Source organism: Amblyomma maculatum, chromosome 4 (assembly GCF_055883805.1).
Source record: "Amblyomma maculatum isolate TAMU_Amacu chromosome 4, ASM5588380v1, whole genome shotgun sequence".
Taxonomy (NCBI): domain Eukaryota; kingdom Metazoa; phylum Arthropoda; class Arachnida; order Ixodida; family Ixodidae; genus Amblyomma; species Amblyomma maculatum.
Genome location: NC_139347.1, coordinates 109,725,166 through 109,797,254, shown reverse-complemented (window position 1 = coordinate 109,797,254; position 72,089 = coordinate 109,725,166).

Below are 72,089 nucleotides of genomic sequence, written 5' to 3'. Positions count from 1 at the left end.
CGACAGCTTCTATTTCTGTGTGCAGAAATATAGCAAATTCAATGCATACGCTTCAGTAAAAGAAATTTATAAGCAGGATGATTCCACGGAACTTGTCTTTTTTGTAGTCTGTGGCCTAGCGACGGAGTTCGATGCCGAAAACACACATGGTATGGAGTTATCTACTTCGCATTTACTCTAATCCGGGGTTTCACAGTTTGTCGAGCCCTCGAACACGAGTTCTTTATACTATGAGTGGTCTACGTTAGGGGTTCGGAGAATGATGCACGATAATTCATGAGCGATGAGTATGGCCGCGTCTTGTGCGGCAATTGTTCAGGTTCCAGGGGATTTTGAACCAAGGTGCTTGCGTATGAAGAAATCAGTCTTTGTCTCCCTCAAAACCAGGCAATACACAAATGATACTCGAGAAAAAAATGATGCTCCTGAAAAAAATGAGTGAAAGAACAGTGGTTTGAAACTTGGCTTTAGTAAAGATTATGAGAGCCTATTTATTGCAACAATCGACGCATATAGACACAAGTGTTTTATACAAGATATTTTTGAAGCTAGCCGCGAAGCACCTGCCGCCGAACCGGACTAAGGTAAAGCTAGAAAATCCTAGGGATTACTAGGGGTCGCAAAATATATTTCATACTTATTTCAAATACACTATTATCCGCAAATGTAGAAATCGCTTAATATTGTTTTCTTTAATGTGATTCGATTATTGTCACGGTATGTATGCTGTCGTAATAAATAAAATAAGAATACAAAACAGACATCATTGATCACAAAAGGGGAGCGTGTTTCTCCTTCGCCGCCTATTTCCTGCTTGAGGGTTCTCTTTAAGGACGCCTGTGGGGAACAACCTCAGTCTTGGCGGCCGTAATGCATTTTCGTCGGCTGTCAGGTACTGACAGCTCACGTATTTCTCTCATTCTGTTCACCTCTTTTCACGGATCGTACAATGACGGCACGAGGCTTTCAATACCCGCACTCAAAGCGCGAAGCATTCGATATATTCAGAAATGAGATGACAGGCGGTGTTCTGCGGCAAGAAGGGTGACATCTTGTACATATTGTTTTAGATCTGGTTCAAGAAAAGCGTTATCGTTTTTGTTTTTCCTTCGAGATGTACTACTTCACAAATGTCGGCAACACATCGAAGACAAGGAAGGGAACTACAGATGCTTTTCCTACGAATTGGATTTGGAAAGGGCGAAGTGAATGGAACCATCAAAAAGAAAAAAAGCACCGAAGTAGGAACACAGAAGAAAGTGTTATGCCATAGGCGAAATTTGATCCGTGCTACGGCAGTTCTCAGGCGCAAAAAACCTTACTCTACTTAAATCTGGTTACAACGAGCAAACGCACCTGCCCCGGTGGTTCAGTGGCTCAGACGCTCAGTTATTAAACCCGAGTACCTGGATTCGAACCCGACGTCTATGAGTTCGCTCCCCTTGTATGGCCCTTTCCTTAGTGTAGGAGCACTAGTTACGGACTAGCGGAACACCACCAAACCGACTGAGTCTTAGTTTGACCTTTCGAGACATTGGATGTCATCTTATACCCACTCAGAGGAAAAGAAGGCAAAGTGGAGCCTCATGAAGGAAAACGTTCCGGTGGACTGCAGAATTCTCAGTGGAGAAATGCAAAAGGCTGAGCGTTGCTGCTGCTGACAGTACATCGCGCGCTTCTTGTCGAACACAACCAGCGTTCCATGACCACATCAAAGCGTACTAGTGTTGTATATTTTTTTACAGGAAAGGGAAGGTGCATTATTTGTCACTCGTGGAATCTCGCTGACAAATCTCGTCGACGCAAGATTTTCACCGTGAGCCTTGAGAGCCTTTCGCCATTAATAACTGGTTCACATGAAAGGAAATCCGCAGTATCTTTAACACTAGTTTCTGTGGACCCCTCAACATGTTTTGGCTTACCATCGATACCACACGCCGGCGACCGCATTTCCGCGTAAGGGGCTAGCAAAGATTTCGTTTGAATATGGCTGTTAACATTCAGATGCTTCAGCACAAGAGGACGAGATGGGAGCTCATGAATATCTCAAGGTTATTCGCCGACACATGACGAACTGAGGAATTACAGCCCGGAGAGTAGAGCTTACGTTCTAATAGCAGTAACGATAATAGCTCCCTTAAAGTCCATAATCCTACAAGGGAAGCTTTAGAGCCAAGATCCCCTGTAGAGAATAGGCGTTAAAGCTAGTCTTTACTCAGATTCAGGTTATTCTAAAATTAAACCTTCAGCAAAAGCTGCCATAACAACCCCGCGCTCCTAGTGACCTCAGTTACAAAGAATTGACGTCAGAGGAGAAACGGATAGTCTAGTCTCTTGTTGTTGTGGCTGTAGGAAGAAGGAAAAGAAAATGCACTGGCCTGCTACTGGCTCTGTAGTTGAGCCACCTCCGCTGCATGTTGAAGGCTCCCTACGAACGTAATTCTTAGGGAGATGCAAAGGGAAGGCGCAGCCTCTGTTAGGGTTTTTGGTGGAGAAATAAACGGCACCATCAGAAAAGGGAAGGGAGTGAAACACAATAGACTGAAAGACCTGTTATAGTTGAGTGCGCCGGATAAATGTCGACCACTCGAGAATCTTTAACCTGCACTAACACCAAATAGTTAGCACGCGCATTCGAACTGGTGAGCTTCCATACAGATGGTGTCTTAGGGTGGTGCCAACTAAAAGAGGAGTAAACGAGCTTACGCCAGATTTGGTAGGACAGCCGCTATGTGAGGAAAGCGGCTGATAGATTTAATAATAATAATAATAATAATAATAATAATAATAATAATAATAATAATAATAATAATAATAATAATAATAATAATAATAATAATAATAATAATAATAATAATAATAATAATAATAATAATAATAATAAATTGGTTCACAGGAACGGAAAGGTGCAGTAACTGTCACGCTTGCTCTGTGGACACCCAGACCGCGCCGTAAGAGAAGGAAGGAAGGTGGGAATGAAAGTGGAAATAGAGAAAGGGGAGCCGTAGTGGAGGGCTACGGAGTAATTTCGACCACCTGGGGATCCTTAACGTGCGCTGACATCGCACAGCACACGGACGCCACTTCGTTTCGCCTCCATCGAAACGCAGCCGCCGCGGTCGGGTTCGAACCCGGAAACTCCAGCACAGTAGTCGGGCCCGCCACCGTTTTCCGGAGCCCTCGGCTATGACTTCACTTTCTCTCTTCATTCTTTGAATTCCTCCTTCCTTTTTTCCTTCAAAACGTGGGTTAGGTGTCCACACAGAAATGTTACGGATAGTGCGTCTTTCCTTTCTTGTGACGAATTTACAGTTTTAATAAGAAACTGTGAACCACGGCAGTTGTTAGTATCAATAGTGCGTGAATACAAAAGGTGCTAATTGATTTAAACTCAACTCCTACGAGCTGAAAACCATCGTTAGGGCATGTTACGCAAGCTTTGCGCAGTAGAACCGCCGTTTTTTAGAGAGTGCAGGCGATTACCCCTTTGTCAGTTTGCCCTATGCACGTAACGTCCGCCAGTATAAAGAAAGTTTGCAAATGTCCAGGGGTTCACGTACTTTTTGTTTCCGCTCGAAGCAAGCTCATTTCATTCTGCAGGAAAGTCAGCAACCAACAGGTTCGCCGGAACTGCTGGCAAACACAAGTGAAACGCCACGTTGTTTTGCGCTTCCTTGTGCTCTTTTCTTGTGAGAAGGAATACTTCGGGCAAATGGCGAGGTGCATAAATATCAGGGCGCAGGAGCATAATAACTTTGTTGGTTACAATAAAATCTTCTTGAATATGGGCAAACACTACGAAAAATGTAAAGGTAAAGCTTGCCTTTCTATATTCAATGAACGTTTGAGCATCAAGAACGGACAAGCCTTGCGTCTAGGGTGTCAGTTGAAGCCTTCTGAATCCGTTGTGACAAGGCTCACTGCGTTAGTACACCTTTAATCTGTCTGTTGGACAGAAGCACCGAAATTCCTAAGCGTAGCCGGGTATATTTTGTGACCAAGTACATGGCTGAATTGGGGAAACTTTTAACTTCATCTTCTTTAGTGTTTGTTTACGCGGGTGATAGCCCACTACACCCTCCTCACCTCCATTATCGATTTCCACCAAACTGAATTCATAAACACGTTGTATTCACTGACATTAATATCCTCCCGTGATCGGAGAACATCGTTATCGATTAACTGTCTCTCTTCTGCATTCCTTGTATATTTTCTGTATTCCGAAACAAAATCAGGTTCAGTTGAGAGTCAGCTGTCGCGTATGTCTTTCTTTGTTTCCTTCCGTTGTATTCTTTTTCACTGTTACATGACGACACGATGATCATCTGCGGTGAAGTCCTGCCTGGCACTCTTCCGTTTTCGTAGTGTGGCAGGCCTTCACGATTTACGAGTGTGGGTTTCGCCCCCCTACTTCGTTTCTCATCCCACCCTCTTTTCTCCTTCCATATTCTATCCCTTCTTCCTTCTTTGCCCAACTAAAGATATCAAGCGTTTTTCCCCGGATAGCGCATTTATCCCAGATTATAAAGCTAAAGGCAATACCCAGCTCGACGCACCTATAAGCAAGGAAGACGTTCGGGCAGAGATAACCAACTAAACACCAAATGAGCTTCGTGTCCGGATGGCATTACGAACAAAATTCTTCGTTACCTGGAACAGGATACCTTAGCGGTACTAACCAATTATATGCACAAATGTTAGAAAGGAGAGAAAATCTCCATACAAGTGGAAGACGGCCGAGATAATAATGATTCCAAAACCGGGTAAAGTAATTAAGCTTGATAATCTCCGAACTGTTTCCTTGAACTCGTTCGTAGGCAAGCTGATTAAGCATGTAATTCAAAGGCGTCTGAATTTTTGGAGGAGAATCAATTATTCCCGCATGAGATGGGCTTCCGGCCCAAGCCGTCCACGCAGTACGTCATGTTACAAACTGAACACACAAATTACTTGACACGATCACATAGGACACGCGAGTTATCGTAGGATGGAACTTGGAGAAGGCATTCGACAACGTTCATCACGAGGCTATTTGTTGGGGTCGGCATACAAACATACAACTACATTAGTGACTTTCGTACTGTTAGGATAGCTAAACTTAGCATTGGACAGCACGAATCCGGAGAAATCCGACTTGGAAGCAGAGGCACGCGCCACAGGGCTCGGCTCTCTCGCCATTTCTTTTTAACGTGGCCGTGCTTCAGCTACTACAGAACCCCTAAAGCATTCGAGGCATAAACTTTAGTTTGTATGCCGGCGACATCGCTCTTTGCACAGTAATAGTAAGTGATGCGCAGATAGTGGAAAGGCTACAAGGCGCCGTAGACGAAGTTGAAGCGTACGTCAACGCTCCAAGAAATAAGATGCTTCACGAAAAAGTTAAACTTTCTTATCTGCCGGTAAACACGGTCAAGAAAGCAGGCTGTGCACAACATAACGCCGTCTTGCGGAGGAGTACCCATGCTACCCCTTCATGGATCACTGCCTTGTCGTGGCGGAGGGGCTTGCGAAACTCGATGAAGTCGTGAGCTCTGCTGTGTAGGGCCACCCAAGATAGACAGGTCACGGCAGAGAGTTCTGACAAAATGTGATTCACTGGAGAAGGTAATGGCAACCCACTCCAGTATTTCCTGCCAAGACAACCCTATGACCAGTCACAATAGCATTAATGTTATAGCGCCGGAAAATGAACCCCCCAGGTTGGAAGGCGTCCCACATGTTACTGGGGATGAACAAAGGGAGATTCCTAGTAGCTCCAGGACGAATGAAGCGGCTGGGCTAAAGCCAAAAGGACGCTCAGTTGTGGATGTGTCGGGAAGCGACCGGAAAGTCCGATGTTGCAAGGAGATAATCGCATAGCAACATGAAATGTAAGATCTATGACGCAAGGTAAACTGGATGTCGTCAATCGAGAAATGGACAGATTGAACATTGATATTTTGGATATCAACGAGCTCAAGTGGACCGAATTGGGAGAATTTAACTCCGGCGACCATTATGTCTTTTATTGTTGGGCACGAATCCAAGAGAAAGAATGGGGTCGCTCTCATAGTAAACAGAAGAATGGGAAAAGCAGTGCTAGGGTACAACCCCAAAAACGACCGAATGACTTCACTTCGGATCCAAGGTCACCCTTTCAACATAACAGTATCCAAGTCTATGCACCGACCACTACTGCTGAAGAAGCTGACGTTGAGAGATTTTATGCGGACCTACAATGCCTTTTAGACCGCACCCCATCATCAGACGTCGTTTTTCTCATAGGAGACTGGAATGCTAAGGTCGGGAGTGAAGAAATATCCGGAATTATAAGCAAGTTCGGTCTTGGCGAGCCAAATGAAGCTGGGCAGAGGCTAGTAGAGTTTTGTCAAGAAAACAACCTGACCATAGCGAATACTCATCTTCAACAGCACAAGAGGCGCCTGTACACATGGACTTCACCGGACGGTCTCTACAGGAATCAGATCGATTATATTCTTTGCCGGTAGAGATGGAGAAGCGCTATACAAGCAGTAAAACAAGGCCTGGGGCCGATCGTGGCACCGATCATCAGCTTCTTGTTGCCAAAATTAAGCTTCGATTGAGGAAAACGCAGAAAACTAGAAGGCCTTTCAGGTATGATCTGAATCAAATTCCATTAGAATATGCTGTGGAAGTGAGGAATCGATTTCAAGAATTAGATCTAGACGACAGAGAGCCCGAAGAGATGTGGACTGATGTTTGTGATATAATACAAGAAGTTGCTACTAAGGTAGTTCCAAAGCAAAAGAAATGCAAGAAAGCAAACTGGTTATCTGAAGAGGCTTTGCAAATAGCTGAGGAAAGGAGGATGGCAAACATTATGGGGGAAAGAGAAAGATACAAGGTTCTCAATGCGGATTTTCAGAAAATAGTACGGAGAGATAAGAATGCCTTCCTTAACATACAGTGCCAAGCAGTTGAGGACAACAGCCAATTAAGGAACAGAAGAGCTCTGTATAAGACAATCAAAGATATCAAAGGAAGCTTCTGTGCTAAGCTGGGCGTGATAAAGGACAAACGAGGCAAGGACCTCACTGAAGCCTCAGAGATAAAGAAGAGGTGGCAGGAATACACAGAACTGTACAATAAGGACCCGAATGTGCAAACCCAACATAAGACGGTTGTGATTACTGATCTCGAGCCGGGCATCCTGAAGAGTGAAGTTGAATGGGCCTTAGCCAGCCTTGCTAAGAACAAAGCTAGCGGAATGGATGGCATTCCAGCTGAGTTGCTTCAAAACCTCAACCATGATGCTGTTAACAGTCTGCATACATTATGTCAGAAGATTTGTACAACCCTGCAGGGGCCACAGGATTGGAGGAGGTCAGTTTACATCCCCATTCCAAAGAAAGGCAGTGCCAAAGATTGTTCCAGCTACCGCACGGTCGCGCTTAATTCGCATGCTAGCAAGGTGATGTTGAAAATCCTCCAAGGTAGGCTGCAGCAGTATGTGAATCGGGAGCTTCCGGACGCGCAAGCTGGGTTTCGCAAGGGCAGAGGAACTATAGACCAAATTGCCAACCTTCGCTGGATCATGGAAAAAGCAAGAGAGGTCCAGAAACCCATCTACTTCTGCTTTATCGATTATGCGAAAGCGTTTGACTGCGTAGATCACAGCAGATTGTGGCAAGCTCTCCAAGAGATGGGAGTTCCAATTCACCTCATCAGTCTCCTCAGCAACCTGCATGAAGGGCAAGAGGCCACAGTCAGAACTGGGCATGGTCTTACTGATTGGTTTCCGATCGAGAAAGGAGTGAGACAAGGCAGCATACTGTCGCCCTGCCTATTTAACCTATATGCAGAGTGCATCATGAGGAAGGCCGGTCTGGACGAGTCTTCAGCTGGAGTGAAGATTGCTGGAAAACGTATCAACAACCTTAGATATGCGGATGATACCACTTTAATTGCAGAAAGTGAAGCGGAACTCAAGAGACTTCTGATGCGCGTACAAGAAGAGAGTGAGAAGTTTGGGCTTAAACTGAACATTAAAAACACAAAGATCATGGCGTCTTGCCCTATCTAGTCCTGGAGCATCAATGGACTAGAAGGGGAAGCTGTGACAGATTTTCTGTTCTTGGGCTCCAAGATTACCTTAGAAGGAGACTGCAGCCATGCAATTAGGAGACGCCTGCTTTTAGGAAAGATAGCAATGGTTAGCCTTGACCGTCTAGTAAAGAGCAGAGACATTAATCTGCCAACCAAGATCCGTATAACTCATGCTATGGTCTTTCCAGTTGTGATATATGGATGCGAGAGTTGGACTGTGAAAAAGGCTGAGCGCCGGAGAATACACGCGTTTGAATTGTGGTGCTGGCGAGACTCTTGAGAGTTGCTTAGACTGCCAGAAGGTCAAATCAGTCGATATTGTCGACCATAAACCCTGACTGCTCATTGGAGGGTCAAATTCTAAAGTTAAAGCTCAGCTAATTTGGTCATCTGATGAGAAGAGAGGAGTAGCTGGAGAAAGATTTGATGTTGGGAAAGGTTGAGGGTCGCCGGAGAAGGGGTAGGCAGCGAACGCGGTGGCTAGCTGGCATCCTTGAGCCACTGCAGATGAAGTTATATGATGTCAGGAAGATAGTGAGAGACCGGAAAGCGTGGCGTGACATAGTCCGTAGGGTCAAGAAGAGTCGGACACGACTGAACGACTGAACTGACTGACTGAACGGACCCATGCTACAGGTTCCCAAATACCGGATTTAAGTCTAATACTCTAAGAAAATGGTTTTTTGGGAGACGCAGATAACTCCCTTCTATGCACTGCATAGCATGAGATGCGACTCATTTGAGGAATTTGTAACAGACACTCAGGCATCAGAGAAGCAAATCTGTTTAGGTTAATACAGTCCTTCGCGACTAGCCGCATAGCCTGCATTTGTCCATATCTCCGACTAAAGTTGGATGATAAAGAGAAACTCAATATCATCATCAAAAAGTGCAATACTTAAGTAATAGGGCTGCCAATCCGCAAGTCAAGCAGAACTCTCCTATTGGCTATTTGGTACATTCTTATCAATAATTTCGGCATTTATGCCTTTGACGCAGACTTTGGTCTAAATGCACTGCTGATTTTTTTTTGGTCACGTTTCCTGTTGGTTATCATATATTACTTCTCGTGCGGTGGCTAAGTATTGTTTCAGGTTTTGATGGTTTCGACTGGGTGATGCTTTTTTTCTTGCTAAGCTGGTGCTGAGCGGAAACAATTGTCGGTTGTTTTCCTCCCTGATGGCCGTATTATATATTGATTAGGATGGTTAGGTCTCGTCTTTCGCATTGGCCGTTCTTCTCTTTATATGATGTATTGCGTCAGCGTATGCTCCATGAGCATGTGATAGATGGGTGATTGCATGTGGTGTACGGCTTGGTCCATAAGAACGAAGAGAGGTTTATGCGAAATAAAATTCAGTTGTTAGTGACGCCAGTCCTGTTGTTTGTGGGCCTTTTTTGTCCTTGTCTGTGGCGCCGTATTGTTTTTGAACCGCACGTCAAACGAACGACTATTAGGTCTAGGCGCACGCCGTACTCCAGGAAGGATCATAAATGCAGTTACGTTCTCGCAATATGAACGCCTCTGTGCCCCACCAGCAGTCCGATTCATTTTTGCCAATCTAAAAATCAACTGCGCGAGACAGGTTGGAATTAGAAAGGATCTGTAAAATGAGATCGGCAGCCAGATAATAATTCCGCCCATTCAGAAGAGCATGCTCTCTCGAATACCATACGGAGCTAATGACAGATAGACAGAACTGAGCCAAAAGATTTTCATAATGACAAATTGGTGGTGTAAGTTGACGCGGCAGACTCTCCAAGACGCGGCCGAAGTTAGTGGCCCTTACTGAGGAACATGGTAACCTGCATGTTTTAGCGGGGTGTTTTCCACGACTCATGCGAACACGGGGGAGAGTTCGTTACCATCCTCGCCATAGCGGGAACCTCAGCAAAAATCGTTGTCAGCGATTTCAAAACAGCAATCAACAGTTGCACTGTGGGATGAGTTTCTCCAGAGGTATTGGGCGAATGTTCCGTAAATTCCAAATTTGTAGGCAAATTCGCATAGCGGGGACACCTTCTCACGCATCCTGTTCTGGGATTGAGGCGGCCCATGAACCAGCTCGTGGTCTTACTTTCCAAACTGGTCAGTCCGGGCCAGCCGAGCGTTTCACGAAGAAAGACAGGCTGCTCCGGAAAAACAGCCCTACAGGCATCTCAGACTGAAATACCCACCCGCAGACAAATCGCTCTCTAAACATCAGGCATCAGTTTGGAAACGACTCCAATTTCCAAACCCGCAATTATGCAGCTTCTAATATAAAGGACAATATTCCGACAAATTCAAAAAGAAATGTAATGATAGGGACTATCTAAATCATATGATCTGGAACTGCGCTAAAGCTTCACAAGCGAGTGAATTCAATATAGACTCTGAACACTGGGAGACACTTTTTTTGAGCTCCGACACGGACACTCAACTCCAATTGATCCGACTGGCCGAAGGCGCAGCCGAAGCTAAAAAGCTAGCGAACGTTGTCTAGGCAGGAGGTGACCTGCACGCGACTACCCTGGATCCGTCGGACAATAACGGTTTTCCGTCTATCCGTCCCGCTTAACCTCCCACCCTTTCTTCTACTTCTATTGTTTCTTTTTCTTCTTCTTTCTCCGTATATATACTAGTTATAGGTAGTCTGACATAACTGGAAAGCTTACAATTGTATACTAATAAAAATGTGCGAGATAACAAATGTATAAATTAGGGTTAAAGTATAGCCGAGTAGAAAAGTGATTATATGCGATCAAAAATGTGAATGAGGAGCCCCAGACGGAAGCTGTTACAGATATCGCGTCTTAGGCGTAAATGAGGGCCCTAAGTGTTCCCAACTTTTCATTATATTAAACCCTTTTGAGGCAGCACTATCCCTCGAAAGTATCAAACTAACCCCTAAGAAGATTCCAGGTCCATAATTGAGGTTTGGGCTGAAAGAAAAAAAAATCGTTGGGTTCTTATCAAGCTTTGGGTTTTTTTGTGGTAATTTAAGAATAAATCTTAGGTAACGAAATTGCTACGATTGATTTTTCTGCATCATTTTTATGCCTAGCCTCGCCGAGGTGGCGCAGTGGTTACGGCGCTCTACTACAGCGCGCAAGGGTGTGCGATCGAATCCCGGCCACGGCGGCCTTTTTCGATGGAGGCGAAAAGCAAGGCACCCGTGTGCTGTGCGATGTCCGTGCACGTTAAAATCCCCGTGTGGTCGACATTTCTGGAGCCCTTCACTACGGCGTCTCTCCTAGCCTCAGTCGCTTTGGTGCGTTAAACCCCACAAACAAAATCAATAGATAGATAGATGGATTTATTGAAAGGAAAAGGCAGAGAGGTTGGCCCGAATAATTCAAATCTGGCCTGCTACTCTGCACTGGGGAAGGGGAAGGAGAGAAGAAAGAAGGTCATGATGGGTGACGATGTGGGAGAAGGCATATGAAATATATATACAGACACAGCAGCTTGCTTTACAAACGTGAATCAAGTCCGCTGGCGCTCATATCATCTTTATGCGGGCGTGTGTTAGCAAACATCTGCTGTTCATTAACTTTGGTCGCATTAGGTTCATTTCTAGTTTCAAAGAAATACATAATTGCGTTTTTATTCAACAGAAAAAGAAGCAACAATGTCTTTGATACTCATAATCGGAGTGGTTACATTGCTTTACTATATTATGTGTGCAATATCAGCACCGCTGCGACGGATCCCAGGTTTTGTATTGCGCCCCATTCTTTTCTCTTTCGGAAAAAATGTTTGCTCAGTATTTTTATATAATGTAGTAGTGTCATAGTTCTGAAATAAAATTTAGAAAATAATTGATTTCTGTAGTATTTTTGTTTGATTGTTTGATTCGTGTATTTTATTAAGCACATGCTTATATTTCCACACTTGCAGAGAAGGGAAGTGTTTAACAAGAAAAATAATGTTAGGTGAGCACTTTCTTCACCCAAGTGAAATGCTTCATATATCAAATTTCAACCTACATAAAACTGGCTATATACATTGTGAAGACACACACACAAAAAAACATATTTCGCTTATTTTAATCAACATTTGTTTCACTGCATCAAACATAAAACACATATGAAACATTCCTGGGTAAGTTAAATAATATATTGAATTCCTTCTGTCAGCTAAATAATCCTAGACAACTCTCTTCTGTTCGTCATACGAAAATCTAGCTCAGAACACACCTAAGGCAAAATCTGTGGTTTTCAGTTGAGCAGCAAAAATGTAAGTATTACTAGAGAAGTAGGTAGAACCCGGAAGGCGAACCAATCAGCAAAAAAGAAGCAAGTACAGGAATATGTTTATATTCTGCTGCTTGAGCATTCTGCACCGACATATTGCGATGCATTTGAGATCTGCGTATGATTGCAGAATGCAGGTAACAAAGAGAGCTTGCTTAAGTAAGTATAGTTACGAGAATAAGTGTTTACTAGAATGGGAGTGAGCACTCCCCTGAAAACGAAGTATTTTGTACGATATGCAAAGTCGGTGGAACGCCGTTCTGTCCGCATGCCGGAAGGCGATAATTACTTTTAACTGTTACAATGTAACGAAAGCTACGTGCTTTAAGCATAAAAAGTTCTTTACTAATGGTCTCTCCCACCAAAATAAATTATTATATTTTTTCTGCGCTGTCATCTTCATCAATGCAGAGGCTCTAAAAGCAGAGCTCAGCTAGGGGTGATGAGGTGATGTAATAGCTGCTTCTTAGAGATTGCATTCCGCATCCAATGATGGGTCATTGATAAGCACCATCTCAAACATAGTTTCGAATATATATGGAGCGCCCTAAGAAGCATCACTATCTTGGAAACTGCCTATGAACGGGGAGTGCAAAAAGAAGACAGGTAGGGTTCTTTTATACTTGTGACCTATTTTTCAACTCTAAATGAAAAATAAGGTAGGATATGTTTTATTCTGTTAGAGGCTTATGTACATAGCACTGAGTAGTTTCTATGCAGTCAATCATTTCAAAACTTCATCACCCTATATAGCACGAACTAGGTGCATCCGCCTAAATTCTTATAGAATAACAAGCATTATGAACTTGGATATTATTGAGTTTTATAGTCACCTATACACAGCTAAACTGAAGCATCATAGCTAGAGCGAATACTAGTTGCTGTCTGAAATTCATTGCGGTTTTCTTAGCCGATATTAGGCAAGATTAAGATCAGATGGAACACTGGAGGTCCTTTTCTACACTTTGTGAAAAAACGATTTTTTTTATTCAACCAACATCTACTGCTTATAAACTAAAATATTATTCCAATGCCTGACTAACTGATAGAGAAGTTTGATTTCTTCTGGTATTTTATAGCCGCGAATATTTCTGAAATAAAGACTTGAATATAATGTCTTTCTTGCTTTAACGTACAAAAATATTTGCCTTCAAAATGAGGAACATGAGCGAGCTCATCGTAAACCTAACCGGGAGGAAAACGTGTGAGCATCTAACCACAAAGACGCAGATATTTATTCTTTTTGTCGGCAGGAAGCAGTGGGAAGTTTCTCCTCTTACCGAAAGTTGTCCTGTCAAACGTACCTTTTGCTCATCAAGCAGATTGAACGGGGCAGAATGACAAAACCCAGCAAGAAATCATGTTTCAGCATCAGAACGCTGCCGCTAAAATTCTTCACTTCCGGATGCAAGCACAGTTCTGTTATCACACATAAAGTAGTTACAGAAATCCTACAAAATAGCCTGTCAACTCGAATTACCATATTGGGAAGAAAGGAGACGCATATATCCTGAAACTCTAGTTATTGGGTATAAGCTGCTAGATTGACAAACCCGTTTTATTTTTTTCTGTAAACTCTTCCTATGATGCAGAATCTAGATACTAGCGGGCTCGAAAACTGTAGCTACGAAAAACACAGAAAGACAAAACACGAAGCAATGATGATGGCCTCATTTTGAAGCTGCCGGAACAAGCGGCCTAAACAAACTCTACCCTCTTGCGGCAACTTCCAGGCGAGCTCCCCCAATATCCAGTACTTGGCTTCAAAATGAACTCCAAACAACGCGCGTCAAGAAGCTGTTCATGTACACAAAGGTGGTTGTAGGTGAGAGTTAGAGCGCAACCTGTGAAGCGGCTGCATTCACCGGAAGTGGTTTTCTTTGCAATGCATATGTTCTTGGTTGATCGCAGCTCTGACAAAGAAATGTGGCTCCTCACAAAGTTTTTCAGGAAGGAGCTGAAAAGGGCTTCTGGTCTCCGCTTGCGGAGGCATGTCATTAGGAAGGGTACGGTGGTAGCTCTTATCAACATCTAGTGTGGTAACGTGGACGGTTGTGTCACAGCCTGTCTCACTGGGATGTGGTCTCTATGAATACTTTGCCAAACTCCATTCAGCACCCCTGCTAGATAGTCTAAAATCAGTCTTCCCAAGAGGCAGATGTCGTTTAAGTTAGGGAGATGCGCATGCGAAAATTGGCTCCATTGTTACACGCGCTCGGCGCACGAATTAAAAATTGCTTCTCAGAGGCGTCAGCTTGAGCCACAGCTATGTTTCGATACCTTGTTTCAACGCAAACCGACGTACTTGACTAAATGAAACAGCCCGCAATATCGCCGCTCGAATGAAATGATTTTCTACATTTAGAGCAAACGAAAGAGATATAAAGTAGAACCTTCACTAATTAAAATATCAACTTTCGATAGGAGACCCAATAGTACAAACGTCACCCACCAGCGCCAATCTAAAGGGGACGGCAAATCAGCAGAAATTTAGACAACAGGAAGGAGAGCCATTGGTGAAAGGATGGAAGCTTGACTGTCGGGGCACGACAGAACATTCATAAGCAGGGGGATTGAAATGGTTTCATTATACGTAGACTAGTTTTGACATCTCCTTGTAGAATGCGAAACCCGTGCGGCATAAAAAGGCATGAAGTGCAAGGTAGAAAGAAGGAGTAGGAGGAGAAAAGGAGGGCGGAAGGCAAGGATGCTAACCAGAAAGAATGAATTCTGGTTGACTACCCTGCACTGGAGAAGGGGAAGGGGGATTAAAGGGGGAGGGTAGAAGAGGTTAGGAGGTGAGAAAGTCAGTCTGTCAATCAGGGTAGTCCCTGCCCAGGTAGCACAAAGTGGGCTATGAAGGGTGGGCCCCGGTGGGCCCGATGTAGGCAATGCAGGACAGCCCCGGTGGGCTCAATGTGGGTGCTGCAAGAGGGGCCGACGTAGGCCCGAAGCGGGCTGTCGACAAAGCCCCAATGGGCCCCACTAGGGGCCAATGCAGGCAGCCCTTGCGGGGCTGCCCACATTTTTCCGGCATTGTTAAAAGGGCACATCCCGCCAACTCCCCGCGATGGTCCTACTTTGGACCGATTTGGGCAGCCGCTTTGGAGGAACATTTTTTTTTATTTCAGTTAGCCCCTCAGATAATGACATAGGGCCAATGCGGGTTCTATAGCGCTAGCCGCACTTGGGCTTGCCCACATTATTCTCATAGGGGTCCGACGCAGGAAATTGATGGAAAGCCCTAGTCCAAGTTTTCCCAATCAATATTTATGCTCATAATTAAGTAATTATTTTATACATGTCTGCACTTCCTAAACAGCCACAATATTAAATTTTACAATAATTCATAACATTGATCTAGCCGAAATGACTTTATGTACATCTTGTTCAGGCTACGGAGATGTGTGTTCTGAACAGCAATATTGTGCTGGGAGTTGCAGGCTGTCCAAAGCAACCACATAAGAGGCAACAGTCAGCAATCAGTTTGTTTTAGTATTTGTAGCGCAATTTGCATGAGCACGAGACTAAAGCCGTGTAAATTTCTAATCGACCTAACATGGCAACAACTGTTATACAAATCCTATATAATAGTAATTTAGGGCAACATCTAATGCAAATAAAGGTTGGAAACAATGATTACGCAATTGCAAGCACGACTTCTAGCCCCATTACGGCCGATGTGGGACCTACAGCGGTTTTGTGTGGGCAGCCCCAATTGGGCTGGATGTTGGTTTAGAACATAAAGCCCACTTGCGGTTGCATGTGCCTTCAAATTCCCCACAAGGGACCAATTTCGGTATCATGCGGGCCCTCCCGCCTTCCAGCCCCATTACGGCCCATGTGGGATATAAAGCAGTGTTATGTGGGCAGCCCCAATTGGGCTGGATGTTGTTTTTGAACCTAGAGCCCACCTGCTGTTGCACGGGTCTTCAAAGTCCCCACAAAGGACCGATTTTGATACCATGCGGGCACGCCCGCCTTCCAGCCCTATTACAGCCTATGTGGGACCTAAAGCGGTTTATCTAAGGCTGCCTCATTTGGGCTTCACGAGGGCTTGCCCAAATTGAGCCCTTATTCATATTTCACCTGCCCTCAAGTAACCTACAAGGGGCCGATTGGGGCAGCATGCGGGTATGTCCGTTTTCTTGCCCCACTACGGCCGATGTTGGTCCCACAAAGATTTAATGGAGGCGGCCTCATTTCGGATCTATGAGGGCTTTCCCATAAAAAGCCCACATTTAGGTTGGATTGCCCTCAAATATCCGGCAAGGGACCCTTGTGGTCTGGATGCAGGAATGTGCTCTGCAATAGCCCAAGAAACGCCGCTATGGGACCCATGCGGGAGGAGCAGGGGCAAGCCCAAATGGGGCTTGCCCACTTTTGCCCCATCGGGGACCGATGCAGGTTTTATGATGGTTGCCCCAGCCCCACTTGCCAACATCGGACCTACTGGGGCCCCACATTCTGTGCTACCTGGGTGCGCTCAAAGTTTACAAGGCACTTTTTCGCTTTTTAAGAGAGACTAGAAAGAATTTTCTACGTTACTGTCTAAACCTTCCACGGTTCATACAGCCGCATCATCCGCGTGGGTGGGAGTCATCATGCGTTCGAGGATCTAGAATGTCAGATTGTGGCATGTCATAATGAGTGTTTTAGTCGTTTATTTTCGAAAATGGCTGCTGGGAAAACGTTCGACTGCACTCTTGCAGGCTTCAAGGGACTGAGCATTACCCTCATTTTTTGTGTCCTGCATTTATGAAAAAGCAAAGGAAAAATTTCTCTCATACGTATTTTCCATGTACATTCAGCCATACAGTTCTACTGATGTGTCCCCAGGTGCTCTACAGATTATAAGACAGTGCAGCTGAAAAAAAATTACAATTCATATATCACTTAAAAAGATGATTTGTAAATATATATATATATATATATATATACACATATATATATATATATATATATATATATATATATATATATATATATATATATATATATATATATATATATATATATATATATATATATATATATATATATATATATATATACGAAGAAAAGAAACCAACAGTCGGCGAGGCCAAGGAAAGCATAGGAGATTGTACTTTGTCTTTTTTTTTTTAATTTAAAAAAAAAGACAAAGTACGATCACGCCGACTGTTGGTTTTTTTCCTTCGTGTATTATGACGAGCACCCTCATTTCCCCTTCATTTATCTGCGGATATATATATATATATATGTATATATATATATATATATATATATATATATATATATATATATATATATATATATATATATATATATATATATATATATATATATATATATATATATATATCATCAAAAGAAGACAATTTTAGAGTGCCAAAAAAATACACAATGGATGATGCTGCTCTAAGTGCATAGCGAGAAGCATAAAAAGAAAGCGAAAGAGAGAGCACAGAATAAAAAAAAAATACTGGGTGGAAGAAGACAGGTTAAAAAGAGTGGAGGGGTTGGGGGGGGGGGGGGAGGGAGAAAAAGAGTGAATTAAACGACCACAAAAATGCTTCGCCAGGGTTGCTTTCTCTTTAAAGCAGCCTCACTTTACTCAATGCTGTAGTGCAGAGAAAGCCAGGCAGCGCAGTTTGCTATTGTCCGGTGCTCAACTCTTCGTCGCTTTTCGCTGACATAAAAATTACGAAACTCGTAAACAGCCGTGTACATCAGAGCAATGGAACCGTGAACGCCTGGAACAGGCTGCCGCATGAATTTATGGACGATATCTGCCTTGATATTTTTCTTAAAAACGAGGAGTCATTTATTGAGAAGCAATTGGTGTAAACTAAAAATCTTTCCTAAAATGTCTTTCTTCATTCGCTGCGAGTGTTCAGTTTAAGATTTTTTCTTATTTGTACCGATTGTCTAACGTGTTCTTATATTATGTCGTTTCGCGGTTCTTTGCAGTGCTTCATATGCGACAAACAGAATGTCCATTATAGTGTTGCAGTGCGTATGTTTTTCATTTTTTTGTGTTTCTGGTTGTTTTGCATTTTGTATAACGGTCCCATTAGTTCGCCCACTCCTGTAAGAGCCTAGGAAGGCTTACAGTATGCTTAAATAAAAAATAAATAAAATCTGGCTTAGCTAACGCCGGTATGCGACACTAGCGGGTGCTCCTGATACCTGACATCGGTTTTCGCAATTTCACCGCATGCCTTTCAGACATCGCGTTCATCGCAGCGCATCTTCTACGGGAGGCTGATTATAGTACAGCGATATATTGTACATAGCAGGTAGTCGGTGAAGGGTTGAGTGAACTGAAAGTGAGGGAGAAAACCGCGATGTTCCTCGCCCTAGTGCTTGCGGTGTCGTCGAGTTTGTTTATGTATGAGTTTACGGTGTATGCAGCGAGAGGGGCACATCATCAAGTTACTCGCCTGGCAGTTCCTGAGTCTCAGGGTTTGGGAAAACTAGGTCGACGCATTGATTTCGGTCGCCGCCAACCGCATTCAAGCGCTCCCCGCTGTGCTTCTGTTGCTGTTACCATCTGCCTACTCGCACATAACTGATGCAGCATGCGAGGCCATCAGCAACCCTGGGTGTCTGCGCCAGCACGTTTGCAGCGTGCATATAAATTGCACGATGGTAAGCTCGAAGTTGGCTAGCGTACACAAAACCATGGTGGTAAATTGTTATCGTCTGTTGAAGCGGTTGTCGTTACTCTACAGCTGCAGGCTGGGTGCCGAGGCCACTCTTCGCAGCTGAAAAAAAAAAAATTAAGTTCGAAAACTTTGGTTGTTCTTGTGGCTTGTGCCTGAATATTCTTTTGCCTTTCAGAGCCTTTTAGTGTATTCATTTCTAATAAGTGTTTCCATGAATATCACTTGCTTCAAAACATAATATGTGTGGGTGGTCATTAAAAAGGTGTTGGTCGTGAGCCGCTAATTTTCTATTTGATGATTTCTTGATGTCTTAGATTTCGTAAGCGCCGTTAGGAGTGCGCCTTGTTTCCACGTTGATGAGGGTGGCCATGTACAAGGAAAGTAATTTATCTTACAGCAAAAGTAAATGTCATACGCGTGGAAGAGGAGACATCCCACCATCACTTTCTTCCCCTGCTGACGAGAAGGAAAAGAGAAAAACTGTTACGGCCATAAACTCGCATAAATTGGTTTACATTATTAACATGCAAGAAGTCTTTGCCAGAAGTGAGCAAGCAAGAGACTTTATTGCTATTTCTTTCGATGTGTTCATGTACTGGCGAGATCCCCTGCGAGCGGTTTCAGTTCTCACGCTTTCAGCGAAAACGCCGGTTTTGCTACAACGGACGTCCACTACAACTTAGAAAAGAGCGAGAGGAAATAAAGTATCGCCGTTGATGGGACACGCAGTAAGGACCCTTGGTGGAACGCTACTTCCAGGGATATCACACGTCCAACGTAACCTGGATGTCGTTTATAGGCTGGCGTTCGAGAGCCCTTTGCTCAAATGCATAAAACTGCGGCAGCGAGCGAAGAAGAAGAACGAACGTCAAGTTGTTCGAGACGTTCACAGGGTGTTGCGGGGAAAGAAGGTGAGCGCCGAAGGTTGTATGCGAAGGAGATCGCAGAGAACGGACGAAGGGGGATGTCTTCCGAGGCATAGTTTCCGCAGATTTTGGCAGGAGATATCCGACGAGTAAAGCACCGACAGAAGTGTCCGAAATGGTGCTAGCCGACGCCATTTGTCGTATATCACTCCTCCAGGACATGAAATCGTTCCTTCGTCTTAGGGACAGTAGTGCAAGGAGGGTTTTCTCCTCGGCAGAGCGATGCGACTTTGCTAGCACAGGCAGTGTGCGTGCGTGTGTTTACAGGCGTCTGGATTGGTACAGGAGGCAGGCCGTTTTCGCGAATGCCATTTACTTAACGCTCGGCTTACGACCGGCAGCAGTGTTCTCTAGCCTGTTGTGCCGTAGATCACGCCCCACTCTCACTTCAGAACCGTACAGGCAAACAGTGCAGGAAAGGGAATATGTCGTGGTGGTGACCCAAGTCCGAAGGGAAGAGATGCCAGAAAGCAAAGTGGCGGACTTGTAACGGAGGCCTCCTCATAAGTGGGCAGCGATACTAAGGAGGCTCGACCGGTTTACGATTCGATCGGATTCTCGGTGCGCTAAACCCTGCCTCTTGGGCCGTATGTTCGGCTGTTCCCGTCTGATGGCTCTGACACGGCCCAGCTCACCACGAATTCTCGACGCGCCGCATTCCTTAAAGCGGTGATTATCGCTTGAGTGGACCTGGTCTTCTGACCCTTTACTCTCAGGTGCGAGAGTACTGGCCTTTAGGCACTGGGCTCGCTGGCATCAAAACTTAACTCGTCGTGAACTTTCTGTAGTGTTGAGGGTGGTGGTTTACGAAGAGTTCCACGCATTTTACCGTGAGAGTACAACACAATCGTGACTCATGAGGAAAGTGTTGGAGATTTTTCCGCGCTGAGCACATGAATAAATGGCGAAAACTTTTCAATCACGCTATCCCTTGGCTGCTGGATGAAAAGATGAAAAACTTCCGTTCATTCAGACCTGGAGTTACACCGCTCGGAGAAACAATGTCAGCTGTCATAGATGTCCTTCCTTAATAAGCAGAAAACTAAATGCCTACAATCTTCAGCTTATATCAATCACGCATATGACAGAACGAAATAGCGGCAAACTTCATAACATTAGTTTTTACGGGCTACTGCACTGATAATTCATGAATAGCGTGCCCTTGAAGAAGAATGATTTACTGATTCCGAGCTTATATTTTAACCTAGTGATATACTTTAGTTGAATGCTTTACACTGTCTAAAATTTGTGTTGTTTTCGTGGTTTTGATTATGGCGCACATGCTTACTGCTCTGTTTCGTGCTGGCTCATGTATTATTTTCAGCTTTTGCTACGCGGAAATATGTAGTTATTGGTAAATACAGCCTACGCATAACCTTTTGTATACGAATAGAAGCTCTAACTGTATGAATCGTCAGTGAATTCATTATGTAATCAAGTATTTATTTAGAGGCTAAATGAGAAATTGAAAAAATTGAGCTCTCTCCTACAAAATATACACGAAGAAATCTGTCCAAGTAATCAACCCCTATTGAAAAAACATGGCATATAGGTTATATAAAAGGGAAGTCAGGATCCCCGTACAGAAACCTAGGAAAGGTTCAGGAATTGCTCTTTCTTTTGGCAAAACAAGCAACATATTTTATCGATGGCAAATGTTCCCAAGTCTCAAAATGGCATACCATTGCTGTTGTCTGGCCCTCTCGTGAACATGCCATACACCTCTATAGCATGTTTTGTAGTGACATGTAACACGCCCGTTTTTCAGTTGGGCATAATGGTAAGTTGGCGCATTAGCCTCAGGAGGTCTCAATTAGCATAGACGCTATATTCGCCACATTTACGCCGTATTCGGCCATGCACTTGGCATAAAACGTGCGTATACAACCTGCACTCTAAAGAAAGATAAATAGTTAAATTAAGCATGGCTACCAATTGAGAAATGGCTGAATCATAACGACACAAATATATAACGCAAATATATAACGCCTTTGAGACAGGAAGCCATGTCTCAGGCTTAATTTTTGGTTTTAGTACAGAGAGCTGCCAGTGACCTACTGTTTCATCTTATTAATACGACAGAAACAAATTATCAGCAAATCTGAAAGCTTGTGCCTTAATTGATGCAAAACCGGTCAGTGTCCCAAGACATATGGGTGATTAAATTAGGAACATCCGGTGCATAAGCTCTCGAAGGCTGTTTATGAAATTCTGTTTTGCGGAAGATATATACGATTAGCAGGTAATTGCCATCTTTTTCATAAATATCGGAGAAGGTATTTTCATCCAGTGTTGGACACCCATAGTTCAGGTAAAAAACGGCCTTCAGACTAACAGCCGAACAAACCACCTGCAGCAAAGTACTCGCCATTCTTGCTGCTATTGGCTAGTTAGTGTTGAATATGCCATCTTCCTCTATTAAGAGCCCCGCCGGGGAGGCGCAGTAGTAAGACGCCCGACTACTGTGCCGGAGTTCCCGGGTTCGAACCCGACCACGGCGGCTGCGTTTCGATGGAGGCGAAACGAAGTGGCGTCCGTGTGCTGTGCGATGTCAGCGCACGTTAAAGATCCCCAGGTGGTCGAAATTACGCCGTAGCCCTCCACTACGGCTCCCTTTTCTCTCTTTCCACTTTCACTCCCACCTTCCTCCCTTCCCTTACGGCGCGGTTCAGGTGTCCACAGAAAACAAGTGAGACATCCTGGGCCTTTCCCTTCCTGTGAACCAACCAACCAACCAACCTCTATTAAGAAAAGTTGTTTCAAGCCTCCTTTTTTAATTTTTGTAACATAAAACGTGTTCACTCCAGTTTTAATTACTAGCTTGGCCAGTTTTAATTACTAGCTTGGCCTCCTGTTGACGCCCCGCCGGGGTGGTGCAGTGGTAAGACGCCAGACTACTGTGCCGGAGTTCCCGGGATCGAATCCCGGCCTCGGCGGCTGCGTTTCGATGGAGGCGAAACGAAGTGGCGTCCGTGTGCTGTGCGATGTCAGCGCACGTTAAAGATCCCCAGGTGGTCGAAATTACTCCGTAGCCCTCCACTACGGCTCCTCTTTCTCTCTTTCCACTTTCATTCCCACCTTCCTCCCTTCCCTTCGGCGCGGTTCGGGTGTCCACAGAGCAAGTGTGACAGTTACTGCGCCTTTCCCTTCCTGTGAACCAATTTAACTTTATTTTAACTCCTGTTGAGCTTGGTTTCATGTGTTGAAGCTTAATTTGTGGTGTGCGTCAGGGGACGCAGGCGCTCTGGTTAGACATTTTTTAGAGCGCAGCTCTTTGGCGCCCGTTCCTGGGTTTCGTGGCGGCGTCGGCGTTGTCCCTCGTAACCAGCTCCACTTTCAGTCCCACCTTCCTTCCTTCCCTTACGGCGCGGTTGCTGTGTCCACAGAAAACGAGTGAGACAGATACTGCGCCTTTCCATTCATGTGAACCAATTATGAAAGGCACGCTTCACAGCTCAAGTGGACTTTCACTCTCACCTCCCTTCCTCCCCTTACGGCGCGATTCAGGTGTCCACAGAAACAAGTGTGACAGATACTGCGCCTTTCCATTCATGTGAACCAACTTTGAAAGGCACGCTTCAGAGCTCAAGTGGACTTTCACTCTCACCTTCCTTCCTCCCCTTCCGGCGTGATTCAGGTGTCCACAGAAACAAGTGACCAACACTTCGCCTTTACATTCGTGTGAAACAATTATGAAAGGCACGCTTCACAGCTCAAGTGGAAGACGCGACCACAAATGGTGCACACTGCAAATATAATTCATGAATAATGCGAGCGCCCACACCGAACTGCAGGGTAACATGTGCAGTAACCGAGAATTCACACACTCACAGAGAAAAGCATCATATTTTGATGTAGCTTGCTTATATACACCTAGTTCACCACGGTAAAAAAAAAACAAAAAAACTTCGCTTTTCAAAATATGTCTCGAATGGCATCATCGTTCCAGCATTAAGCTCTTTGGCGCCTGTTCCTGGGTTTCGCGTCGTCGTCGCCGTCGCCATTGTCCCTCGTAACCAGTTGTCTGTAATTGTACATATATCTCTTGCCCGAATTAGTTGCCTAAATCTATAGAAAAGCTGAAACAGCTGACGAGCTGCGCTCAAATTTCGCTTTAGAAAGTACCGTAATCGTCATTTTTTTTTTCATCATTAGGTGCACGTTTTAATCATGGTATAGCATAGCACGCTTTAAAAAAGGCACATGAAATTAATATCGTTTGAGTGTGGTTGCACAGGGTACATCATGAATGCCTTCTAAAGGATATAGAAAAAAATACCCGATTCTAATTTGTTTGTTTCTGCTTGCACTCAGTGAGGGCAGCCATGCGTTGCTTGCCCGCTCCAGTGCTGGTACCTAGCAGCTCTTCCCACAGTAGTTAGGTATTGGTTAGGGAGAGAAGGAAATGTTCTTGACTTTCTTGTATTTACTTGTATTTTGTATTTACCGTGGCACATTTCTGACTGGCGTGGTTCACTTCTATGGAACTTTTGTCTTTTCTCATAGGTTCGGGCTGACTGCCACTAAGTAGGCTGACTCGTCTATTGTTGGTCCGGGTCTTCTATATTTCAATCGGCTGTTTTTGTCAATTTTGCGATTTGAATGGTATCACGTCCTGCTTCGTTATGCAGAAGTGACTTAAACCGCGATGAGTAGTCAGGTCTGGACTCCATCAAATTTAACTTTTTTTTTGTTACTTTTTATCTCGGACTGCCCAGACAGCAAAAATACGAAAATGCAGTATAGGCTAAACTGCACGACAAGCGCTGTAATTCAGTTCAAGAGTGCGTGTTGTCGGGCTAGTTGTTTCTGCATATTTAAGAAGTAATTAGCGCTTCTTCGGTCCCTGTACAAGCATTAGCGCTAACTTCTTCTTAAATATGCGCTTTAATTAAGCCGATCTGATATACTGGACCTTATTATGATGAAAAAAAAAAGAAGTGTTAGTGTGTGGGGGAGAGGAGGCTATTTATCTTTATACTGGCTTTACTGTGAACGTCGAAAACCAGAAAGTACCTCAAGCAGTTTATAGCTATAAAATGCGGGAATGAACGTTAAGCACATAATGCGGTGTGCGCAACCTTTAGAATGATTTAGAAGGTTTACAAAAATGGACGCCGAATATAAATGGCGGCTGGCGTAGTGTGTACAGAATTTAGATAGAAATAAAATTTAAAGAGACTATGAGCGCTTCTTTTATTTGCTTTAGTTTCATGCATATTTTCGATATGAAATATTCCTTCCTTACGTACAACCTTCGAGCCTTCCTACCATCCCAAAAATTTTCCCAGCCTTTTGTTTAGTGCAGGAAGCGTATCTTTAGTTTCGTTGTTTGCTTAAGCCACACTCATTCAAAGAAAATTATAATCACTCACGATCCCATCAAATACTTAGTGGTTTTCGTGGAGCATGTGCAGCTTGAAATTTCTTTCTACACCAGCGAATTCTCGTAGATTTTTTCTAAGTGCGTATTCTACGTCGGTCACGTAAATAAAGAACCGTTCCAGTATTTTTATTACTAACCAAATAAAATCGTGTGGAAGAGCGCTGGACCTGGACACGGCAGTCTGGAAGGCGTCCTTTCTGGTTAACGTTTTCTTACTTCAACCTGCATTATGACATTAAGGGAAGACATGCTACCTCAAATGGGTTTCGCTATCGTGGGACATCGAAAATCCATTAGAACGGCCATCTGATACTCAACAACACCGTATTTCCCCAACATGCTATCGAAAGCTTGCTTGGTAGCCTCAAGAAAACTAGTTCCTAAAGCCTTCTTAGACTTCCGACGCTTTCAGTGCAACGCCAACGCCTTTGTGCGGCTGATGGTCTTAGTGATGAAAGGGATTAATATAACAGAGTTGTTTACGCTCAGATATTATGTATTATATATGTCAATATTGATCGTTTTGAAAACATTCTAGAAGTGAAAAGAATTTGCCAAGAACTTCTCGACGGCAACAAGAAGCCCGGTAAAAAAACGGCATTGAAGAAAGGGACATACTCTACAACAACTGCAGTGGGGCTGCGAACTTTGCATTTATTTTTTCTCAACGTTGTAACTAGCGTAGTATGAATATGAGTGCTTTTCTTCACGGGAAACTGCCTAAGTAACTGCTAAGTAACGGCGTGTGGTTCGTTTTCTTTTCGGAACATATTCGTCCCAGGTGCAACATGCTCTATCTCACCTAGTTGCCCTCATTACGACGCATGCGTAGTTGGGGCCTTGGACAGGCACGAAGAAACTAGCTTCTATTAGCCTAGTGTAGCTATCGCTAATAAATGAAAAGGTGCGAGCCCAATATGGAAAAGAAAAGTTTCCCATGCAAGGGTAAGATGAAGATAGCAGTGTCTAAAACAGGCGTCCACGTACCGCTTAAGACATTAATAATCCCCAAATATACTCCATTCCATACATAGCACTCAACGCAGCCAAAGGTACGGAATTAGTGCGCTGCAAAAAAAACGCAAAAATGTATTACTTCGCCTCAAATACTCAATTACGCAGCAAAGCGTAATGGCTCAGTGGGTAAAACATCATATTCTATTGCTTCTTCTGTTGAACTTCGAAGTCAGCAATAAAGAAAAAAAAAAAGCGGCTAAGCTAGGGACACAAATTGTGAACCTTTTGTTTCTACAAAAGACCACTCCTCTAGAATGATTGTCCAGTTAATGGAATTGTATGCACAGGCTTGAACCGGAGTGGCACTGACGCTTTGTGATGTGCTCTACATTGCCTCTTGTTTAGAGTTTTGTTAACTTGGTGTGTCCCATTGCATATTGCGTTGATTTCATGCTCTTTTCTAAATCGTTTGTATATAGTCCATGCACATAGGAGATTGTTTCAGTGTAATAAATACCATGTTAAATAAAGCGGCCTAGCTAAGTACTATACAAAGCCCGGACCTCCTTAGCAGTTTTATGAAGGGCTTATGTTCGACCTTCGGCGTAGGCGGTGTTTTTTCTTTTAAAAACTGTTCAACACACTTTTTTTTTTTTAAAGAAATCACAAAGTACAAAGTCAGAAGGCGATTTATATTTAACTCCTCGCTTTCCATCAATGTCAAACGAATACTTTCAAAAATACAGCACTGTTTGTTATCTGAAGGCAAAACACTGTGCAGTGTGTTGGCGAATGACGTGACGAGAGATGCCATGTGTTTTAGCATTCAGTGACTTCTTGCTCCTTGCACACAGCGAATAATTGTGGGGTGATGAATTCAGGCTGTCGTTGATTACTCCGAACAGCCCTCGTCTGGAGGTTAGCTGCATTGATTGGTAACGTCGTTGGTTTAATGATTTATTGGCCACCCAACGAACCAAATGGTGTAGCTATCGTGGTTCATGATGAACGACAAAGTTTACTTCGGCAAGCTGCGTTGAGCTTAACTGCGATAACCTGATACAGGAGGACCCGGAGAAAACCAATAAAAAAAGCCGCTGACAGGGAAAATAAAAAAAAAAAGCAATCTATTCGAAACATAAAACACTTTCATCATTCTACTACTATATCGACCAACAATTGCTTCTATATTAAATTCATTACTATTTTTATTTTCGACGCATTACATTACTAAGCAAACGAGGAGCGCGAAATGGTACAGCAGCCTGGCTGCGTTGTCTGCTATGTGTGAAACGGAGTATAGCCTGCACTTAACGACATCAACGCTCTTTTTGAAAAACACTAGGAAATCCATTCAAGATTTAATTGGTCCAACATGATTTTTTGTATATTGTGCAATTGTGTATCCAACGTTTATATTGAGAAAGTAGTTTACAATATTACGTGTTTTATTAAAGCGGAAGCTTTCTGACTGAGCAAGAAGCAAGGTAATCAGAAGGCCACATTTCACCTCTGATGCGGCGCGAAGAGCTGGTGCCTCGCTCTTCATTCTTTGCAGCAAACCCGGGAAGAGCCGATGGCGCTCACTAGTTCTTTTGCTGCCTCGCCTATTCTTCTCCGCATCTGCCTCATGCGACCTCGTTGGATAAGTGGCCGAGCGCAAACCTAAACCAAACATAACAGGAAGAACTGAGGCCTCCAGGAAGGCTTTGAGGGTCAGCTTGCAAGAAACCGTCCCTGTATCCCTTTTCTGTCAATACAAACAAGCTTCTCTTTCTTAAAGGGGTAGCGAAATCCTAGTGTCAAACATTATTGGCCAAAACCTTGTAATATCAACGGTTTCTGATTCAAAAGTTAAGGCCAACCCGCACGGAACGATTTTCCCGCGGAGAACCTGTGAACGGCCTCCCGGCGGCGTGTCGCCGGCCGCCGGCAGTCGTACGGCGTCGGTCAAGCTGGGATAAATATTTTCGCCGGGCGGTAGGGTGACTATACACTAGCTAGTACCGGCCAGTGCAAGCCGTCAGCGAGGACCAGTCGGGGCACAACCCCTGTCGGGGCACAACACTTGCTGCACCACCGCCACACAGCGCCGGCTGCGCCTCCCGCAAATCGGACGCGCCGACGATGCGAGGAAATTACTAAATTTTGCGATTGACGTAAGTATTGAGCCGAAAGAAAAAATAATCCTTCCTGGCGATTGCTGACCCGGTCCGAGTTGCTGGCAGGAGTGATTGCTACGAAAGAAGCAAGTTTCTTTTCTCATCCAGCTGCCATCGTTGCGGCGTCTGGTTGGCTCCGCTTCCACAAGAATAAATTCGAGCCGAAATGAACCGTATTTTTTTTTTTATTATGATAGTGTGGTTTGCGGTTAGGCACTTCTATAAATACACCATTTACTATAGCGCTTAGAAATTTCATAGCCCTGTATTAGTTCCATCGATACGAAACAATGTACGACGACTACGGAGCAGCGCACGGCCACAGCATAGTCGTCCGCCACGCCATGTGCCACGCTTTCGTAAGCTCGCCTCATGCGGTGCTGTAAGCGCTGAGATGTTACTTTAATGGCCCAGCTGAAATAGAACATTTTAGACGTTTCGCTAAAAAACACTCTCTGAAACCATGCTGCAACGATGAGACGGGCCTGTACGCCGCTGGAGGGACAACGGACCTACACTACTCGACGGCTCTGGGCAAGCGCTCTCTGACAACGTTCTAAACACTGGCTACTTTGTGCGTTGCTCTTGGGGTATTATTTCATAGGGTGAAACTGTATATGGTTGACGTCGGCCAGCTCGTGCGTTTTTCTCACTAGTACGGGCGACAACCGCCTGTTTTCCGCGGCATGTTGTGCAGCATGGCGTCGCTGTTCCGCCGTACCCCATGAAGTTCGCCGAGAAAGCGTGCTCCATGTGGGTGCCTCTTAAGTATACCAGCGATAATCGGTCATGATAACCGGTGCGCACGAAAGGTTTGGGATGAAAATTTGTAAATGCCTTCACCAAACGAAGCAATCATTTCAGGCGCCTGTTGGAAAGACGCAGTTACCTACTATAGAGGGCACGCCGCCAAGAAGCACCTTCGAAGAGGGTTTGCGCAAATAACGTAGCACAAAGGACAAAACAGTGTCATGCTTCGCGTAACAAAAATGCAGTGAGAGAAGCTGCTGACACGAGGCCACGGCAGCGTCGCGCCTCTTTGGCGACACGCGGCCCAACACGTTAAGCCTTCCAACGGCCGCGCAGCTCTCTCGAGTGAGCAAACGTCCAATTACGTAAGTTAATTATGCAAGTAAATATAGCAAGGGGTAGTAGGACTTCGCAGAGACCTTGCTAATGAACTTAAGGCGAGCCGGTTACGGACTGAGGTGTCGTTGCTGCTCGGATATCTGGTCGTGGAAACAAATGTGTTTACTCACCGCCTGTCTACCTAAGCACTTGGGTGGGGCTCGCGATAACTGCACGTGAGAACCAGTTAAGCGTACTCCTCGCAAATGTGCAGAAATAGCAACGCAGCAATGAGTGGGAATTTAAAGAACTGGTTATCAGGTTAGCCCAATTAGCACGCTTCCCTTTGGCACTATGTCGCTTTTTTTTCTATCCCCTCTTACGAAATGCAGATACTCCTTAGGATATTGATTACATAATTTGTAAAATGGGGATTACCTTTCTAAGCGTTTACAATAGATGTGAGTGACGCAGCTGTAGAGGGCACCTGATGAATATAAAGCCCGTGATGTCCCTTAACTTTAAGCGAGATCGCAGATGATATAGGCATTCTTAAATGTCGTCTTCATAGAGTCTAACTGTCACAAAAGGGATACGATTACTAGACCTCAGCCGTTGAGCTGCTAAGCTCTGACGCCTAGGATACCCACTGTATGGTTGTAATAGGTGCTGTGTACTAAATGTACCTAGAGCGTTTGTAACCACGAACAAGTAAACGAAAAATATTTATAAAAATCTGAGGCCTTAAAACCTCGATTGGCTGGCTTACACAGGGGCCGCATCCATGAGACAGAGAACCCTGATTGCAACCTGATAATCGAAACTGATTAATCAATGCGATTAGGTTTACAAGAACACTTCTATTTAGCAAAAAATCAAACAAATTTTTGTCCCTTGGTCACGCCACGATCTGCTAATAATGCGCGCATGGAGGATTTTGCCTGTTAGACGATGCTCGTAGTGCGTAGTTTGTCAACACAAAGAAGATTTGTGCGCTGTGGGTGAGTGCAGAATTTCCCTTCGCGAAGTGAGAGAAAGGGCATCCCAAAAGTCATGCTCTTAACAGCGAGCTTTATTCGGAGGTTACACTCCAGCACTCATTTAACCTGTATCCGCATTAGTTGGAGCCAGTTTTTCTTGACGAATGCCCTGATAGAATAGGATGGTGCATTTCGTTATCTGCGGTGTAAGATGGCAGGCCGAATGTTGTAACCTGCAATGGAAGCACTAGCACCAACCACTCCACCACGTCCTCGCTAAGACAGCTATCGAAACCTAGACGCATATTTATCATGACTAGTCGGCAAGAAAGAAATCGCCTACTTGGAAATCAGTTTCATTTGCAAGGAAAATTCTTATTCAATTTGCATTGCCCTTTGTGAGACCGTTTCAATTCACCAATCTCGTTCAGGATCTTCTATTAAATTCCTCATGAATAAGTGATTTGTAGGGGCCCAAGTGAAGAATAACGGATCCCTTACTAGCTCTTTGCGAGCTCCTATCATGAAAAGTTATCTGCACTAATAATATACATTTGTGTATGCTCTGGAAGCCAATACAAAATAACATGCAGCATATAACTTGAACTCATCATACTCCTTTGGCATTCCCGTCAAATGATGATCCGTAATTATAATATCTCTTCTGTATTGTTTAAAAACATTGTGAAAATTGACAGATTGCAAGCTCACTCTTTTCGTCAAATGTTTATGCCAGGCCGTTCTGTTCAGTCACCGTTTAGAGAAGTCTGCTCATTATTGTTTTCGCAAACAATGTCAGCGCCCTCTTGCGTGCTGTGTATCACCAAGTTATTGTGCCGTTAATTGGAGCATATATGCTGAGGGACGTATTTGCAACTGTATATGCAGTTTAGTGGTCACCAAGAGACAGGTATTTATAACGGCAGTGCTCAAAGAAACAGGCCGATAATATCCGCAGCGTAATAATGAGAACATGGCATTGATACGCACTACACTTAGTGCCTTTTTTGCAATCTAGACATTAAAAACGTTTGCGTAATGATTGTTACGTTCTATTTAGCCTCAATAAATGTACAGCGAAAGAGTTATCATCTCCATTTTCTGTATTCCTTCTATCAAGGCCAATCATTTTACGCACCAACCACTTAATCTAGAGGTTATTGTCTGTAGGGTGTGTGACTGCTACAACAAACATTTACAGTCTCGCAGTGGTACCCCGGCATCTGGAAGCTGTAAGCTGACAAATTTCAGAACATTATTTAGCGGATGATAGAGAGTTTTGGTGAGAGCGCATACGCGAGCACAGACTCAGACGGACTAAAACAAATACATACAGCGTTAGCAGAAATTCTCAAAAGTTGGAAATATTTCTTTTTCATATATCTCGCAGCAGGTGCGTAAGACAGGAAAAGACGGAGAAAGTAAAGGGCGTTCGCCGTGCAATACAATTCTTGTGTGCATCAAAAAATTACAAAGTAACAGGCCATTGAGCCAAGATAAGCCTTCCACAGATACTCACTCCCTTTTTTTTAGCGAGAGCTACATTGGCCACAGTCTCGTCATTTAGCTTTGCCTGTCCGGTTTCTGTCCGTGCCTTCCGAAGAGCGAAGAAAAAAGAAGAAGTCGTGGAAGGCGCTAGGTGGCAGCAGACACGGCGGAGCACTAACTCGACGTAGGGATTCCTGACATTACGTTTGGAAGGAGCTGCCAACTCGGCCTTTCTTTTCATACGGGAGGAGATATCACAATTAACCAGGCAGAACCCTTGCCTCCACGTTACACCTAGGCCATGGAGGAATGTTCATACGGCTCGGTTAAACCGGGAATTTATATGTTTGCTGGTGGCTTACGCTATCTCGTCATCTCGAAGGTGAGAGTGAAAACACAAAGAGAGAGAGTTGCCTTAGTGGAGGGCTTCGAACCGCCGCGCAATAGGGGCTTTCACCTTATCGCACTTTACTGGTCAAAAACGCCCCCTATGACTAAAATAAAGCTGAAGCTATAAACAACAATGAGCAAAAGCCATGCCTTTACTTTCAAGCCGTACCTAAGCGTAGCCATGCAGATAGCTCTCCCGTAACTCCAGGTTTAACCACAAGCTATACGTACCATAGCTAATATTTCTACTTCACGATGGTTTGGATATCAAGCTTCAGAAAAAAAATGGGGTATGTGATGAGCTTGTGTTTCATTGTCTCGCTGAAGAAGCGAGCAGAAGGCGAGTTGAGTAAAAACAGTTGTTTTTGTAGCGCAGTTTAAAGGCACGTCACAAGCTGCTTTGATTCAGACTATCAACTACGCCATTATTATTCATCCCATTAAAGATGTGGTTCTAGTAATTAGTCAGTGAGCAGTATGAGAAACCATATCCACGAGACCATAACAATAATTAGCATGAGAGCATATCAGTGAATGATAATTTTAAATGTTTTTCTCCTGAAGATTTATTCCTTCATTATGCTCTGGCTATCATGTGCCCAAAACATACAGTGAGTAGAACTTTTAATTTAAATATTACAAATATATATTTCCATCACCTGAGCTTCTTAAAAGCATGATTAAAAATCAACAAAAAGGCGTTTTTATACTTCGCCGCTGTTGATAAGCATTAGACATTACAATTCCTAATCAATTGCCGAACGCAATGAACGCCCAGCTGCTGCGGCATCTAGTATTCAATAATCATAACGCATTCAGGTCATCTGACAAGTATATTGGATCTCTCTCGGAAGTCAATCCCACTGTATAATGCAAAATCTTCTTATTTTCGATCAATTTTGCGCTTCGCAAACTGTCTTTAGAACAAGCTGCTGTAATTTGTGTGTATTTCGGGCCGTAAGTGGCCTTAGACAAGAAACATAATTCAATCAAATAAGGATTTAGTATAATTAGGGAAGAATTTACTTATTTGTAGAGAATTCGCTACAATAATTATAAATTTTGGTTTAAACTCTGGATAGCTACAAACCTGATCGTCGATTCAAAAATGCACGTAAATTGACATGTTGTTTCATTGATGTTAGAAATGGGACGTAAACATAGTGACGAGTTATGCAGGAACATTACTCTGACGATGGGGTTGTTTGCGGCGGATAATACCTTTAATGATCAAAATTTAAAATCATGGATCCTGCTGTAAAAGGGATATAGTTTTAACGGTCCCTTCCTTGAGCCAAAAGTAGCGCTTATCGCAAGGGTCGCAAGAGGACTGCCGAAAAAATGGTACATTTAGAAAAGTTTTGTGGCAAGCATAATAAGCAGGGAAACGACGCAAATAAAATATCGGGAACACAAGGCGGCAATAAAAGACATGTTCTTTTGATGTAGAATGAGCGAAACTAAAACATCAACTGCTATGAAAGAAATGTGACGTTAAAGATAAGAAATTGTTAACCAAAGGATTCTCATGCTTCTTGCAATGCTTAATGTTGAAGATCCACCAGTGCAGTACATCAACACTGTCTTGCAAGCTCATTTTCCCCGTTTGATTTTGAACGTTAAAAGCTTTACTTTTTTGTTTACGTGCTACTTTTCATTCACTCAACATCTCAAACGCTTCATTAGCTGCAGTAATTTCTCCAGCAAAGATCAGGCAGAAAACGGTTCTTAGCCGTTCTTAGCCATTCTTGCCCAATTTCTTTATTCGCCACTTCTGTTCACATGTTTTATGTTGTTGTTTTTTTCACTTCCTCAACTGGCGGACTTTAAACGTTTTCAATTTGGCACCATAAAATTGCTCATGGACTATTATTAAAGCGTTTGATGAGCAATCGGAACTAAATCAAAGCTTAAGCTCGACAACTTCACTGTTTTCGACTTTTCAGGGGGTTTTCAAAGTTGTTTCAGTTCTGTCTTTGGAAGAGGATAAGATGGTAAAGCAATATAAATTTAGAGGGATCGCAAAATACAACATGAAAAGTGGGTTGAAAGCCTGTAGGTGGCTGTGGAGCAGTTAATGATATCTTCGTTTCTTAAAGGCAGAGGTTGTCGCGAAAAGTACACGAACTCACTACCCTCAAGTAGTGAAACGTACTCCGCGGAAGGACGGCAAATTTTGAAGATGTGACTAACCACGCTAGTACCAGACACTAGACTGTTATTGGGATTGAAGGGTGGGCGCGATAGTATTCTGTAAATAAAGCTCTTGTGAAAGGCACCAGACGAAGGAAAGTTTGGAAAAGAGTGTGGTGCTCATCACCGGGGAATGGAAGCGAAGAGCAAATTAGAAGAACATCTGCGGTCAGAAACATGTCCAGGAGGTTTATATTATGTTTATTTTATGTACAGAATTTATCTAGTAGAGATCGTTTAATACGTACCCACTCCGGCTGCTTTCTGTATCTCTTAAAGGTCCACTTTGTTTACAGGAAATCATCTTACAGTTTCGCTACTTTTATCTGTTCTAAAATAGAAAGTTTATACTAGGATGTATTGTACTTTTTTGAGTGCTATAAAAATACCTGCCCCTTAAAATAGTTTTTTCTTCAAACATTTCCTCCTTAAAAGGGTTTTGCGTGCCTAAAATGATACGCCTGTTCAAAAATGAAAGTATGAGTTGCAGATAATTATTGTTTCAAAAAAGGATTAGTATAATGCATAAACATATCACACCGGGACATTTTTCAATTTAGTTAGCAAACCGTGTGAGGTGATAACGCTAAAGATACACAATATACCGTTTTGATAAAAGACTAAATGAAATCGATGAGGCAGTAAGCTGGTTATTAATAAGATAGATTGATTAGGAATAAGGAATTAGTCACACTTAGATTTAGGCCTGCATTTTATCTGTAGGTTCTTTTCCCAGTGCTCTCTTCGTTTCCTTCCTTCTGCGTTTTCTCCTTTGTTCTAGGCCTCGCCCGTCATGCCTGAGTAAAAATGATTGAGTAAAAAAATATAGTCCACGTAACAACGCAATTGAAAGACACTGAAAGATGCAGAATGAAGAAAGAACCTTAGCCAGGCTCCGCATTCCAGCCTTTTGCTATCCCTTTCAACGGTGTGCTCACATCAATCACAACCAGGTGTAATGCAGCAGCAATTGAGGGAAACACAGTCCCTCTGCCCCTTCACCCTTTCTTCTCTTCTTCCTCGGAGGCAGATTACAATCTGCCAAGGGGAGAAGAAAATCGACGGCGCGCAGACGTACAGCAATACCAGCCGCCCGATTGTGGTATTGCGTATTCCTGTGGTTCGCCTGCCTACCTCTCAGAAACCGAGACATTTTCTGATATTACTGACAAGGCCCCACGTGGTCACACTGAGATGTGAAAGGGGCATATGAAAGTTACCCACACCCTCTTTCGGAGTCCTCCACTACGGCGTCTCTCATAGCCTGAGTTGCTTTGGGACGTTAAACCCCACAAACCAACCAACCATTTCTTCTTCGCTAGTGCCGCTATTCCTCGCTCGAGATTGCGCAGCTGTAATGGAGTGTGAAGGTCGTCGGCTATTTCCAAGGAGAAGTCATCTGAGTAGCAAGCACCTTAGGGTTCACGAGCTAGAATCATCAGCAAAAGCCAGCATTCAATTTTTACCCGTAAATATGCGCCTAAACAATCAAATGCAATGATGTTGAATATTGTTTTAACGCCCCTAGCGGCGAGAAAGGTAAGGTAATTCAAGGTAATGGCCATTGTACAGAGATGTGAAGACAATGACAGCACATTCTTCTAACACTGAAAGCCGCAATTTAAGTGTTGGTTTCGGATGTAAATTTTCTCACAAAAGCCTATCGTGCTACAATACCTCCGTATTGGTCTGCTCTAGTTCAACTTTTTTGACTGTTCATTTTATGCAAACGGGCACTGCAAAACATTGCTTTCAATTAATACTTTTTTCCGATGGGTATACTCAGACATGGGGGTGCTTTGCCCGATCTTATTCTAGAGTTCCGATTTTTTTCGTTTCAATCAGAGGAACTTTTGTGCACTAAAATATAGGAATAGCTATTAAACAATGATATGGGCTCAGCACGCAAAAAGACTCAGTGACCGTTACATGCCACTTTTTTGTTTTTATTCTCTAACATACCTGTTCGGCTGAGGTGAAGATGAAAAAATACTTAGCCAAAATTTTTTACCCGTGTATTCCCGTGTTTTTACAGATGAAAGCTTCACTGCGATCTCAACATTTAGAGATGTCTTCTCTCAACTGGCGAGAAGTTAACGTTAGTGCGGCATTGTATCCAAGAAGCTTCGGTTTACTATGGCATATATTTACAAATTTGAATCATAGCATATAGTTGCGTGCATCTCATTCAGTAAAGTAGTGCGCAAACTGAATACACAAATTCTAATCATGCTTAGCTCTTTTGAACATCAATATTGAACTTTTATCGCATAAAAGCTCCATGTGACAGGAAGACTAAGAGTACTGAGACAATCACTGCAGAGGTTTAAGGAAAAGTTTGAGCGATTGTAGCGTACCAGTTAGGAAATTCTGGGAGCCACATAAAGCCCATTAAGAACAATAGAGTGAAATCTTTAGGGCTACGTTTATTGCAATGTTTATTTGACAGAACCGACCGATCACACATGACAGGATAGCGGCTTCTTCGGTGCTGATTCGAGTTGAGTATAGCTCCACTTTTCGGTGATGGCGCACACTCGTTGCACCACTTGGTCAGGGCGGCGATGGCAACTTTCTTCAGAGCTGCTGTCAGAAAGCGTCCGGCGGTGTTCTCCAGGATAGCCCCTTCAACCTTAATATAAGCAGCTGATGCTGCAAAGAAAAAACGACAAAAACGTCAGCGGTGCGAAAGCCGCAGTGACAGAATAATAGGCCTGAAAGCGGCCTTTGAAACTGAGACTGTTCTGTAATACGAAATGGATTGAATTCACCCAGTACATTAAGAACAAACTAAATTCGGGTTTCTCGCTTTGAGCATAGCAGATTTCTTTCAAATAAGCTAAGCCTTCTACGAGACAATGTCTCGCTGGGCAAGTACCCACTGCAGCGTGTCTCCCAACCACTCTCTTTTTGCGTGCAATGTGAAAGCAAAGCAACATAAAAAAGTCGTTTGACACGCACCTTAAATATGGATAGCCGCGAACGGTATATGATATAGGATAACTTCTCAATCTTTTATCTCCAAAGCCATAAGCGAGATGTGCCAGAGAAATAAAGTGACTGATAAGTCAAGAAAAATGCGGCCCGTGTATTTCGGCTTATGGAATATTAAGCACTTTAATAACCAACAAAAAAGTAGTTATTTTCTTTAAGCACAAGTTCAAAAGAAAATGTACACTCTGAGAGAAGTTTCTTGTTGTTGATCATGGAGCTATATTTATAACTCTTTGTAAGACTCCTTACTTTCCCACCGCAGTATAAGAAACAATAAAGAAGACACGGTAGCATGGCGTCAATCTTTGTAGAGGTAGCCATTCATTACAGCACGCTGCTATTCCAGTAAGATAATCAATTTCAATATTCTACAAATTTCCGCAAATTCTACATCGAGGTATATTCGTCGGACTTTGCTAAAATGAAAAATTCTGTGTCTTATTATAAAAAATAAAATGGTTTTGCTCCTTGGCTAAGCACATATATAAATGCAGAAATATTAATTACAACTTGACTCGGCCAAGTTTTGCCTTGGTGAGCTTAGCTTTACTACACCTTGTTGTGTGAAGCTAGGTATTTCGTGCGTTTTCTAGGGTTCTCTTAGGACTAACGAGGCCTAATAGGGTCTTTACTGGAACTAAATGGCATGACGTGAAAACGATGAATGTAACATCCGCAGCACAGGCTGAGAGCCTGGCAACCCATAAACAACTGCTTCTGTACTCTGTGGATTCATATGGGAAGAGGGCCACATGACCCTGAAGTGTCCCATTAACGATACCGCATTGTACCGTTGGCGGCATCTAGGTGTATCCCGAATCCTCTATGAAAACTGCTTTAAAGGTTTGTTGATCTATTTTTATTTCCGTCTTTTCCAAATGAAGACCGAATTTCGTAAGTAATTTCCTAACGGAAAGTCTTCGTTTTCTAATCTTTATTTTTATTAAGCGCCTAGGAATATTGCGCGAACAAGTGGCACGATGCACATGTCCTAATTTTCTATTCAGGCCAAAGGGTCTTTTCCACTCATGGCCAAAAACTGATATAACGACTGCGTCAAACTTTCCCTTACTGAAAATATTGTTTTGTTGATTACAGTTCTTTTAATAGCGATTTGCGGGGGTGTCGAATTGAAAAACAAAATGTGAGGGGAAAGTCGCAAATAAAGTAAACAGTGGAAACAAAAAAGCAGGAAAAAGGCAGGTTTCAAAAGCGCCTCAAACTCTTCTGCTGATGCAGCATGAGATTCCTCAGAGCCATTCAAAACTAAACGTTTCGATGTTTTTTGAGAAATTTCAAGGGAGCAAGTTTATGAAAAGTAGTTCCAAATACTGCAAATGTACACAAAATAATAACAAATGTTAAATGCAAATAAGTAAAACGCTATAAAATGTGTACCACAGAAAAAAAAATCAAGCATATAGAACGAGAGACAGGGTGAGAAGGAGGGAAAGATGGCAGCGGTATGACTGTACGTCTGACAAATTGCCCCTATTGAAATGTCATCACCACATCTATTCAGAAAAGTTCGCGGACGCGCCTTTGGCGCTTACCAGGCTTTAGGGAGTAATTTGTTCACTGGACCCTCACCCGCCTCCCCATATTTGTTCGCACGTCTTTCCGCTCAGCTGCCACCGTGTCTGGGAGTCGCTCTACTTTTCTCGTCGCTTTTTCTCGCCTAGTTTCCCCCCTCTCATACAATTCCATGGCTGGTTCATTCCTGCCGTCAAGGAGCGTCGTGTGTCGCACGACAATATAGAACGGTTTAATAATGCCGATGCCTGAAAAAAGGAGCAGCGCATTGTTGGATTTCTTTTGTACCTACCCGCTTATAAATTTATCATTCTATACACATAGGCCCTCAGCCTCGAGCTTCTTTTGATTATGCGGTGATTCTCTGCTCCCTTTATTCTCTTCGTTTCATAGTTGCCATAAAACAAAAAAGTAAAGAAATGATGTAATAGATTAGTCTGTAAAATGTTCGCAACATTACGGGATTCTGTGCTTATAACCGCATTTATAAGGCCGAGTCTGCGGCCCGTGGTCTTGCCTAACAAGTGATACATCCACAGTTGATATAAGAGGCACCGGCGTGTTCCGAACGGCGAAAATATTAAAAATTACGCGCAACTTGACAGGCAGTGGCCGCGAGACATGTGGTCTATCCTCTAAAGGACGCAATGCTATAGTTGCAGCAAGCTGGGCATCTGAACGTGACTAAAGAAAAACATACTTCGGCGCGCAAAGGAATGTCGGACAAAGAACTCGTATCTGCAAAAAAAAAAAAGAAAAAAAAAAACGAGGCTTCCTACATAGCCAATCTTCAAGGAAAACGCTCGTTACCGCCTCCTTATTGGTGTCGTCTAAAAGTTTCAACCTTGCGAGGTCCTACCCATCGCCAGTACGTATGGTCGTTCGCCCTTATGGTATGAAAACGCAGGAACTCAGTCACTTTCTTCTAAGCGCCATTACATCTGACGTTACTGGTTCGTCGAGACTCGAAACAAAGCGCCACACGAACATCGGCATCTGAGGACACGAACAGCTAGTCCGCAAGACGGTGCCAAGCTGCGCTCGCGCTGGAATACTCACGTACTACATCGCTTTGAATGCCCTTAACTGTTCTCGTTTTCGTAGCCATCGCGGGACACTCGGTCACTGCTGTACACTCTTCGCTTTCTCGAAGAGGCTCTGCAGCCTCATGCACTAAGACAGAAAGAAAGGGCTTCACGCGAGAAATGCGCGCACTTTGAAAGACTAAAGAAGGGGTATAGAGCCACACAATTTACATATTTATCGTTTTACGTTTCGCCACTTGCTCTAGGCAAAGATTTCTAAAAGCGTAATGCTTCGTAGTGAAAATATTAATACAAAAACATCTAAGAAATATCCCCCAGTTTCCAATGGGTCTGCACGGTAGTTTTAATCTTTCTAAACTTTTAATTCGGCGCTACAGAAATTTATTCTTCATGTCGGTTACCCTCATGCAAACGCTTGTCATGAATGGTAGTAAAGTCCTGACAAAAACAAGTGATATACAACACTGCCTCTATCGCCCTTTTTCTATAGTCGATCCTACTTCCTTTTTTCTCTATACAATAGGACCAAGTACAACTTCCCATTATCGAGGGTCATCTACCGCAAGCCGATTGCATTTAAAATCGATGCGACTGTATTTGACAGCTCGGGCATGGTAAAAATGATATTATTAGACTTTTATTACTGCTAAGAAATAAACTATATCATTAACAACGGCAAAAAAAATAGTAAGTAGGGATTTTGAAAAACAAAATACGTAAAATTCTACTCTTACGGAAGAACTGCACAAGGTATTTTTTTATATTTTAAGGTTTCATTTTTTTTTAAGTGAGGGAGGTTCGAGCATGCGCTCATTAAAAGCAGAATGCCAACCTTAGCTAAATTATGCGTTTGAAAGAGACAGCTACATGCACGACTAGATAACTGATATTTATTAACATAGCATAACGTTTTATTATTGATAGCCTTGCAAACATGCGACATTGGACATTGCAAATGGTTTTATTGGGCCATATTGTGCAAACATTGAATATAAAAAAATTGGATGGTTTGACCAATGACCATCCCGAGTAGAATTGCGGAAGCGACATCTGTGGCGAACGCGGCTGCGGCGGCACCTCTGAGTCACCCGCGCAACGGAAGAGTCGGCGGCGGCTCATACACAGCTCCCCAGCTGTACTCCCTGTGACATCACTCGCTCCTCGCGCATGCGAAGCTTGGCTCGTCGAGGGCTCCGCAGAATTGCTCAGTGACTAGCGTAGTGTTGCTTCCGGAACAAAAAAAAAAAAAAAAAAAAAGAAACTTCGCAACATTTTTTCCAACCGACATTCTCACATAGCTGTATGCTAAATAGCTTAGCCGCATTTTTATTGGGGGATATACCACAGTCTTTGTTATGTTTTACGAGGTAGAAGCAGAGGGTATTGATGAGAATAAAATAGGCATTTTAGCATTGCATAAATGGACACAGAAAAAGTATACTCAACAAACTTATAACGGTGTGTTTTTATGCGATAGCAATACTGCAACAGTTTTCGGCCCGTCACGTCGTCCCGGGAAGGGCCACGCTTGACCTTGAACAGCCGCGAAGAAGAAGAAGAAGCTTTTGCTCCACATTCGCTTCAGCAGCATTACACCCTTCTCATTTATATGTGGGCTAGTAAATTACGCTCTCGCATCATACTCTTAAAGAATGAGATGAAGGGTCCCGAATATTGTAGCACCGTACACTGATAGCGCATGATAGGGGAATAATGTAGTAGGCAAAAGAAGCTTCCACCGTTGCTATCGCAATTCAACTAGCGTTAACCAGAATTAAACCACAACAAATCTTTTCACGTTCATTATTACTGAACACACGGCTATTGCAGAAAATTTGAAATGCGAGCACAGACTCAATTTTGAAAGTCTTTACTTCATATTTTCATGTTCAACCCAAATGAAAGAGAAGCGTTTGTTACATATTTTCCTTAATTTTTTTTCTGTATTGAAATTTATCAAATAGATGTCTGACTAGCTGTAAAAAAAAAAGTTGTAAAGATAGCACCGGCCTGCAAATTACAGGTTTCGAAATTGAAACATTTGAATAATACTGAAGAGATGCGGTATATTATGAACAACTGCTTTAAACTCGGGATTAGTTGTCGAACAAAGTATCATAAAAAAAAAAGGTCAAAGGAATGTTCAGTGTCTCTCTTAGAAAAAAAACTGAGGTACATAAAAAAAGCATTGCAATATATGTTTGTAATGGTAACAACGAAAACCATAGTATCTTAGGTGCATACAAGTAACAAAATAGTAAGGTTAATAAAAGAGCCGAAAACTAACAAACTCAAGAGTTTTCTTAAAGGACGGAATGGACTGCATGAAAAGCGATAGCAGCGAAGATTTGCCGTTATGTTTCCTTTTTTATGCGCCTCAGCGGCTTAGAGGATCTGAAATTATGAGAAACACTGTAGTGAATTGCTCTAGGCAGTCTCGAGCACCTGGAGGTTTGTTTTCTTCTAGTGATATCGAAAAGCACAAGGGTGTCTAGAACAGCCAAATCTTTTTATTCTGAAACTATAGTTATCTTTATCTATCGGTTATTTAAGGTTGGGTTGGCGTCAGTTCACGCAATTTTGTTATACAGATGTGTTTATGAGTTGGGAAGGCAGAGGGGTAGGCCGGAAAGATGACTATAGGGCTGCTCTGAGAAAGGGCACGAGGAGAAGAAAGAGTAATTTTTAGGTTACGATGTGGTGTGAAGAGATATAAAATAAATACCTCGGCTTTGCCTTTGTTTCTGCCAATGCAAAGAGCAAACGGACGAAAACAACTGTCGATAAGTCTCGTGCTGAATTCGCGCAATATCGTGCATGTAGCAATTGTGCACAGTTGCCGGTGACGCTAAATTGTATATACTAAAAGAAGTCAAAAGGGTATGTAGTAAGACTCATAGTTGAGCAGTGTACGAAGGAATACTCAAGTATCATGCCACACATTTGCGCAGACTACAGTGGTATAAAAAGCACACCAGCGCCAAGAACATGAAAACTACATTAAACTAGCTGGAAGAGGACACACCCGAGGGTATAATCATCATCATCATAATTACCGTTCAATTCATACTACTTTTTAGTGCAAATTGCAGGAATCTGGGCGCATAATCGGTACGAGGCTGACGAGCGCTGGAGTCAATGCAGATTAGCTTTCGGAGCGAAGCGTGCATTGTATAATTTGTATTTGATTTACAAAGGTGTAATGCAAGCCTTCTTTTCAAGTGCCCCACCTGGCTTCTTTATCGAACGTGCACAAAAAATAACAGCCAGCCATGCTATCACTATCGCTTGACAAACGCGTAGCATGCCTGAAATGAGCCATGTTGCGTGCTACCTCTGGCCGCCAAATTTCAGCGAACTCCCCGTAAAACTACCCCACTTAATAGCGTTACATACTACGCGTGTTTTTCTTGAAATGAACGCTGTTACCTTTTACGGCCAAGAAAACGAGAACAATTCTTAAAATACGCTTCACAAACATATGCGACATCAAGCGTGTGTCTTAAATCTGTTTTACACGTGTGTGAATGCAAGGCACACGAAAGATGCTTCTTCATATCACGCAAGAGCCACGTCTTGCCACTAGGCTGTTCACTGTCGCTGGTTCAAGCGACTATGCTACGCCCGCTCGCATGATACCGACAACATAGAGGAGAGGACAGAGAGATAGAAGTCCGATTGAGACATTACTGAGGCAGTAGCTTTTCGTCTGTGGTACATCCCCTTTTAAGTGAAAAAAAGATAAAGTTCATTCATTAATTTAATATTCATCCGCAAAAGAGAGGATGGTGTCAGAACTGCCTCGTTACCATATTCAAAGGGTAGAGGGGGAAAGCCTCAGTCGCAAGTCGAGCCAACGTTTAGACATGTAGGCTTGTCTTCGTCTGGGCCAAGTCCACGAAGACAAGCCCACTTGTCGAAACGTTGGCTCGGCCTGCGTACTGAGGCTTGCCCCCTTTACCCTTGTTCAGTGCTCCTTCATACCATGTAATCCATCTTCTTCCTCTCGTTCTGCCTATACCCTTCACTGTTTTATTTTTGTATTCTGCCAGGTGTCATTTCTAAGTGTCCTTTTTATTTTGTTTAGCCTTATCTTCAGCCAGTCGTATCCTTAACGTGGCTCGAACATGAAAATGTCTCTCTCTCGGTATTTTTGGTATTGTCTTTTTCCTCTTTCGCTGATTTGCGGTGAGGTTGTTTGCTTAGGGTTTGATGTTTCATTAAGTCGGCCATCAAATTTACCTTTAGGGCACTCCCTTATTGTGGCTACCTGTTCCAAAATCTTTGCTTATGCGCATTGCTCATCTCACTAATCAATTTCTGTATACTTCGCCAGATTCTAACTCCTTTTTAAAACTGTATACGCCAGCAATTTGCCCTAATATACCCCTACGTCCTCATCTCAGAGTTGAAGCTGTCAAAATCAAATTAATCAGTGATAGCAAGCCCGCAAATATGCCCTTTTGCTGATTTTACCCCTCTGCGGTTGTCGTGTGTTCGCAAAGGTGATTTGCAACACCACCCCTCAAATTCTCAGCAAAAAAACATAACCTGCCAATTGTAGATTATCAAAGTATTCCTCAAGTTTTACCACTATATGTTTCAATCTTGGTCGGTCATTATCTCCTCTAAAGACACAATGAATAGAACAACAGAAAATGTGTCTTTTTGCTAGAAATTCTCTTTAGATAATATACTAAAGTACTATTATATGCCTGCACGCAAGTCATTTAGAATAATCGAGTTTAAATAGAAAGAAGCGAAGAATGTAAATCAATAATTTGCTAAACGAGCGGTACGTAATAGGAAATATTGTATGTTTCTTTCCATCCTTTTGTTTCAGCTGCAGAAAGCTTCAAATTTTAGATCTCTGAGTGAACTACTATAACAGTAACAAAACAGCCAAGAAGCAAGTATAAAGCAATCCTTCTCCTTTGAGAATCCCAAGCGGTCTCCGCTCCAAATAGAACGTCTTCCTTGGTTCCACGTCCATTAGTGTACAAAAATGCCTATTTGCGGCTTGAGACTCCTTGAATAGGAGAGGGTCTTTTCTCTCTCCTGACAAATATTTTATGCCACAAGTAATAAACGCGCGCGCGCGCACGCACGCACGCACACACACACACACACACACACACGCACACGCACACACACACGCGCACACACACATACACACACGCGCACACACATACACACACATACACACACACACGCACACACGCACACACGCGCACACACTACCCCGCCGTGGTAATGCAGTGGTTAGGGCCCTCGACTGCTGTGCCCAAGGATGCGGAATCAAATCCTGACAGCGGTGGCCGCTTTTCGATGGAGGCGAACGGCACGGCTCCCGGGTGCTGAACGATGTCAATTTACGTAGAGAACCCTAGGTAGTCGAAATACCGGATATCTCCGCTACGACGTCTATTGTATAGGCTGACTCGCTTTGAAACATTAAACCTCACCAAACAACAAAATCAACACACACACATATTGAAAGGAGCCAACAGTCTGCGATTCCAACGCAACGCAGAGAATGTCTTTTTATATAACATATGCTTCAGTAGTTTATTGACCAGAATTAGTCCTGTGATGATTTTAGGGCGGAAGATGAATAAATATAAAGTGAAAAAAAAATTACGCACTGTTGGTGAGAGTCGAACCCACGACGTCCAAACGTTGTGTCAAGTGCTCCCAAATAAGGTACTTTGACCGCTCTCCACCTTTCCAATTTCTTGCGTATTTCTGTTGGCTGTAACCTAATCCTGAAAATGGTTACCAGCGCCACCCTCATCCATAGCTGCGGACGTGGTACGGCCTGTGATACCATGAGCGTCACATGGCAGGTGATAATTGGTATGGGCGGAAGCTGTGCGAGAACCCTCTTGCGCCACCTCTTGGTCTCAAGACTGATAGAACCGAGAACCTCGAAAGCTATTAAGCAGAAATTCGAATGTGAATTGAGGTGCTGCTTTTGACACAATGGAAGGATCCAACAGTCTGCTAGTCGAAGGTAAACGCAGGGGTGGTATTTCTTTCCCATGCTAAGGCTACAATGACAACTTTCCACCCTTGCAATTTCTTGGCGCATTTATTTTGGTTGTAACCGAACGCTTAGTGTATGTATGTATGTATTTATGTATGTATGTATGTATGTATGTATGTATGTATGTATGTATGTATGTATGTATGTATGTATGTATGTATGTATGTATGTATGTATGTATGTATGTATGTATGTATGTATGTATGTATGTATGTATGTATGTATGTATGTATATATATATATATATATATATATATATATATATATATATATATATATATATATATATATATATATAGGGAGAGAGAGAGAGAGAGCAAAAGTAAATAGACGTACTCCGTACTCCGTTGCTAGAGTTTATATATCACAAGTGAAAAAAAAAAAAAAGCTTCATACTGATTCCAGTTTATTTGCAGTCAACATTTCGGCAGGAGCCCTGCCTTTCAGAAGACCAGGGTAAAAGGTTCTCGCACTCGCTGTCTTCTTATAGTGTTAACAACTCAACAGGTGATAGAAACACGGGCGACAGAATATCGCCGATATGTGTCCATACCCTGTTGTCCGTGTTTCTATCACCTGTAGAGTTATATAAATATATATATATAAATATATATATATATATATATATATATATACTTTTGTTTTCGTACGTAATGCTGGCGGCGCCGACTACAACGCGTATCTGTCTTGGCCACCTCTTTACCTCTTCCCATACCTACCAGGAGTTTGCTGCCATATCTATACGTCATTGTTCTCTTTTGAGCCACGCTTACTTAACTGCGGATGAATACATTCTTTAAAGGTGTGTCTATATTTACCGGTAGATTTGTTTTGCTAGGTGACACTTAGACTTCGCAAAGAATGAGCTATTTGCACCCGTCTAACTTCAAGCGTTAAGTCATAACTGCGCACTATGAGTGCTCTAGTTACAATAGTACCAACGAGTGTCAGTACAATTTGCTAATTTACTTGTAAAACCTAGCACTGGATAAATGCGGCAAATAATACTCTTGAAAAATGAAAATTTCACTAAAGCGGAAAAACATTTTAGGTAGGAATCATAGTTTTCTATTTTATTTAATTTAAATTGTGGAATGTAATTAAACATTAATAACATTTTAGGAACATTTAGAAAGAAAAAAAGTATGTTTCTGTAGTTTTCTGTTTTTTTTTTTTCTCCGCGAGATTGGAGGGGACCGATTATTTGAAGCGGATGTCAATAATCAACAGGTGGACTTTTTTTCCAAATGCTTTAGGCTTAGTTTGGGGTTGCTGCATGCACCAGGTGGGGCCAGCCTTGATCATCCTGCCTGCAAGTGTTCACTGTAGTGACAATGGAGTATTAATTAACTACACAGATCAGTAAGGCGGGCAGAGCACGTAGTCTCCAAATAATGAATGTAAAAAGCCACTGCTCTAGCTGTGCTGAGCGGTCCGCAGAATCATTAGTGAATATTTTAAGCTGACGTGCATGCTATGTTTCCAAAGATTCAAACACGAGTGAATGCTTTGCCGCCAAATGAGGGCTGCACTTGGCGTACGCGTGAGGGATAATGACTGTACAGTTAAGGCTCGGAAAGAATGGGTGTCGTTTCAACCGGTTGCTTGGCCTTCGAACATTAAGACCTAGAAGACGAATATTAATAACTTCCAGGTATGCTGAGGAGATTTCTTGAGGAGCTCCTGCAGAATTGAGCGCCCAGCTACCATCTCTTCGACGCAGCCAAGTTGAATTAGTAATCTCTGCGAACCGACAAAGCTAAGATGCTTCGATAGCGACTCATGAAGAGCTCCATTCTGTGCTAGCATCTGAAGAGCTCCAGTGGATTTTCTGAAACCCTTTCTTTGCAAGAATTCCCGAAGTTTAATTTGTGATACCAAGGAGGGAATGATAGGTAAAAGGGACGTTACCTTTCACATTCACAATTGACAATAGTGTTCTTTTAATGGAGCGTTTAAAAACAATATATAAATAGAAAGTCATCCTTTCAAAGACTTTTCTATGAATGATTTTTTTAAGAAATCTGTCCCTACTTTTTCATACTGCGTGAACAATCATTCAACATCATAGATGTCATTAGCAGAGCGGAGAAAGATCCTTTGAGCTGCAGTTAGTCAACAGCGCGCTAAGTATATATAGAGTGGTTGCCAGGGAGTACAGGTGCGGACTTTAGTAAACGGAGCACGCTTTTCTGTTCAAATTAAAATTACGCCTTTTGCGCCGGAGATAAGAAAACAACATTTGTCCAAGTGAAACGGCACTGGCGTCTACTACAGGTTCGCACGACTGCTAGTTTCATTATGCAACGCCTGAAAAATGGTACAACAAAGGTCTCATCGGTACACAAACGGCTTCTGCTCTGGCCTATCTTCCGATACTTATACGTTCGAAAGTTATCCTCTAATAAGTTGGGCAATGAATACCAATTGCATTTAAAGAGTTTCCAAATCCTCGCCTTAACAAAAGCATTTTAACTGCATTAGATAAATTATATTCGATAATTTTCCTGCCTCCAATTATCGCTGTCACCTGAAACTATAACGATTTTAGGCTTCATTCTTAATTCTAAAATGACGAATATCATTCAAATAGGTGCAGTCATGTGGCTATGTAGGGTTTAGCATTACAATACCAGATTAGCGATGTAGAAATGGTGTGAATCTATTCCAAACAAAGTAGAAGACAAACAAAGAGTTACTAAGTTCGTGTCCTGCCAGTGGTCTGCCCTGTACGTTTCTTGGAAGCAATATTGTAAAGAGGCTTAGTGCGCCATTTATTCGCTGAAACAACTGCAACGGTCACTGAAAAGATAAAGTTTACCTGTTCTCCTTGATTTACTAAGAAAAACAAGCAGAGGTATTATTTATGTGGATTCTCATTTCACTTGTTAACTTGCTCCTAATCCACAGCACCTTCCAGATATGGATTCTATTTTTTCTAATGGTAAGACATTTTCTATATATTCTGAATCATTTCAACCCCACATCGTCGTTAGCAGGTGCGCTCCCCTTTTTTAGCCGAGCAAATATTCCCCAATTCCTGTAAATGTGATCCACAATTTCACTCAAGAAACAATTTTCGCATCATGTTCCTTGTCTCAGATTGGTCAGCCCATCCGCGTAATTATCGTCTTCCTCTGTATGATGTACGAACCCACTGCTATTTTAACAAGCACCCTAAATGAGTCGGAAAAAGTTTCAAGTTATAAGGCTTTTGTCAGCCGACTAATAAAAGCTGTTGATATTGAAGCACATTTTCCTCACCGGCATGACGTACCATCTTTGTCAAAATAAGCCAGGCTAGACGGTTTCCTTCTCAGCCCTGTGAAAGCGCCTTTACAGCACCTATCAAACCTTAGATACCTTAATTAGTAAGAACAGCCTTGGTACTTAGCTCTTAAGAACTTCTGTGCCTTGAAGTATACTTTAAGGCTTCATTACACGGCTGAAGAGTACTCTCCGCGGCCTGGTTACTTTTTGCAAATATGGCAGATACCTTTGAAACAACCTTTGAGAAGTCGGACTGGCACGTGTAATAAATGATCAAAAATGCATTTCTCCTGAAGTGCAACGAGGTTAGCAGCAGTATGTAAATGCTGAGTATTTAGTGGCTCGTTTGCATAAAAAGATAGCATCTAGGAACATCGCACTGACGACGCTTCTTTAGCTCACAGCCATCTTTCAGAAACCCAGAGCTTTAAGCAACGTTATTTAATGGGTGTGGAGAATGCTATAAATTTTAGCAGTTCCGAAATCATGAATCAAAATCCGCCATTGATGCGCGGTCGCTTCTGCAAGGTTAGCAGCTCGCGATGCAGGATGTTTATCCACTAGTTACTCACTTAACAACTTAATAGCGTGCAGCGGTGCACCTGAAAATGAAATGGGAATGACAGTCAGCCAGCGATTCAACGGTCCTAATACGCCCATTCAACGGTCCTAATACGCCGAGACCTCATACACCTTATACACCAAAATACCTTCGTCTTGTTTGTGTCACGGTTTCTATATTTCCCCCACAACCTTATACGCCGACAGAGAAAAAGCAGTAAAATTATGGCGCGTTAATTGCTAGGTTTCCTTTAAGGCAAGCGAAAAAAATTCCCCCATCGAGAAGTAGTAATTTCACGGGATGGGTCCGCTGGGAGCGTAGACGCGCATCAGCAGTGTAATGCGCACAAAAAACAACAACAAGAAGACGCGTAGGACTTATTTAATTTGCATAGGCGACGACCGAATGGAATTCAATCTTGAAAGCTTGTCAATGCTAATGCTGCAGCAAGTAAGCATAAGTCGACATAGTAAGATTGAGGACATAGAAGGGACTGCGAAATGTGACTCATAATATAGGGAAGAAGGAAATGTGTAGGGAACATAGAAGGTAAGTGTAGACTGTAATCGTGAGGTTGTAATGCAAATCTTCGGCAGAAATTACCTTCGTGTCTTACATGTGCACATCATGGGAAAAACAAAGTTTTGAAAACGCAGTGTCACTGTCTTTGCCAACTAAGACCTGGCTAGGCTGACGCTGTATGTTCGCGCCGTGTGCGGTTGTCGGGTCACGTCTGGCGGCAGTCCGTGTGCCCAATTCAGATCCTTCTCGAAAAGACCTCAAGAGTGATGTTAAGGACTTGTGCAGCTGCCACTCTTCTCCGAAAGGATAAGCCTCCGTAGGATTCTAGCAACAATCTTTCGAATGTAAATCCCTGCGGGTAGTATGGATTTTCCCCTATTTAAAATTGCCATTTGTTATTTGCATTTCATTGGGATATCATGTGTCTGTTATATTCACTGAGGACTTTATAAATATCAGTTTATATAGCAGCACCAGTTTGTCTGCTTGAATCCGTTCAGTCGGCCCTTTAAGTGAAGTCTGCTTTTAAGGTAATTTATTCTTTCTAATGCCTGTTCAAAAACTCGTAATTTAAAGTATATTCATTTACAAATCGCTTGAAGGGGCCTTTTTATATGTATCCAGTTAACTTTGTTCGGCGCTTGCGATACATGATAAACAAATACTGGCGAGCACAGTAACTCGAAAAAGGAGGCGATGGAAATAAAAATACCTAAAAGGTCAATTCATACGTTCATAAGCACCTTTTTTTAAATTATTATGGCAGTATGTTATCATCGTTATGCATTGGTTGCAGTGTCCAAGTTAAATGCGCTGTTTTGCATGATATCATTTCAATTTGCGGGCGTGAACACAGCCGCACAGAAAAGGCAGAGAATGGGATTTTCCGCAAAACTCTCAATGCCATAAATGTGCTTCACGAATAAACGAATGAACTCAGCCAGGCCTTCATTGTTGCCCTGCACGTGTTGTGAATATCTGCGACATACCGGTACAGATTCTGCACTATTTTATTTTGGTCACATTTCTTCTTATCTGCCAACTCTTTTACAGGTATCTGTCACGCTCCGCATCAAACTACGGAAATCACGACAGCGTTTACCGCGTCAGCAATGTTTCATTTGACATGGGCATACTTACAACATACGCGCCCTTTTGTTTTTAGCCAGAAACATTGGAAAGAGCGGTCTTGTTATCACTCGGAAGCCTGCCATGTACAGTTTTAGAGCGCAGCCTTTTTGCGCCCATTCCGGTGTTTCGCGTCATTGTGCCCGTCGCTGTTGTCCCTCGTAACCAGCTCCGCAATCCGCCGCTGCGTGTCTCCCCCCCCCCCCCCCCCCCCCCGCCCCTTCTCCCACTTTGTGTTCTCCGGTTGCAGCGCACGCTTCTGCTTCCCCCCGTTCGCTGCTTCGTCAGAGTAGCAGACAGAGTGCATCGTAAGTACTGGCAGCAGAGTATGTAGCACACCGGAGTTATGCCAGAAAATGCAAAATAAACAATGCAAGGAAACAAAAAAGAACATACTAATCGCTTTTGAAGGTACTGAGCAAATATTTTAGGTGAAAAGAAATCATAGTTGTTTTCTTTTTTTCACGTTTCGATGTCTGCATAGCTCAATCGGCCACTCTTGGTAGGTTTGTCGCATGCATCATTGGACTGTAAACATTAAAAATTTCCTTATTCCCGGTTCTTCGCGTTTAAAGATGACCCTTTAGGGACAATAATAAAGCTTGTCCTGTCGCTATTGTTATTTGTTTTTTTGAGATTCACAAACAAAAATTTGCAAACGCAACGTTGATGGTGTGCAAGATGAACCACAGTATATTGCGCCTGGAACAATTTGGAATATCTACCTTTCTTTAAAGGCTTTAAATATTAACCGTATGGGTATTTGCTGCGACAGCAGTTACAGTGCCACTAAATGAAATTGATGGCTTTATTTACCTGAAGCCTGGTTTAAAAGCTATATGTGAAGCCTAGGAACAACTTCACTTATCGCTGGCCTCACTGCAGCGGTGCAGTGGTTTACCAGCAATTATAGGGAAGCTAGATAACTCAATATAACATGCAAATGAAGGAAGCCAGCACTCAGCGAAACCAAGGAGAGCGCTAGAGAATGATTACTCTTCCCAAGCAGGAGGAGCAGGCTTCAATTATGGGTATCACCGGGCAACCACTGTTGATGCAGGGAATGCAAAGAGTTTTTTGGCTCTGTACTCCCCTCAAATGGAGTTATTAGGTTTAATAAAGGAAACCTCTTGGCTGGAAACAAGTTAGCTTTACTACGAAAACCCGATTTATTTTTTCGTGGGCGCAGGAAGGAATTATTTACAAGCCGGACAGTTATTCATAGCTAGCAGGTTCAATTCTGTTTTAATAATGTGGCCTCAAAGGCGCCAAGCATCAGGGGAAAGGTAGCCTTGTACCCAATAAAAAGCCGCTGGCTACACGGCACTAGTGGAGGTCGAGTATTGTACCCTAAGAATAGTGTGCAGTTGCTTTGCCGCAAGTCGTAAGCCAACGCTTTGATCCAATACTTGTTTCCTCAAGTATTTCCTCCCAGAAGAGCCAAACCCGAGAAATATTGTACTCAGAGGGAAAAAAGTGGGTAACCGGTGCATTCGTGATATAATTCAGCATCCATGGGAGGAAGGACAAGAGCTAAGCCTTCATTCCATATCCTCATCCCCACCCACCCTACGGAAATCGCTGCCACCTAAAACTTTCATTGCACTTCCCACACTAAGCATCCCAACCCCTTCCCCGAAATTCCTTCACAAGCCATAAACGCTACCCATCACCACAACCCATTAACCATTAGCGTTAAAAGCGGGGATCCCCCAAAGCTGAGCGATAGCCTATTGGTTGTAGACCTGCCGGCAATCCTGTAGAAAGCAATACCACAATGGAAAGGAAAAACGATGTCTCATTCAGATCTACATGAGCAATAGTTAAACACGCCGGTCACCAAAACGAAAACGTAGAAGTCACCTCCCCACTTCTTCTTTCCTCTTTTATCACTTTTCCAGAACCCCTGGACACTCTTCATCATCAACCCTGCCTTACTTCTCCTTACCTGAATCCTTCAGTAGGTCTTCATTTACCCTATCTTTCAGCCCCACTTTCATTACCGTTTTGAAAATGTTATGTCGCGTTTGCGCATCTTTACAGTAAATATAGTAATTTTGTTACAGTGTATTGTTATGGCACTAAAGGCATCAAGGTAGTCTCCGATATTAATAGTAAATGCAGCCCCAACTGGACAATGTCAGCCTAACATTCATGCCTTTTAGTTCTCTCGTACCTCTCTGTTTCATGATTGATCAGTGAATTATCATCCTCATCATGAAAATCAAAATTCACCAACCTTCGTGTTATATCTACCAGAAGAACTTTATTAATAGTTACCTAGCACTAAGCACTAATGGCGACTGCGTCATTCTTAGTTATTGCGTAGTATAGTGTTACCCCTTTGTTCAGCCAACTCCCTTTATCTATAGGGACCGCCGGCAGGTTTGTTACACACGTCCTTTCGAAATAGGATCGGCCTGAGAGCATACCGATGCCTTTTCTCACGTCTTTGTATGCTGAACCTTAACAGCAGCACAAACCTGCAGCTCCAACGTGTTGCAGGATAAATGGTTCAAGCAAGTTGAAGAAAACGAACATAAAAGACAGTCAAAAATAAAGCAAATCAAATATCCTCTGGGTGAGAAAAGAAATATTCCACAGCCAGTATAAGTATTACAGGCAACAGACTATTCGTTTAGTGAGTTTTACGCACATACCTCGAGACCTGCGTTTTGTACAAAGGCGACCAGACCAATTCTTATTGCTCGATAAGCAAGCCGTTTATATTAGAGCACTTATAGCTGGAAATGGGTAGAAGATAATACGACCAGCAATATTGCGAAGCAACATTCTTTCTCAGGCGAAACAGGCAGAGACCGCGTCTGTGGTACACACAACTGTTACCCCCGCTGAGCAAGCGCGCGACAGCCAGCAGCAACCAATATCGGTCCACCACTTTATTACGAACAACCAATGGACCCACTCCGAGTAAATAAAGATTGCTTATGTTCTTCCCGTGTTTGTTGTTACAGTGGACTCAAATATTACTATATTATTACGCTGTGGTGTTTTCCCGGCTCAAGTCCTATATAAACAAAGTGCGAGTCGGCGCCGGCAAATACGGCGGAAGGAAAAAAAAAGAAAGAACGAACAACGGCTGATGTTTACCAAGCGCGCCAGGTCTCTTTCATATAACCACACCTGAATGACGTGCCACAATAAAGAAAAAAAAAATTCTCGCTAGGAAGAAAACCCATATACGTTTACGGTGAAGTTTCGAGAAAAATGAAAACTCACGTGTGCGGGTAACATAAGAATAAAAACTTTGTAGCAATAGTAGGTGCCATCGCCTTTTCCAATGCAATGTGAAATCATAATAGGTCCTCTGAAAAAGCAAGTCTTTGGAGTAAACGTGGAATATTTTGAGCAAAATGGCTTTTGCGTTAACCACTGAAACTGTACACTCATCTTTCGATGGCTTGATTCGATTAATTTTCTCGAGAAATTCGGTTCGTTTTAGCAGCTGACTTGCGATTGGCTTTGAGTGCTGGCTTATGTGCATTTCGCTAACCAAAACAAATAAACATTCCGCGTTCTCACCTTCCGATGGCGTTATTTAGACGCACACAAACAATAAAGAACTATTCCGTTTGCAAGCAAATAGGCTAAAGCTGGTAACTCCTGACTAAAGACTTTAAAGAATGCATATTATGTCGCCTGTCTTGATATTAAAAAAAAAAAAAGGTGGCAGTGATTCCATCGGATGTTAATATCCGTCGATAACACTATTAACAGACATATGAGAAAAATCCGATATGCGTTATGATGTGCAACACTGAAGACACAATTTTATGACCAAGATTCTCATTAACTGAACAAGGTCATGAAACAAATTTCAATACTGCATTGCACAACGAATATGGTGCGAAGCCCAATTTATCACATTGGGCTTCCCCATAGTAATATTCGTCATATTTGTCACCAAAAGCAGAACATTGTTCGGAAATACACATATGAAGTTTCCGAATAGAGTGATAAAGGTCTGATTTACATTCGCGCGGTTAGTTTTGCTGATGTATCTAGAACTATATGCTCCCGTTGTGAAACACACTGGTAGAGTACACTGATTGCGTACACTTGTTTGCTATTTCTTGTTTTTGCTCCGTTCATTATTTGTCTTGAAATCACAGCGAAGACGAAAGCAAGCTTGAGCCCAAATATAAAGGCAAATATTTACTGCAGTTTTCAAAATATATTTTTACCAGCTTTAGCCTATTTGCTTGCGAACGGAATAGTTCTTTATTGTTTGTGTGCGTCTAAATCACGCCATCGGAAGGTGAGAACGCGGAATGTTCATTTGTTTTGGTTAGCGAAATGCACATAGGCCACCACTCAAAGCCAATCGCAAGTAACTTCTCCCGCTACTCATTCTATTCTTTCATCTTAGTATTTTCATCTTAGACTCTGACAACAAATGGTCAGAGTCTCCTAGAAATTCGATAAGGGCGATGAATAACGGAAGGCGCTAAGTCGCTTAAGTAGAAAATTATTAAGGGCTTGTGAGCGCACATACCATCACTAAGTGAAGGTGGCGTCTGAAAACTGCGGTATTCTTAATATAAGCTGTAACTAAACAGAACGCTACTAAGTTTATGATAGGGGATGAAAGCAGAGGCTTCCCAGACATCTTAACCTGAAGGTACGACAATGTACGCTGCATAGCTCAAAGACCATAAGCGTTCACAAAAGGGGAAGGCTTAGCAGCCATACGATCTAGTTTGTGCCTAAGTGTCACTGTCGCTGTGACGTGCCGAGGCTGAACGGGGCCTATTTTGAAGCGCAATTCGTACTTAACCACACTGCCAACGAAAAACAGAACTACAGATTCTTCTCAGCCTTTTTGTGTTTGCCTTGTTGACCAGGATGCTGCTCTGTTTCAAAAACCTTGTTGAATTTATAAGAAATATTGATACGTAGTCGCTAGCCACTGAGCACAGGAGAAAGAGAACTGAGAGATGATGTTCGATGACAGTGAGATAACATTAAAAGAAAATGTTAGCGGGCCTAGCACCAGCGCTCCTGTCCGCGCAACTGCCTGCTTCTTCTTCTTTGCTCATTCGTAGCAATATAATGATTAAAGCTGCAACAAAATTCATCTAGAAAGTGACCTGAATTTTACAAATAATTGGCTTCCTTTTCGCGTGCTTCATAAGCGTAATATGCAAATATTATTCTACTGTATTCTAATCAGGTACATTGTCTAACAGATTTGCAAATTTACAGCTCTTGTTTTTTTTTTCCTTCAATAAAAGAGTGCACCTACTCAAGTTACTACAGCAGAACTACGGCTAGGAATCTGCCTGGCTGTCGCAGAAAAACTCAATGTGCCTGATTGAACCTGCGGGAGGTTGAAATCTAAGTACCTGCCGGCTGTCTTATGCGATGCTGTTGACTGGTAATCCTACGCTTCGAAAGCCAGTCATGCCTCCGCCTTGGCTGCTTCACTGCAATACCGCTTGCGTCTGATAACGTGCGGTGCTAAGGGTAAACAGAGCTGCACGTGCACTGGTGGAGTAATTTATAGCCCTTAAGATGCCGCTATCTCACTGAGAAAGTGCAGTCCTCTTTGCCGGCAATCAGGAGGCGTGAGCCGGCTGCCGATGGGTTCTGGTTGTGCACCGAGCGTCTACAGCATGTGTATACCGTTTGCCTAATGGAAGAGGGGCTACATTAATTAAAGTGGTGCATACGTGGTACGGTCGAAAGTTTGTCATTAATTAAGTTACCAGGCTGCATATCTAGACAAAAAAATTTGACAAGGGTTTCCTGAGTCACAAGTGTCATTTATAACTGCAAAATTTGGGAACCGCGCATTTTTAGTGCAAGGTTGTAAACGCACAAAATTATTTCGCATCTGACAAGACTGCACCATAAATTTAGCTCACTGTTTTATCGTGAAAACAAATTGAACAGTTTACTCATGAAAATTTTTTAGCTCGCAGTTGACCGAAGGAGACACTTTAGAAGGAAGTTTTAACTGCGAACTGAAGATATATACCTACTATTACCTCCAACATGTCCGAAATAGCATCTCACAATAGTACATACTGCCCTAACAATTCAATGGATGCCCAAGAAACTGTACTTGTAAACAGTGAAGACTGGGAAAGAAGGAGTCGAGGACAAATTCTGTCCAATAAGGGATTCAGGGTACCGCTTTTCGGCAGGTTAGCGAATGAACAATAAATATTTAAAACTTATATTTCATGTCCCAGACCCAGGACCGAAAGATTTATTTATTACTCCTAACTTTGAGGGGATGGCACAGCTATTTCATGAGAAAAAAAAAAAACTATGAAGAAGTTGGCTTAAGAGCTGCACGAACAGAACTACCGTAAACAAATTGTGCAAAATTAGTTATATCTTTCTGGATTTATATTATCTATAGAGCGTAAATGTTGTTTGATCAATTACGTCTTCCTCACCATCGTATCTGGTTCTGCTTTCAAGAACTCAAACCTTGCTTGTGGCTTATCCCCAACTATAAGCTATATACACTAGAATGACGTTAAATTATTCATAAATACACCCTCTGGTATTTTGCATAAATATTGAAGTGCCGGGCTGAGCATAAAATAAGTCGTAACACACATTATACCATTAGCAATTTATGTCCATCCGGTTGCAATCCTCTATTGTTGAATATATGCACGAGTTCTCAATTTCGGCAACGATGGTTACATTGGGAACGAGGCAAGATGAAGATTTTAATCGTAAGACAAGGTGAAGAACACCATACGGTTGAAATTTTGGAGCCCTCAACAAAGCGCTTTATAGCCTTAGTAGCTGCTGCTGTTAAGCAGATTTTTTTTTTTTGAAGGAACAGAACATGAAAGAAAGTGAGGAGGTGATGGCATGTAGCAGAGTAAATTGTTAATGACAGCTACAGTAGCGATTCCATGAGCGCATAGAGACCTCTTATCTTTACTGTCTGCGTCTCATGTTTTACGCAACGATTTCTTAACTCCCCGTCCTTTCTTTTATTGGCAAACGAAAGTATGCAAGGCTTTTGTCAGTCGGTTGATAGAAATAAGATCCTCGTTCTGGAATAGGTGCTTTTAACAAGTGACGTAAAAGTAAAAAAAAAGAAAACAATAACTTAAGACGTTTACAGGACTCGCAATCTACGTGCGAGTGAATGGTCTCCTGGATTTATTTTAGAAATCGCTCAGGCGTGCGTTTATTTTAAGGTTTCATACCAACCTTTCTCTCTGTAGAACCAAAATTGACAAAATATATGAAGGCAAACATATACACCGTAGTAGTCATCTCACGAAGTACGTTCAAAAAGCTATGCCCTTGTTTTTTTTTTCCTACAATACTGTTTATGTAATCTTTTAGATTCAAGAATATTACAGCCAAACGCGGGTTGACCAGTAGAATTCCTAATGTAACCTCGACCAAACTATACGATACAAAGAGATGCGTACGTTCTTTGTACCAGCTCGATCATTCATGAGGTCAATACAGGTGGCAATCCGCCTTTTGCGCGAGTTCTATGCGCATGCGCGAAGCCCCAGCGGCGATTGATGAAAACACACTGAGAGGCGTCGACGGCGCTTCTCGTCGCCGCACTCATAGCCAACGCACGGGGGCTGGAGGCGCGGTACGTTCACAGCCTCGGTAAAACGATGCCAACCACCTGTGCCGCTTACGGCTGCCACTATCGAGGCGTGCCGGGATGCAAGACGCGTTTTGTTAGGTTTCCTTCGGCGAGCCGCGACCTGCAACGGCGTGAAGCTTGGATTAGGGCAACCAAGCGTCAAGACGTGAATGGGCGACCTTGGCAGCCGACTGCGCGAAAAACACTTCGTTACAGGTATGTATGCATCTAAAGGAAATGTGCATGATGAAAAGTATCCACCGGAGTTTGCACCAAGCCTGTAACCCACCAGTGAGCATTTGTTCGGGGCGTCTGATGGCGGTGTATTTTGTCGTTTGTTTTATTTATGTGCGAAGGGGCCGGATAGCGCAGATATCACAGGTGGCTGTGTGCGCTAGACCGTAATATTTAGCATGTTTTATCGCGACTGCCGCCTGACTAAAAAGAAGAAAAAAAGGGTGTTTGTTGTGATGCACCGCCGTTAGCGAGCCGAGTGGTTGAGCTGGTCATGAGGCGCTCGCGAACGGCAGTGCATTAAAACGCCGTATTTTTTTTTTCTTGTTAGTGAGGTGGCAGTCACGATAAAACATGCTAAATATTACGGCCTAGCGCACACAGCCGCCTGTGATATCTAAGCTACCTAGCCCTTTCGCACATAAAGATAAGAAGGGACAAAATACATCGCCTTCAGGCCCCGGTGCAACTGAAGCAATCACGCACCGAAGAAATCCTCATTGCAGCTATCACTGGTGCGCTACAGCCTGGGTGAAAATTCCAGTAAATACTTTTCATCATGCCTACTTCGCTTAGATGCATACATACCTGTAGTATCTGTGTTTTTGCTGCTCGGAGCATATGACGCACTTGACACTTGCACGACGCACAGTATTTTTTTTTTTAAAGGCTCGCCTTCGTGCACGCCAAAGCATCCGGACTTTGTTCCTTTAATGTACGCAATCAGATGCACTTCGTTAGGGAGCTTGATAATCGTTGTCTTCGTCCAACCGTTTGCAACGGCAAGGAAACCGCCCGGCACAATAAATGAGTCTCCTGGAGGGTTCATGCTCGTTCACTTGCAGAGTGGATCGCTCTGGACGTAGAACAGAGTTGGTTCCTGACCGAGATGCGCATCCGATATGTAGGAGATTCACATGTGTCACCAAGTTGTTGATTCCGCAGAAATCGCGGCGGAGGCAGAAATGAACGTTGGAGATCCTTTCACAACAGAATGACCATTCTCTGTGCACCGAGAACCTTTTCACCACTGCGACCACATCCGTTCTGACTCCTGAGGCCAGAAACCGGCTACAGCTCTGAATCATCCATTGTCAGAAAAATGCAGCGCGTTTCCTGCAGGTGTGCATTCCGGCCGGGACAATGCCCTTTTCACAGGGTGTGTATATGTGACTCTCTGCCGATCTTCGTGGATGAAATCCTATAGCTGCACGGTTGTAGATGACGCGAGGAGGAAGCGACGCCCATTGCACCATGCCGGCGCCGCGGTGACCGCATTGTGCTCGGTAACTCAAGACACCCCGCGCATATGCGCCGCTCAAAGTCACAGGAGACGATTCCACCTAGCTCTGCAGCATCAACAAACCCCTGGCTGCTTTGCCCTTTGAGATCCCTCTCTCTCTCTCTCTGCCCCCACGCTCTCCTGTCTGCCGAAAACCTGCACGCTGAGAGCGTCTCATTCTGTCACGTCGAACACGGCCCGCGCTACACGCTCTTACAATACGAAGATAGTATATGCGTACGTGCGTTATGAGTGGATTGTGAAAACGCTCTACCTTCCCCCATACTGCGTGAACATGATATGCTGCAATCACTGTCACTACTTTCCGCTCCGAGGCCAAAAAAAAGGGGGGAAGCTTTCGCTTTCTACCAGCGTTGGCGTGGCCATTTCGTATGGTGCGCTTTCGCGTCGTCTGCTACACTGCCGCTCAATGTGTTTCCCGCCCGCTCCCGCATGACGGCGCCACATCCTCGCGCAAAAGGCGGATTCCCGCCATCACAGCAACAGGAAATTAAAAAAAGCAAACAATATGCAACACGTTAGCTATACTGTACCACTCCATCTTATCTGCACTCCTCGGCTGGTACCGTATGATCATTCTTGCACTTAGCGAATCCATATTTTATAGCGACAAGAGCATAACGCATGCGCAATGACAAGGCTCCACCAGAGGGAAAAATGCTGGCAGAAAGCAGAGATTGTATGCTTTTGATCAGTGGTAACAGAAGATATTATGATTTCACCAAGATTGCACTGAAAAAAGTGCAGATGCGGCTCATACACACCTTCATTATTTGTGAACTTTCTAAGTTTTGAGTGGATAGTATTCGAGGAAAAATATGACCGTCATTAGTTTGTGGAAATCCGCCGCCTTTAGCACATCACTGCTTTGAAAAGCAGGCAGAATAGCATTAATGAATAATGCGTATAACGCTTCCTCTGGGTCTACCGGAGCAGTCGTACCCCTGGCCAATACAACGTGCTTAGTGGATTGTGAAAACGCAGTATGTGAAGCCGAACAAATGCAAGGCAATGTGCCAGTGCATTTTGTATCCTCTTTCTGCCCGGGCTATACGGCATGATGGACGATGCAAGGAAAAAAAAAATAAACCACAAAACACACATACCTCCAACTCTAGCTAAACATATGGGAAGCAATGTGCGCCCTTTTACGGAGATCAGACGCGCATGTCATGCCCATTCTGAATCCATCGAACATGTTGCACAGGTTTGACACTCCCCGGGGACAAAGCAGGCCGAATTTGCGGGATGCTGGTGCTGTCGGAATATGACAGCTCCAAAGAGGATTAGGCCTTGAAGGCAAAAACCCTTTACGTCGACAGTCCACAATGTGAACCCTGTTTAGGTGGAAAAAAAAAACAAGCAAAAAACAAGCGGAATCTCCTACGTGGAAGAAGGCCCAGAGAAGGACGTGTGCCACGGTAGCTTTTTTGCGTGTCACTAAGCGAGAGATTTTTCTTTTGTTTACATAGACAAACAAGGATGCAATAACTGTGCAATGACAGCACTGTCACTGTATTTTTTTGTTCAGTCAAGTACATGTTGGCCTTCTGAACAAACCCCAACCCAACTTTGTAGGCATATTATTCTGAAGAGCCGACTATGGAACTATATTGAGAGGGGTATCTGTAAAGGTTTATGACTGAACTACTGAGGACCTCAACAGAAGCGCAGATGCATTGGAAACTAGAAATTAAGTTCAGCCTATTTGGTTTGCCGTTGAGATGATGAGAGCAGAAAGCGTGGACCACATCATGGAACGAAACGCAACGCGCGCAGCCCACTTTCGGTCGTGTAGACACTTATGATAAAATAATTTCACAGATGATATTTAGCAAGTTTATCTATGCCCCTTCCTTTAATTGGTCGTGACTTTATCCCAACTAATTTATAGCCGCGTATCAGCACTGCGTTTCATACCAAGAGCAAGCGTTGGCAGAGAAACAAAAAACAAAAAACTACGCACTTGAGTATTTTTTTTTTTTTTTTGCATTGGTTCGTACTAGGCGTTCTCATTTGAGATGTTAAGGGGACTTCCGCCCCCTCGTCAAAGGTATGATGTATTATCCAAAGCTTCTATTCGATCACTGGCGGAGTTCTAAGGCGACGATCTTGTATGTCGTTCGTATCATTGAATCAATTTAGACGCGTTTTTTATTAAATAGTAGCATGAAAGGGAGGCAGCCTGATATTCTGAAGATGAATTATTGGGCCTACATCAGCCATGCTGTGTTTTTTTTTATCTCTTTTTCTTTCTTTCTGCGCGCCATATCATGCGTGGTCCTGGTGTTGTGAATGTGTCTAGGAGCTTGATGGGGTGTCTGGCCTTTCTACCGCGTTGACACCTGATTACGAGGATGCGATTTAGTGGAACTTCGCAAACTGGTTTCTCTGACAGGTTAAAAAGGATAAGCAATCCTGATGCCTACTGGAATATCCTTTGATGCGAAAGCTTCCCTATTTCCCCCGGAGTAGTTTAGACCGCATCATAGGGTTGTTTCTTCGGCACACGTTCTGGATTGCTGCATGCGTTGCGCGCGATTGTTGAGAACACAGCATTTAAACTTGTCGAGTTGGCAATAGTAGCGACGCTTAGGTTACGTCAACAGTTGAATGCGACGGCATCAGATATTGTTGCTGCTATAGGCTTCTTTCACTGCATTTCTACGTTCTTATAGGCGAATTTTTAGTAATGTAGTTTTAACTATTTATACAAACAGGAGCTTGTAGATTCAACAATATCTACGCCATTGGCTTTTGCAAACTTGGCCACGTCGCTTGGTCTAATGACGTCACAGATATTGGGCAAGGAGCGGAGATGCGGCCAAGTCATCTGCCACGTGCGAGAGCATCTTTTAAACGGTGATTGCGTTTCCTCCACTTTTAAACCTTTCGGCAAAGGAGTGCAGTCAGACGTTCATTTTACCTAACTTCAATTTACCTCAATGAAAGAATTCACTGATTCAAGCAGACTCGCAGGCGTTTTTATGATGCCACGTTTTGATGGCGCCGTGTTTATTTCAGAGTAAAGCTTCCGGTATTTTCGGATTAACCAATTAAATGAGTTGGTCACGGTGGCTTTGGACAGGTGTTAATGTGAAATCAGATCTCGTGGTAACAACCGTTACCTTCCACTGCCGCTTCTCATGGTCGCCTTTCATAATATAAAAATTACCTTCGTTAAACAACATCTGGACAACACAAATTAAGCTAATGAAGTTTTTGCCTACTATCAAGAAAATGAACAGATTTCCTACGTTGGATTTAGGATCTTTATTCTTAGAAATTTCCAAAGGATATGATGAGTAATCCTCAGCTTATTCCTTTCATTCGAGCTGGAGGGGTACGTTTCCTCAAGGAAGGAACTAAGGGTGAGGGAATGCCTTCTTTCCTCGAGGCACGCCCTGCGGGCCATGGAAACGCACTTTGAAACACCAGGCGCCTTTCGTTCAGCGCTACAGTGCAGTATATAATCAAATAATCGGTGCGTGGAGCTGTTTTCTCTTAGAGTTATCAGCGAAAACTATGATGGCCGCTGATCTCAAGAATGTTTGATCTCGTTAAATGGTATCAAGATTTTACATCCTTCTATCTTCTTGATAGTGTTTTGTAGCAATGCATTGTTTTTGTGCGAGCGACAAACACTATGTTCCAGCCGGCTAAATTGACGAAGAATTTCTTTCAATTCTAGTCTTTTGTGAATTTGTGGTTGTTTCACTTTAATACCCCTTCTCCTTCAGACTAACCTCCAGCGCATAAATCACTCCAGTCTCAACGCGGTGCTTATAAGCTGCTTATGCTCCATGTACTGCCTTACGTTTTACGACGTGCTGCTGTCTTCAAATTCACCTTACAAACAAGTAATTTAATTTGGCTTGAATTTAGGTTTCAAAACATTAAAAACTGCAAGTCTGTTTGTATATTTCTTCGGCCTGCATTGCTGGCGAAAATTATTCCCCAAAAAAAGTGAGAACAAAAGAGTGACAAATAGTCCGTCATATAACGAGTCGTGTTTTTTTTTTTTTTTTTTTTTTTTGGGGGGGGGGGCACATATATTACGGATTATATTGCTTTATGAAACAACAGCTGTCGGATTATATTGCTTTATGGAACAACAACAGCCTGCACTTTCTCAAGACTGGCCGTATAATCTGATTTGTACCCTGCCGTGTTTAAGTTCTGTATGCCATTTATCTCTTCCCGCAAGTTGCTGATAAGGATTTAATTTTTGTGAAGGAGCATGGACGTGTATTCTATCACCCAAGTAAAAGTTTCGGAGTTGTATGCTCAAACATTTGAGGCGCCAATAGAAATAACACATCATGAATGATGACGTGTTTAGAAATGGTGCGTTATAATGCACTTGATAAAAGATCTTTACACTGGCTGAGAACGAAGAGCCCATGTAATAGGTAGATGCAATGGTGGGATGATGGCTCGCAGCTGAACAAGAAGGGACACAAAACAACAGGCGCCAGTCTTGTTGCTTTGAGTTCATTCTTGGTGTACTTTTGCAACTTTAACCTTTAAGAAGAATTTGAAGATTAAACTGATATGTCGATACTCATTTATTACTTGACAGATGGAAGCCTTGCGTCACACATCTTGACAACACTAAAGAGATGGGAACAATTTTCACTTGTTCACATACGAAACTAATGAACTGTAGTTAGAGTTTCAGAGCACCACACTCTAAATGAGCCAAGCAAATTATCAGTGCTGCTGTCAGTACATCGAATTAACGTGCAGAAATCCACAGAGGTAGTATATAAATACTCGAGCCAAATTTCAAAGCTCTGCGTGGAGCTTATAAATTACAAACAAGATTTGAATGTTCTGGCAACCGCTCCCAATCGCTTAGGGCGTCACCTTCGTTAGCGTTTTCTAAGTGCGCCTTTTTGCTGCGCCCATTCAATGGACGCTTTCTGGTCATCCTGGTGGGACGCGGCTCAGTGAAGCGTTGTTGAAACTAGATACCGCTAGACTTCATGTCAGAGTCTGACGCCCTCAACCTCACCTAACCCACCACCTTCCCCTCTAGGCCTCAGGTCATCCTCATAAATAAAGGTTTTTGAATGAATGAATGAATGAATGTTTCACTATTTCAGCTTGCACTCCAGCGTGCGCTGAGATGAGAAGGGAGAGGAGGGTATCATTTTATTGCGAAAGCAATACTACGCCAGGTCTAACTGCTCGTCGCTGTGTGCCGTGTCCCAGTCCGCATCCGTGGTCCTCGAGCCAGCGCTGCGCCAAACAGAAGAAGAAGAAGAACGCTCGGTCACCCGCAGCTAATGCTTTCGCTCCATATTCGGTTCAGCAGCGTTGAACCCTTGACATTTTTATTGCGTAAGAAGTACTACGCCAGGCTTCAGCCCGTCGCGCAAACCCGGCCGGTAGCCACGTTTGATCTTTACAGCGACCACAGTTGAGGCCCCTCTACAAGCCGTCCGGTAAACCCGGTCGGTAGGCACGCCGCGCCGCAGAGGCAGAAGAAGAAGAAGAAGATGATGAAGAAGAAGAAGAGAAAAGAACAGAAAGAGAAGCTACGTCGGCTTTGCTTACGCAACCTACCGGGTTTAACTAAAGCTAAACTCCAGCAAATGTTTTTAATTGCCGATACTTTCAATGCTAGGGAAGCTAGTTAGTTAATGCTTGCGTTACGGAGAGGACTGATGGAATACTTATTGATTGCAGAGGTTTACTAACTTTAGTAAATATGTTTTCGTCTCCTAATTAAGCACACAAAACCAATATGGTATATATTTTACCCTACGATAGAAGAATATCAATGCGAAAAGGAATGCTAGCATGTTATAATTTACTGAGAAATCACCTGCTACACATACCCCCTTTTGGTGAACAGAGTGGGCAAAATCCTTCATCATTAAATCTTACGCGGAAGCGATGGCCGCTATATGTGTGCCGCTTCATACCCCCCCCCCCCCCCCCCTTTGTGCTTGGCCTTCATGCCGAGAATACGTTCCCTCATATCAGCTCAAGTGCACAGCCTTCACTTTGCCATTGGTTCTGCTCTCGCGGTTGCGCAGCTTTTGTCTCCCACGCGGCCACGTTGGTGGCAACACTCTCGGTAGTCTTCCTTTATTATTTATTTGACCTTTTTTTTTTAATACCACGGATTAGGTTCATTTCGACGTTTTGCTGCATCAACATGTATCGCTATTAGAGCGATGAAGCTTCGATCTTGCTATGACTCGTGGGCATGCATGCACGCGTGTCCAGGCATCAACTAGTGCAATGAAGCTGCCTACTATGCGGCTGCACCTCCGTACACCTGCCAGGTTTTCAAACCTCAGCTACCCATGCTGCAGATGAAAGCGGCGCACTGGCTAACGCCGCAAAATTTCACAACATAGTGGGTGTCTACACCTTCAAGTCAATAATGCCAAAACGGTATGTGCCCCATAAGCAACGAAACTCGGCTATACCCGGCGTGTGAAAAGATGGCCGAAGTCAAAAAGGAAGAGCTCAGAAACAGTTCCAAAATACTCATGTTAACGGCACATCACTCATGGAGTTTCCGAGGACCAATGAGATTACACGAGTTCCTAGGGTACAAGGGAACTCAGACTTAACTCCCAATTAAGATGCGAGCGCGTGATCCGTGAAGCCGACAATGGCTCTTTCGTCTAAGGTGAATAAAGGCAGGCCTTGTGAACGCTCGATACAACCAGTATAAAGTGATAGGTAGTAACAATGACATCTGGGGGTAGTTTCATTATGAACATGGTCATTTGCATCGTCCAGAACCTTGCGCTCAAAAGAGAATGGAAGAAATTCTTTAACAAGCAACACAAAATAGTGCAGTATAATGCAGAACGGAAACTAAATTCTACTGCACTGACGTCATTCAAGCCGTCTCAATCCCTGCGTAGAGACTTTGTCAAAAATCCTTCTGTTCCTATTCTGGTGGTTAAAAAACACCTTGAGAAAACTTGAGACGATAAACGATGTAGCTTTGGCTCTAATTTCTGAAATGCATTTTCCAGGGTTTCTTCTTTCCTCGGTTCTTTTTCTGCAACACTACAGAATTTCTGGGGCAATCTACTATAAAACAGGCAAAGAATGGTGTTATTGACAATATTTCTTAGAACGCTCAAATGAAGCCAATTTTTGTGCCAGATATTTTAAAGCTGAAACTAGTTTTACAATATGTACTTTAATTAGGCTGTTGAGAACACAGCAGACCGGGGCAATGTTATGCATCGACCCTAATAGCCAAGTGCATTGTTTCGGAAGAACGAACAGGCCCCCACTGCACGAATTTAAACTGATAACGAGGACATCAGTAATAACAACTTACCCTTACTTCATATACACATTTCCAGAAATTGATATTGAATTTATTATTCTCTTAGGTTCCACAGGAAAGTCGCTAGTCGCTTTTAAATCCAAGGAATGAAATGGAGCTCGATTTTAACAAAAGATCTAAAGTTTAATAAATAGAATTTCGCAGAGCTACCTATACGGGCGGGTTTAGTGAGGCAACTGCTGTCTAACAGTAGCCACTAGTTTCAGCTATTTCTTATTGAGGCATTGCTGAACACAGTATATTTAGCGAATTGAATCATTTTCTTCGAAAATATAATAGGCAACAAGAGGCACCCTATGGGAGGTAGTAAAGTGTAGCTTGGCTTCCAACAGCGGCTACTTACGATTCAAACTATTTACTTGGAACTGTCATAATCTTTTGCACATTCTATAATAAACGTATTGAAGTATCCATAAGTAACAATACAAGTCGGCTTCCTTCGCTCATGCAGTCATTTCTTTGTGCCTTGTGTCAAACCGAAAATGAGGTCTATAGGACAATTAAGCTCAGCCTTTAAGGATATGACGGGACAACGTTAATGACTGCCGTCTTACGGCTCTCTTCACGGATATTCGTTCGCGTGAAATCACTTTGTTACTGCCCTAATCGGTACTCCTTTATTTGTGCTGATCTAATGCCGCACATACTGATTAGTATAGAGTCGGAAAATGCCGCAATGTATGAAGGGTGATCCGACATATATATGGAGCTCGCTTTAACTGACCCGCACGGACGCTTATTCGTGGACATTTAAGACAGCACGTCTAACCCCGGATAGAAGAACCTCGGAAGGATGGATTCCGATATCACCCTGTCATCTAAAAGGCGAAGCACGAGTTCGCGCAGCACCTACTGATTCGGCTATATCGTGTGACCTTGTGACGTCACACCACCCCACGACCAGTCACTGCGTGTATATGTCACCTGTCAAGTGTCACCTTCCAGAGCCCTGCCCTGTAATTTACTACTCACATTACCAATGCCAGATATTCTGTAGGAGAGTTACTTGTTTATATCTATCTCCTTGGAACATACCAGGTGAGTCTTTGACAGACTGTAGTTTTCTATAGTTCATCGAACTGGCAGCAAATGATGCAAATAAACACAATAACACCAAAAATGACTCTAACGAGGGTCCCTTTTCCAGCCCCAGAAAAGCATACAGATTAGCTTAATGGCATATTTTCTTACGGCGCATTGTAAATCAAGATATAAAGGCCCCTTTTGACGGGTAAAGAGTGAGTACAATCCACCTGATTTGAAACTTTCTACTTCTGTTGCACCAATTTTCAATTGATTTTTCCTTACGATTCTTTGATTATTTCGAACCACCCGAATTGTGAACGAATGGCGGTGATATTTCTGGACTAGCGTTGCGAGGATGAGGACACGTACTACAGCCCAGCAAATGAAAGCGCAGTTTGTTTCTGCCCAGCTCCTAAACGGAAATTAAACTTCCGCATTTATTCATCCGTCGCTTATAGACCAACACCGTGTTTACAAACAAAGGGGGCGCTCGCGGCGTCGCAGCCGGCTGGGGGTGAAAAATAGGGTTAGCGCCCATAGGAATACATGGAACCGAAATATTTCTAAGCAGTTTTTTCATTTCACAGGGCACCTGTGATGTCGTTATTCGATATAAAGCAACTATGAACATCTTAGAACAGATCATCAAAATATGAAATCTCATTACCGAGGCGAAGTATTTTTAAAATACCGCGCAACGTATGGGGGTGCAAGTTGGGAGGGCGATCCGTAGAAATACATGTAAACACAACTTACAGGAACACTTTTCTCATTTCACAGAGCATCAGAAGTAGTGGCCGGTCGTTAAACGTTGACCAGCACTTTGAAGACGTGTGTGATAAAGTAGGGTGCGTCATTACGGAGGCAGTCTACTTTTAAAACTCCCCGAATAGCCTGTGTTATGAATCCAGACACCGCCGAAAGGCAAGCTGGGTGTAGCGAATCGCGCAGTTTTGCTTACAGTCTGATATGCTGCCGCATAGGGTAAATGTCGCTCCAGTGATATGTGCTATAGACAGAATTACATTTAAAAAGCAGTTGTCAAACGCCACACGACAATATGAACCGAACGATATTCGCGCATTGCAGCAGACGACAGCGTATCTGGCGATACCCACCGCGGCCGCCTCCAGCTCCGGAGCGTCTGCTAGCGACAGCGCCGGTGGCGCATTGACGTCTGCAACTGTGCGCTGTCAGTTTATCGTGCTGTGAACTGTCCCGCAAGTAGTCAGACTTGCAGTACTTGCAAGGGAATGTAGTGTACCATGCAACATGATGTCAGGGCGTGATACAAGACGTTCACCAATTTTGAGAGGGGTTCAACGCTTTTGTACCGAGTAAATTGTTGCGGTAAGTTGTGTTTACATGTGTTTCTATGGGTCGCCCTCCCAACTCGCACCCGCATACGTTTCGCGGCGTTTTAAAAATACTTCGCCTCGTTAATGAGATTTGATACTATCATGATCTGTTCTAAGATGTCCATGGTTGCTCTGTACCGAATAACAACATCACAAATGACCCTGGAAATTAGAAAACTGCTTTGGAATATTTCGCTTCCATGTATTTCTATGGGCGCTAAGCCTATTTTTCACCCCCAGTCGGACCACGCTGGCGATAGAAGCGCAACCGCTTCGCGCTTACGTCACAGATCGGTGTTGGTCTATACGTTCCCACTGTAGATCGTGTCTGTGCTCTATAGAATGCTGGGTCTTATTTCGAAATCGTATGGGGAAGGAAAGAGACCACACAGGAAATGAATAGGATATATTACAGAATTCAGTAACTGAAGTTCTTGACGAGTTAGAGCTTTTTTCTTGCGCCGTTTTGTATGGTGTACCCAATAAAACAGTTGCTTTCTTTTTGTGTTCTGTTCACTTACCTGATAAGGGACTGCCGTGCCCTCATTGTAAAATATAAATAAAAGCTTCATAGTTATTGAACGTAGCGCACAGAAGCCAAACACTTACAGATCGGCTGCACTAAGTGCTCGGATTACTATTGTGTAAAGTTGTAAGAACTCGGCTAGCGTGCGTATTTCGACATAACTCGCTGGAGAATTCTTTAAAACGATTTTCTACATGCAGTAGATATAGACCTGTAAGTTTTAATTTTCTACTACGAGCACAATAAATTTAAATTCAGATTTTCTTAGATGATTTGCAGAGACTTATTACAATTTTTAACCACACTTCCTTAATGTGTAGTGATAAGGTTTTAAAAAAGCCTACGTGTGCAAAACACATTTTCCTTCGATTAGGCTAGCTTGCTTCGAAACGCATTCTGCAACCTACGCAACGTTTTGAATCAAACTCAGTTGCGAGTTTCATTTAAATTTCATTTTATTTCTTATTTACGCATTTCTGCACGCTAGTGCAAAAGTGAACTATATTCGTTTGATTGGAAAGCGAGCCCACATCTGCACGGCAGCGTTAAAGGTACTGCGTATAAAATTAATTACAGAACATGCTCGCCCTTTATCCTGCTTCAATCTGGGGCTGTGTAGAACTTGCTACAAGTTTCAGTATTCTCTTTTGGAGCAGATCTTCCAATTGCTGCTGCTCTCTCCTTCCTTTGTTCGCAGTAATCTGGTAGGTGTGTCAAGTTAGCATCATGATCATATTTAAGTAGCCATGCATAGTGCGGGGCAAGTTTCGCCACGGCTGCCTTTAAAAAAGTGAGCCACATTACATTTAATGCGAAAATTGCAACACTATTTATGCAGTAATGTTGCACAGATTTCAAAAATGCACACGTTATTCCGTAATTTGATCAGTGCGAAATTGTTCAATGATGTCAGTTGCCTTGAATGAAAGAGCTTTTAGAGGACGTCTGGAGTAAAGTGTCAAATCTTCATCCATGTGGTCACTTAATTAGAAACGTAAAATACAGAAGAGCCACCTGAAATAATTTTATTATTTCTAAGCACGGCTGAAAGAGCGCTGTCTTTTTTTGTGTAATAAAGGCAAAGCTTGTGCCCAACCGG